At 60.3% G+C, this 67,179-nt stretch overlaps 3 protein-coding genes across 3 annotated transcripts in view; 2 read left to right on the top strand and 1 right to left on the bottom strand.

Moving 5' to 3' along the window:
• LOC105750091 (melanotransferrin-like) overlaps window positions 1-606 on the top strand; it is a 9,585-nt gene extending 8,979 nt beyond the window's left edge. The window contains exon 12 of the mRNA XM_031957324.1: window positions 3-606. Within this exon, the coding sequence (XP_031813184.1) occupies window positions 3-606 (604 nt within the window). The remainder of the gene's footprint in view (window positions 1-2) is intronic.
• Window positions 607-15,129: 14,523 nt separating this feature from the next.
• Window positions 15,130-36,549, bottom strand: CAMKK1 (calcium/calmodulin dependent protein kinase kinase 1). The gene is made up of 17 exons (XM_031957323.1): window positions 35,638-36,549; window positions 29,274-29,773; window positions 25,621-26,042; window positions 24,968-25,022; window positions 22,713-23,346; window positions 22,141-22,279; window positions 21,514-21,624; window positions 21,153-21,281; window positions 20,212-20,371; window positions 19,942-20,058; window positions 19,516-19,628; window positions 19,185-19,272; window positions 18,650-18,723; window positions 18,385-18,472; window positions 17,594-17,722; window positions 16,207-16,304; window positions 15,130-15,533 (listed from the first exon to the last, which is right to left on the bottom strand). The coding sequence occupies exons 1-17, from the start codon at window positions 35,681-35,683 to the stop codon at window positions 15,476-15,478; spliced, it is 2,961 nt and encodes a 986-aa protein (XP_031813183.1). The 5' UTR covers window positions 35,684-36,549; the 3' UTR covers window positions 15,130-15,475.
• An 11,180-nt stretch (window positions 36,550-47,729) lies between these two features.
• Window positions 47,730-57,827, top strand: LOC116422158 (collagen alpha-1(I) chain-like). Its single transcript, XM_031957322.1, has 6 exons — window positions 47,730-48,426; window positions 48,704-48,896; window positions 49,186-49,920; window positions 56,041-56,212; window positions 56,854-56,997; window positions 57,315-57,827. Exons 1-6 carry the CDS (start codon window positions 47,730-47,732, stop codon window positions 57,825-57,827), a joined length of 2,454 nt encoding a protein of 817 aa, XP_031813182.1.
• Window positions 57,828-67,179: the final 9,352 nt, after the last annotated feature.

The raw sequence follows: 67,179 nt of genomic DNA, 5'->3' as shown, positions 1-67,179 counted from the left end.
AGGACCCTGGGCCAGTACCTCTGGCACCGAGGGCTTGGGGCGCTGCAGAGGCCACCGGCCCTTTCCTCCCGGGGCCCCTTCCCCCTGGACCCCGTCGCCACGCCCGGGCCGGGAAGCCCCGCCCGCCGGTTCCTCCGCCGCCTGGCCAGGCCGACCCACCTGCTTCCCCCGACTGCAGCTGGCTCGCCTTCCCCCGCCCCTGACCGGCACCTGCCTCTGGGGAGCTCAGTCAGCCCTGCCCTGAGGGGCCCTCCCGCCGAGGCCGGCTTCCAGGCGCGACCACTTCGGAACCCCCCAGCGCAGAGCCCAAGGCCCCCAACGCCCCCCAAGGCGGAGCCCAAGGTCCGAGATGCCCCTGGAGCCCCCACGACTCAAGGCCCGCTATTGGGGAGGGAGACTCACCCTCAGGGCCCGGCCCATAGCAGACCGGGGAGCCCCAGCCCGCCCCAGGGGGCCCCGGGACACGGCCCCCCCTCAGGGGCCGCCACGTTCCCGTCTCCGGGCCGGGTCGAGGCCCCAGGCCCGGGCCCCGTGCCCAGGACGCCCGGGGACCCCAGGTGCCTGGGGGTTATGGGGGCAGCGGACCCAACACTGGCTCAGAAATGACGAGGGGGGGGCACGTTTAATAAAAAACCTGGAGAGAGCTCGAGGCAAAGGGTTTAGGTTCTCAGAATGGGGCCCAGCCCTGCGGCAGACACTCAGCACTCAGTGGGAGGGCCCGGGGGCCCCTTTCGTCCCTGAGGCAAAGGCCCCTCCCCCCGCTGCCCCTCATCCCATTGGCCGAGGGTCTCACACCCTAACCGCGACCTCCCCAAGGAATTGACCTGGACCAAGAAGTACAGAGATCCCTCCTCCTCTCGTGCCCTGATAATGTCCGGGAGCGCGGCGGGAGGGGCTGGGGATGGCCCTGGATCCAGGCTCCGAGGCCTTCCGGCCTCCGCAAAGCCGGGAGTAGATGGAGCCCCGGAGGGTTTCACACGGGCCTGGATCTCACCTCATATAAAGAGCGGGTGTGGAACAAGTTCCCCCCCCCCCCGCTGCTCCTCCGGGAACCGCCTTCCTCCCGCCTTTGTTTCCCGGGGGGCGGCTCCTCGCCCCCACCCGGGCCTGCACCCCCGGGGCTCCCCTTAGGGGGGAGTTGGAAAATTCCCGGGCGGAGCCCCCCCTTTACCCGGCAAACGCGGGCTGCTGGGGAGGGGGCAGAGGGCGAGGTCCCCTGACCTTGACCAAGAGTCGCCGGGTTCCGGTCGGGGTGAAGCTGGGGCAGGTTCCCCTCTCCCGCCCTGTGCCCGTTTCCTCCCATGTAAAAGGCAGGACGTGGGGAACGGCCCGGGGGGGACTGGCTTCTATGTCCGGCTCCCCCCCTGATCCCGGCAGGTGGGGGCTATTGGGAAGCCCATTGTACAGATGGGGAAACTGAGAGTGCCAGGGCTAGTCCAGGACTAGTACCAGGCGCCGGAGGCAGCTTTGGGGACCCCGCGGGGACAGCTCCTGGTTCTCGGGGTCCCAGAACGGCCCCCCAAGGGGGCCCGCGGAGGACACAGCTCGGGCTGCAGCGGTCTTTCCGAGGAAGCCCTGAAGGCCGGGCAGTGTCCCCCTCTTACGGCCCGAGGAGCGCGAATGGGGCCGGGGCGGAGAGTTCTGGGAGGAAAGGCTGCCGAGACCATTGGACCTTCCCAGGAGACGCGCCCTGGAGCGAGGGACGCTCCGGCGGGAGCCCAGAAATGGGGGCGGAGCAGGAGGGTGGAGGAGGAGCCGGCTCCGGCCAGCGGAGCCCCCCTTCCCCTCCCCCCGCCCGCCCCCCCCCCCCCCCCCGGCAGAACCGGAGCTAGAAGCGGGCCGGAGACTCCGTGAGGTCCCGGGCGCAGCAGCAGCTAGAACGGGCCTCCCGCTCCGGGCCTGGGGGCCGCGGCTCTCCCTGTCTGCGAACCCCGGGGCGCTGAAGCGGACAAGGGGGTCCCCCACTGCCGGCAGCCCCGCCCCGCCCCCCCCCGGCCCTCCCCGGGGTCCGCGCCCGGCCCACCTAAGGGGCTTCTCTCCCGTCTGCTCTTTCAAAAACAAATGGAAGGAAGGAAAGAGAGAGGAAGGATGAGAGATGGGAGGGGGAGGGGGGGAGGAGGAGGGCACATGGGAGGAAGAGATAGGGGAGCAGGGGGAGAGGGGAGGGGGGAGCTGTCCATGGTGGGCTGTGCTTCCCCGAGAGGCCTCTGGGCTCCTGACCCTTGGCCCGGCGCGACCCTAAGAGACTCGGACCGGGCGGGACCGGAGCTGCCTTAGGGGTCCGGGGGGAGGGGGGCGGCGCGGGGAGGGGCCGAGCCTTACCGTGGCCCTTGCGTTTGGGCTTCCCGGCCGGACAACCCCCGTCATCCTGACAAAGCCCTCCGTCCGGATTCTGGAAACGCCGAGGGGCGCCCCGTGAGGGGGGGAGGAGTGCCCCCCCGCCCCCCCCGGGCTCCCGAGAACTGTCTCGGAGCCGATAAACCCGAAGGTGGGGAGCCCCCCATCCCCCCGGGTATTCGGTGCGGCGGCTGCCTGCCAGACACGGGGCCGGGTGCTCCTGAGCGTCCCCCAGCCCAGAGAATCTGGAGGCCCCGGGGGACCCCCCAGATGCCCGGGGCAGAGGTAGGGAGCCCCAAGACTTCCTGGGAGGGGCCGGGGGCGGGGCGCACCTTAGCCCCCGGCCCCGGCAGAGGGGGAAGTGCAGTCCCTCAGCCATCTCCTCGGCCGGACAGCCCCGGCCACAATTAGGACTTGGAGCCTCACCTCGGCCCCGTTTTGTAGACGGGGAGACTGAGGCAAAGGCTAAGTGATTAAAAAAAAAAACTGGACACCATATTCCAAGAAATCATAAAAGAAAACTGCTCCTATCTTCTAGAATTAGGGGGCCAAGTGAAAATAGAAAGAATCTATGAGTTATCTCTGATAAGGTTGTGTCGCCCCTTAGGAGAGAAGACAAAGGGAAGAAGACTTGCAATGGAGAACAACTTAGCCTATAAAACGGAATTATAATCCCATGTGGCGGCAAATGGGGAGTGGCTTTTATTATAGTACAGAACTTCCAAGCACTACAGATGAAGCGGTTAGACTTGGGCAGACTCTTTGAAATGTAAACGTGGGAGAAAAGAGAAACCTAGAAAGGAAACTATATTCCAACAACCAAATGATGACCAAAGGCTTACATTGTAATAGAATGTAATTCCTTCTCCTTAGAAGGAAAAGTGTCCCTTCAGAATTCCACTGTCTTAGAGTTTAAAAAAAAAAAAAAGGCCTAGGCCTAGTTTTGTCCCGTTTTATTTGCTTTTAAGAAAGAAATAAAAAGGGAGGGGGAAAGAAAGAGTAGAGAAGAAATGAGGGAAAAGAAGGAAGAGCTCTGTTTCTCATAATTGAGATATACTAAAAAGTACAAAAATATGAAGGAAGCTGTGGGGAGAGGAGACATCTCATAAACTTTATTCGTCTTTGAACCAGGAAAGGAGTGTTGACTATATACACAAAGTTTGGAGTAGATATATATTCAATTCAATAGGGAACCGACAAGGACAGTGAAAGAGGAAAGTGTAAGAAGGGTAGAACTGGTGAAGTAATGGTTTCAAACTAAACAAATGTCAGCTTTACAAAGAGGATCAGGAAAGGAAGATTCATGGGAAAGAAAGTATATGAAGAAGTGATCAAGGTCTGGCTGCATCTGACAAATTTTGGTATATTGTCTCATTTCTTTTGAATGAAATTATTCATTATGTCTATGATTTGCTATTTCACCCATTCATTATTTTATTTTTTTATTTTTAATAGCCTTTTATTTACAGGATATATGCATGGGTAACTTTACAGCATTAACAATTGCCAAACCTCTTGTTCCAATTTTTCACCTCTTACCCCCCCAACCCCTCCCCTAGATGGCAGGATGACCAGTAGATGTTAAATATATTAAAATATAAATTAGATACACAATAAGTATACATGACCAAAACGTTATTTTGCTGTAGAAAAAGAATCAGACTCTGAATTATTGTACAATTAGCTTGTGAAGGAAATAAAAAATGCAGGTGTGCATAGATATAGGGACTGGGAATTCAATGTAATGGTTTTTAGTCATCTCCCTGAGTTCTTTCTCTGGGCGTAGCTGATTCAGTTCATTACTGCTCCATTAGAAATGATTTGGTTGATCTCCTTGCTGAGGATGACCAGGTCCATCAGAACTGGTCATCATCTAGTATTGTTGTTGAAGTATATAATGATCTGGTTCTGCTCATTTCACTCAGCATCAGTTCGTGTAAGTCTCTCCAGGCCTTTCTGAAATTATCCTGTTGGTCATTTCTTACAGAACAGTAATATTCCATAGTATTCATATACCACAATTTATTCAGCCATTCTCCAACTGATGGACATCCATTCAGTTTCCAGTTTTTAGCCACTACAAAAAGGGCTGCCACAAACATTCGTGCACATACAGGTCCCTTTCCCTTCTTTATAATCTCTTTGGGATATAAGCCCAGTAGTAACACTGCTGGATCAAAGGGTATGCACAGTTTGATAACTTTTTGAGCATAGTTCCAAACTACTCTCCAGAATGGTTGGATTCCTTCACAACTCCACCAAACAATGCATCAATGTCCCAGTTTTCCCGCATCCCCTCCAACAATCATCATTATTTTTTCCTGTCATCTTAGCCAATCTGACAGGTGTGTAGTGGTATCTTAGAGTTGTCTTAATTTGCATTTCTCTGATTAATAATGACTTGGAGCATCTTTTCATATGACTAGAAATAGTTTCAATTTCTTCATCTGAGAATTGTCTGTTCATATCCTTTGACCATTTTTCAACTGGAGAATGGCTTGATTTCTTATAAATTAGAGTCAATTCTCTATATATTTTGGAAACAAGGCTTTTATCAGAACCTTTGACTGTAAAAATATTTTCCCAGTTTATTGCTTCCCTTCTGATCTTGTCTACATTAGTTTTGTTTGTACCAAAACTTTTCAGTTTGGTATAATCGAAATTTTCTATTTTGTGATCAGTAATGATCTCTAGTTCTGCTTTGGTCATAAAGTCCTTCCCCTTCCACAGGTCTGAGAGGTAAACTATCCTGTGTTCCTCTAATTTATTAATAATTTCATTCTTTATGCCTAGGTCATGAACCCATTTTGACCTTATCTTTCACCCATTCATTCTTGAAGATGAGATTATTTAGTTTCCAATTACCTTTTGGTCTATTTTCCCCTGCCCTTATATTGCATGCGATTTTTATTCCATCATGATCTGAAAAAAAAAACGCATTTACTTTTTCTGCCTTTCTGTATTTGATTTTGAGGGTTTTATGCCCTAACACACGGTCAATTTTTGTATAAGTTCCATGAACCGCTGAGAAAAAAGTAAACTCCTTTGTCTCTAATTTTCTCCAAAGATCTATCACATCTAACTTTTCTAACATTTTATTTACCTCCTTAATTTCTTTTATTTATTTATTTGGTGGTTCGATTTATCTAGTTCTGAGAGAGCAAGGTTGAAACACATGTTTAGTGTTGATATTGCTTCATTATTTATGGTACCCGTTAGTAAGATATAGTTTTCTTCCTCATCTCTTTTAATTAGATCTTTGCTTTTACTTGTTCTGAGATCAGGATGGCTGCCCCTGCTTTTTTTTTCTTAACCTGAAGCATAATAGATACTGCTCCAGCTCCTTCACTCTGTGTGTATCACTCTCCTTTAAATGTCTTTCTTGTAAACAACATACTGTAGGATTCTGGCCTTTAATCCGGTCTGCTATCTGCTTCTGTTTATGGGGGAGTTCATCCCATTCACATTCACAGTTAAAATAACTAATTCTGTATTTCCTGCCATCTTACTTACATGAGGTTATGCTTTCCTCTTTCCTATCCCCCTTCCCTGCTCCCCAGTATTTTGCTTTTGATGACCACCTCCCTCCAACAGTCCTCTCCCTTTAGAGCCCCTCCCCTTTTTACACTTTCCCCCCAATTCTTCTGTTTCCCTTTCTTTTCCCCTTTCCCCTCCCGCTTTTCTATAAGGTGAGACAAGTTTCTTTGTGATACCAAATCTGTCTGATATTCTCTCTTAGAGCCAAATCTCATGAAAGTAAGATTCACACAATGCTCATCCCCCTCTCTGCTTTCCCTCCGTTATAATAGGTTTTCTTTGCCTCTTTGTGAGATGCAATTTCCTTTATTTTACCCTCTTTTTCCTCTTCTTGCACTATGATCTCCTCTCCACCTCGAGTTTCTTTTATGTATTATCATAATAAAATCAAATTATACCCGCATTTTCTAAGTATACCCATAACAGAAATATAGTTCTCAAGAGCTCCTTCCTTTTTATGCTTCTCTTGAGTTCCGTGTTTGGAGACCAATTTTTTTTGGTTCAGTTCTGGTCTTTTTATTAAAAATAGGTTAAATTCCCCTAGATCATTGGACGTCCATCTTCCCTGAAAGCTCATGCTCATTTTAGCTGCAAGGCTTATTCTTGGCTGTAATCCAAGTTCCTTTTCCTTTTGGAATATCAGATTCCAGGCCCTTCAATTCTTTAAGGTGGAAGCTGCGAGGTTCTGGGTAATCCTAATTGTGGATCTTTGGTTTTTGAATTGCTTCTTTCTGGCTGCTTGCAGTATCTTTTCCTTGGTGTAACAGTTATGAAATTTAGCCATGGGGTTCCTTGGGGGTTTAATTTATGGGTCTCTTTCAGGAGGGATTGCTGGATTCTTTCGATGGCTATTGTAACTTCTGATTCTAAAATATCAGGGCAGTTTTCTTTTGTGATTTCCTGTAAGATAATGTCTAGGTTCTTTTGTTCATCATGGCTTCAGGAAGTCTAATAATCCTTAGATTGGCTCTCCTAGATCTCTATTTTCCAGGTCAGTTGTTTTTCCTAGGAGATAGTTCATATTTTCTTCTATTTTTTTCATTTTTTTTTTTTTTTTGGTTTTGTTTGACTAATTCTTGAAGTCTTATCGAATCATTCACTTCCATTTGTTCAATTCTAATTGTTATTATATTATTTTCTTCAGTTACCTTTTAAAGCTCCTTTTGTATCTGGCCATTTGAACTGATTTGTTCATTGCATTTTTTTTTTTTTTCATTTCATCGATTTTGTTTTTCTTTTCATATCAGTTTTGTAAGGTGTTATATGCTTTTTCCATTTCATTAAATCTATTTTGTAGGGAGTGATAGGCTTTTCCCATCCCTTCTTGCAGAGTTCTCATTTCCTTTCCCCATTTTTATTCTATCGCTCTATTAAGATCCTTTCTGCAATATTCCAAGAAAGCTTTGTGAAATGGGGACCAGCTCCTATCTCCTTTGATTTGCCTTTAGGAACTTCAGGATTTGAGGTCTGTTCTCTCTCCATAAAAGCTGTCTATGGCGAGAGTTCTTTTTTTAATTTTAATTTTTTTTCTTTTTTGAAGGCTTGAGGTCTGTTCAGTGCAAGGAGCGACAGCTGCTTTAATTTGCTCTAGGCCAATTCTGCTGATTGATTTCCAGTGCTGGGTAATGGCTGCTCGGTCCCGGGATCTTCGTTCTTGCGGGGCTCAGGGGTTCACAACTGCTCGTTTACAAAAAGCTAATCTGCCAAACCACCTGCTCGCCCCCCGGAGCCCAGGAGGCCGGCGGAAGGTTCCCGGGTGCGTGGGAGCTCCGGCGCTCTGACTCCCGGGCCCAGCTCCTTGCCGGGGCTCCCTGTGCTGCGGTCTGGGCCCCACAGACTGGCCCCCGGCCCCGGGGAAACAGCTGGTCTGGAGTTCTTCCAAGGTAACTCCCGGGAATGCGTCGTCCTGTCCGTCTGCTCAAGCTGAACTGGGCCCCGGGAGGGAGCTCCCGGCTTCTGGCTGTGATAGTAACTGGGCTTGGCCTTTTACCGAAGGCCCCTTGCCCTGACCGGCCTCAGTTTCCTTCTCTGTGCAAAGGCAGGCAGAGATAGCCCTGGCCCCTTCAGCTGCCTCCCTCCCCCTGAGATGGGGGGGGGCATTAGTGACTGCACGTGAGAAAGAAGATCTGGGCGTGATGCCCTGAGGGAGGGTACCCAGGAGCCAGCTCCGGGATTTCCCAAACTCCCCCGGGGCCGTCCAGACCGCGGCCCACGGGTGGGCGGGAGGGAGGCAGTGGAGGCCGTTGCTGTTTGCAGACCAGACTTTCTGGGCCTGGAAATTTCCCTGGCCTGGCCGGGCCAACAGAAACGGCCTTGCCCGGGTGCGGGGTGTGGCACCTCCGGGCAGCGGCCGCACAGGGAGCCCCCCATGAATGAGCCTTCAGTGCTGACAGTGCCCGGGTGCCCTGCCCAGCCCCGCCCCAGGGCCTGCTGCTCCGGCCTGGCTGCGGGGGGGGGGGGGAGGCAGAAGGGGGGCTGGGCTTCTAGCGGGCCCTTCAGAGTGGAAGCGGCAGGTTCGGGGGCTCTGGCAGGACGCGGGCCGCGTGGGGCGGTGCGAAAGGGCGTCTGGCTGGAAGTTGGACCTCTTTTAGGGAGTGAGCGCCGCGTCAGGAGCCCCGGCTGCCAGCTGGGGAGGCTGAATTTTATTTTGTGGGCGGGAGGCCGGGGCAGCGCGGTTCAGGGGAGCTGCTGGCTCGGAAATCTGATCTTTCCCTAATTTATTCCCCGTGAGTGCTCCCGTCCCCCTCGCTCCTCCCTGCGCCTCGGCTCCGTCCTCTGCCAACCCGGGGCTCAGCTCTAGCTTGTGGCCCCTTGGATCCTTGCCAGGGAAGGGGGGGGGGCCGTGCTTCCCAGGCAGGATGGGCAGGGCTTGGGCGAGTTAGAGGCGCGGGTGAAGGGACGTCACAGCAAGAGAAAGGGAAACAAGAGCCCCGGGAAGGTCTAAAGCCTGGGGGACGGGGGAGCAGTGGGGAAGGGGGGGGCTCCTTCAGGCCCAGGCCCCTGACACTTCCTGCCTGCGCTCTCCAGCTTCAGCCCCAGGTCACCCGGGAGCCTCCGCAGGGAGGGACCAGCTTGGCCCCTTTTTAAAGCCCGTGGGAGTGCTGGAAGTCTGCCCCCTCCCCTCCATCTGCCCCAACCCGAGCCGGCCGGAGACGGGCCCTCAGCAGAGCAGCCCAGGGACAGGGTCAGCCACTGTGACCTGGGGGGCGTCCCTGGGTGGGAATTGGGGGGGAGGAGCACTAGGGGAGGACGGTCCGGTACTGCGCGGGACTGTCCCCTCCCCTCCCCCCCAGGAGACCTTAGTCCCCGAAGCAGAAGTTCATCCTTGGAAGTGGGGCCCAGAGGCCCCCGGAGGAGCAGCCTCGGGGCTGGCCTTGTCCCAGGGACCTAAGGTTATGGGGGGGGGGAACAGTCACATGGGGCTACCTCCTCTTTATCAGGACACGCCCCCACCCAGCCTGGAGAAATTCCAGGGATTTGGGGACTCCCTGCCCCCCAACTTCCTGCTTCGGGAGCTCTGGGAGGGGTCACGCCCTCCTGCCCCCCTTCCCCCCCCAGAAACCCGCCTCCCCTGGATGGGCCGAGGTCCAGGGTCCCAGGGAGAGCGCGGCCCCTCTGGGAATTTTGCTGACTGTCTGGGCGGGTCCCAGGTGAGCTGAGGGATGTGGCCGCGCCCAGTCCTGTGACTCGGGGCCCATTACCCCGCGCTGCCCCGACCCGTGGTTCAGGGCGGACACTCCCTACGCCAGCCCCTGCTTTGGCCACGAGGGTTCAGGACGAAATCCGCCAGGCTATTTCCGGATGGGTCACCCCGGGGCCCCCCCCAGCCATCCCACACCCCCTCAGTCATCCCGCATCCATCCCCCCTCCCCCCCCCTTGCCCCGCGAACCGCTCAGGATCTCCGGCCGGGATGTTCCCCAGAGCTCAGCGCGGTCACTGGGCAATGGTGGGAGGAAGTGAATGGACGGGGGGAGGGCTTCGGGCCGAGCCCCGCACGACTTCCCCAAGCTGATCCGGCCGCGGGCTCCCCTCACGGAGGGCATTCGGTCCTGAAGCCCCTATACGGTGCCCCGGCCGCTCCCGGGGGTCCTGAGGGAAAGGAGGAGGAGCTCTGCCACTCAGGGGTCTCTGTTCTGGGGGGGAGGGGGCTACACGTGCGCAAGCAGGAAGTATAACAATAATATGATGTGTAAGTACATATAAGAGCAATAATATAAAGTCTCTCCAGACACGCGGGGATTAGGACATCCATGAGCCCCAGGGGAAGCCAGAGCTTCCAGGAGCCCGAGGGGGGGGCAGGAGGCAGCAACGGGGCCTGGTGGCTACAGCCAGACCAGAGGCAAGGAAGCCTCACTTTGCCCCCGCGCCCCGGGTGGGCAGCCTGGCCACCGAGAGGGGCGAGAAGGGGCCTTTGGGTGAGAAGGGGAGGCGTTGCCCAGACTCCTGGGGGTGGCGCCTGCGGGGAGGGAGGGCCGGGTGAGAGGTCTCCAGGAAAGCGGGGAGTCAGAGGGGAAAGGGCCGCAGGGCCGAGGGAAGGTTCTGGTTCTGCCTCGGGCTGAGGCTGCAGGGACCGCGGGCACACGGCCTGACCCGGGGAAAGCGCTGAGACGGAGCTGACAGAGGAGGCCCGCTCCGCTGCTCTGGGAAGGGCTGCCCGGGCAGGGGTCGCCTTGCCCCGTAGCGCTCTCGGCAGCTTGCCCGTGGGGCCTTTGGTGGACCTCCTGGCCCCAGGAAGGGGTCCCTCAGAGGCCCGCAGAGCTCTGGTGGATCCCAGGCTTTGCCCCGAGAGAGTGGCCGACTCGGTGGCTGTCAGGGGAGCGTCCGGGAAACTAGAAATCCGAGGGCTGAGGACCTACTGTGTGCCAGGCGGCCAATAACCGTGTTTCGGTGACTTGGCGCGCGCCCTGGGGGTTCCATGACTAAGGTGACGACTTCATTGGCTTGTTTGTTAAATAGGAAGCCCGCCCGTCCCCCCCCCCCCCGGCCTGGTGCAGGTGGGATGAGGGGCCGAAGCCCGTGGAGAGAAATCCAGGAGTCGGGGATCGCGCCACAGCCGGGCGCGTTGCCGAGGGCCGGAAAGTTAGCCGGGCACCGCCTTGTGAAGGGCTTTGGGCGCCGCCGAGGAGCTGCTGTTTGATCCGAAGGGCGCTCGGGGTCCCTTCGTCGTCGCTCCGGGAGCAGGCGGCCCGGCCAGAGAAGCGCCCGAGCTCGCTTCTGAAAGCTCCAGAGCCGGGGAGCCGGGGCATGGGGGAGGGCGGGACCAGCCGCTTCCTCAGGAAGTAATTGCCATTTGCAAATAACCTTTGGCAGCCGCCCTGTGACCGGGAGCCCCCCATCTTGTGACCCTTGCAGAGGTTCCTCGGGCACCGACAGCTCGATGACGGGGCAAAGCAGTGGAGAAAAGGACTCGGCCGGGAGATGGGAAGGGCCCTGGGGGGTGAACACAAGTGGGGAGGCTTGAAGAAGCGTACACGGAGCTCTGGTTTGTACAGAGAACCGCACATGTGGAACTAGGATGGTACCGGAAGGAGGGTCCCTGACACAGCCTGGGATGGAGCCGCACGTTGGGGGCAAAGGCCTCCTCCTCCTCGAGCGATCATTTATTCGATGCCCGCTGCGTGCCAGGCCCCCACCTGCGGCCAGGCTTTCCGCCATTCGCCCCAGCGCCCGGCACTCCTGCTGCCCCGCTCTGCACGGGCTTCGGTGGCCCGGGCTCCTGGGGCCCTTCCTTGCTAAAGGGCACGAGGGGCCGGGCGGGCGCCAGCTGCCACTTCCTAGCAGTTGCCCGGAGACCCTCTGAGAGGGTTCTCTCTCTGGCCTCCGTGTGCTTGCCCCCCCCCATAATGGCTCGCTGCCCAAGGACCCTGTGAGGTCAGCGTGTGGTCAGGCCGGCCTGGCCCCGCGCTCTCTGCCCAGGAGACAATTTGCAGTCATGTTCATAAATGTGTAATGTCTGCTTCTTCCCCCCCTTCCTTCCTCTTTTTCTTCTCCTTTGCTTCCTTCCTTCCTCTCCCCCCCCTTCTGTCCCTCTTTCCCTTCCCTCCTTTCTTCCCTCCCTCCCTTTCTCCGGGCCCCAGCCCCAGCATCCCAGGGAGGTTTGGATTCTCTCCCTTTCGAGCTCTCGGGGGCTTGGAGGCTGAAAGTCCGAGGGGGGAGGAGGTAGCACGTGGCCCTGGGGCCGATAAGGTCCGGCCATGGGGACTTGCAGGATTGCAAAAGCTGGGGGGGGGGAAGCCGGCCTGCGGCTGGGGGTGAGGCATCCCCCCTTTGCTGACATTTCTGTTAACGCCCTGGGCCCTGACTCGGGTTTGCAGCTTCTGTCACAATCCGGGCCCGGAGACGCCCGATCGTCCCTCACGAGGGAAGCAGGAGCAAAAGGGCGCGGGGCCTCCTCCCAGCCAGGGTCTCTGCGCCCCTCCCACGCCGCCCGCGCGGACCTCGGGTTTCTGGGGACTCTGGCCCGGGCGGGCACCCGCTGGGGCCCAGGGGGGCGGGAGGGCGGCCGGGAGGCCCTGAGAGTCTGCCGGAGACGGTCAGAGGCACAGAGGGCCCCTGGCGGGAGAGCTCGGCTCCTTGGCCTGCCCCACCCCCCTGTGGCCGGAGCCGGGGATGCAGGGCCGGGGGGAGGGGGGGGGGGCGCCCGCCTGGTGACCGGGGGTGGGGCCGAGAGGACGTTCGTGCCCATCCTGGCAGGGCTGGGGCTGCTGCTGAGCAACCGCTGGGAACCGGGGGCGGGGGGGGGGCTTCCACGCAGGGGGCGCCAGCCCTGGGGGAAGGCCGGGCCAGCTTTATGGCGGGAGGAGGTCTCCCAGCCCCCAAGGCGGCACGTCTAGGGACCAGTTACTGCCTCTGGGCCGGGGCTCTGGCATCCACACCGGCTCTTGCCCGCCCGGCGTCCCTCGCCCGGCCCGGGCACTGTGGGCACTGTGGGCACTGAGGCCCCTTCGTTCTTCCGGCCCCTTCCTGCGAACCCCGAGACCCGGGGCCAAGCGGGAGCCGGCGGCAGAACAGGAAGGGCCGTGGCCCGGGCTCTGCCGGACGCGTCCCAGCTCCAGCTTCCGGGGGTTCGGTCGCAGGGCTCCCGAGGACCCCCCTTCGGGGGAGCCCGCGCCTCCGGCCCCTCTGACGCCGCCTCCTTCCTGTCTGGGCTCAGCAGCGCGCCCCAGCAGCGTTCTGCCTAGAGCCCCGGTTGTAGGGCCCTTGGGGTCGGGGCCCGGGGGACAGGCTCCCCTCACCCGGAGGCCGCCTGGGCGGATTTGGGGGCACTGGGGACCCCAACGCCCCAATCTCCGCAGGAACCCGGGAGTCGCGTGTGCGAGGGGAGCATCAGGGATCTTCTCCCAGGACGGGCCGGCGCAGTTGGGCAGCTCCTCGTGGGCCTCCTCTGGGGGGGGGCGCGCGGGACCACCGGTCTCTTCCCCCCGGGGCAGTCGGGGTTAAGTGCCTTGCCCAGGGTCACACAGCCGGATTTGAACTCGGGGCCGGAGCTCCGTGCACGGCACCGCCCCCCCGGTCTCTCCTGGCACCGGGAAAGCTGGTCCTGGGGCCGCGGGCCCAACCCCCGGAGGCTGGAGCCGGGAACAAAGGATGTGCTTGGTGCCCGCGGCGCCCGAGCCCGGCGGGCGAGGACCAGCGCGGACGCCAGAGCCATGGGCCCGGCTCTCCCTGTCTCCGAGCCTCTCCCTACCTCCGTGGCCCCCGTCGTTCTGTCTCCCCCCCCGCCCCCCCCATTTCTCCTTATCACTCTCTGTCTCTCCCCAGGGGATGACGTCAGCCCTGGGTCGGGGTCAGCACCGCGGTCCCCGCTTTACAGAGGAGGAAACTGAGGCAGGCGGCGGTGAAGCCACGGGCGCAGGGCTACCCGGTGAGCGGGTGTCGGAGGCTGCCTCCCGCGGGCCCCATCAGGGAGCCCCCCCCTCGGGCGGACGCCGGCACCTGCCCTCACTCCGGACGGGCTCAGCCAGCAGGCCCGGAACCTTCCGCTCACGGAGCAGATTTCCCGTCGAACTGGACCCAGGAGCGGGGCCTGCTGGGAAGAAGGTCGCGCCGCGCCACCTGAAAATCCGTCCGGAATCCCCAGCCGGAAGAACCTACTCTCCGTGACATCCGATTGGTCGGCACAGCCCCTGCTTCCTGTTTCCCTGAGGGAGCTTCCTCCTCCCCCCAGTCAGTCATTGCCCCGCCCCGCCCCAAGGTCACATGACGTGTGAGTGACTGGAGGCCCAGTGGCCGGCGGTGAGCGGCACCCCTCCCCCGCCCGGGTCGTGCTCTCTAGCGCCCCCCGAGGCGGAGGCCGAGGCGCCGCTGTTTTCATCCCCGCAGGAGCCTCGGCTTCAGGGTTGTGGGGGACCTCTCCCAGAAGCCCCTGCGGCACGTGCCCCACTCTCACCACAGGGTCCTTCTCCCACGGTGGGGAGCCCCCCCAGACCCGGCCGCCCCTTCCCTGTCCGGGGGGAGGGGAGAGCGGCCCCAGAAGGCTGGACGGGGAGCCCCCGGCGGAGGCGGGGGAGGGGCTTTGCGCCCTTCCGGGGGCGCGGGCCCGAGGGCCGCTGGGGAAGCCGGGAGAAGGACGGAGACGCCCCTTGCGTATGTACACTTTAATGAGTATGTACAGGCTTCTGGGCTCCCTCCCCGGTCTGGCACAAGCTGGGGGCGGGGCCAGACACCCGGGGCTGCTGCCCCCCGCCGCAGGGGACCCCCAGGAGGCAGGCCAGGCCGGCTCCCTTTGCGGCGCACGCAGGCCTCCTCAGGCCCCGCCCCCGGTGGGAGCCGGAGCATGCAGAGCGTGCAGTCAGGCCCGTGGAGGAAGCGCGGGGCGGGGCCGGGCCCCCAGATCCCTTTTCTCGGAACTGGCTGCTTGGCAGAGGGGAAGGGGGAGGGCGGGGCTTTCCGCGTCAGCACGTTTCCTTTCTCTGCTCTCGGGCCGGACTTGGGGCAGGGTTCACCAGCACCACGGTCAGCGCCGCAGCTTAAGCCGCCTCCAGGCGGGGCGGCCCTGGCCTTGGCCGCGGGGAGGGGCCCTGGGGAGGGGCCAGTTTAGTGCAGAGCCCCCGGCCGAGGGCGAGACCAGGGGCTGCCCCCCCCCCCCCCAGGCTCCGGCCGCTCCTGAGGAGAAGTGGGGGCGTCTCCGAGGTCGGCTCAACGTCTACCTTTCCCCGGGGACCCCAACGGTCCAGACCAGGAAGGCTGGGGGCGCCTTTGGGAAGGGTCCCGATTCCAGTTACTGCCGGGGTGGGGGGGCCTTTGCCTTCTTGGTCCGGGGGGAGAGCAGAGTCTGCGGGGCCCCCTCCCCCTCCGCGCTGCAGGGGCCCCGGTAACTCGCAGGGAGAGGTTCCTCCCCCCCCCAGGGGGCGGCAGCTCCACTGAATCATAAATTAAGCACATTCATCAGTCGGGGGCGGCCCGGGGAGATGAGGCGCAGACTCGGGGCTGGCTCCGGGCCCGGGCCTGGCTGTAAACAAGGTCCCCCACGCTCCCGTCCCCGGGACCCTCCTCCTCACAACCTTCGCTCGGCCGTGACGTCGTCCATGGGGTGGGCGCATGATCCCGGGATGAATGGCGACGGCAGCGGTGCGAGGACCCCCGAGGGGGCCGGGGAGCTCAGGAGGCCGGCTGGTCCTCTCGGGGCTCAGGCACTTCTTTGTTACAGGCGTCCTTCCTGCAGGGGGGGGTGTCAGGGACGGGGGAGGGCCAGCTGCCCCCCAGGCCCGGAGGCTGCCCCGAAGGCCACGGCCGGGATGGAGGCTCGGACGTGGGGGCCGCCCCCGACCCAGCCCCTTCCCCTCAGGAACCTTGAATGACAAGCAGGACCGAGTAGGAAGGCCCGGGGCTTCTGCAGCTGGTGTGCCTCCCCTCTGGCTGCCCCAGCGGGGGAGGGGGGGGCGTTCACAGCTGAGGCTGGCAGAAGGCAGACACTTCTGCTAAGTCACTTCTAACTCTAATCCCGGGATTTACAGAGGCTTTGTCCTCCCCCCTTCACTACCCATCCCCAATCAAGAGGACATAGAAAGCTCCAGTGGAACTTGCTGACCAGGGAAGAATCCACCTCCTTAAACAGGGAGCCGAAGCCAGACAAATGGGCAGAGCTTGGCACAGGCCCAGCCCCTCCCCGCAAGAACAGCGTCAGGAGGCCCTGGGGGAGCGGGCACCTGCCCGAGGCGGCTTGGGGCACCCTGCGCTCGAAAGCGACCCAAAGGCAGCCGGGCCTGGCTCCTGGCGAAGCAGCTGAGAGAGCCCAGGGGAAGCCGAGGGCGACCAGTCTGAACCCCCAGATCTCTCCCCGAGCCCTCTTCCCCGCAGGAGGGCGACGTCGCCCCTGGCCCATGACTTACTTTAATACGTTTCTTGGCGGAGTCCTGTCCTCGGATCTGAAGTGGGCTTCGAATGGATTCCCAAAGGAGCGCTTCCTCAGCATGGCCTTCACCAGGATCTGGAGAGAAGGGGGCACAGGGTGTCGGGCACTGGCAGCAGAGGCGACTCCGGGGGTTCCAGGAGGAGCCGCCCAGCTTGGCAACCAGGGCTTCCTGCCCGGGGCCTTTCGCCATCTGCGTTCAGAGGCAGAACTGAATTTTCACCCATTTTGAGAATCCATTTCTGGGACCAGAGCTTGTGAACTGATGCTATGGGAAGGGAGCAGAAGCAGGAGGTCGTTATACGCTTCAACAACAAGACTACATGAGTATGGCTTCTTCGGCAATGAGGGGATCCAAACCAGTTCCAACAGAGCAGCAATGAACTGCACCAGCTGCACCCAGCAAACGAGCTCTGGGAGACGAGCGTGGACCACAACGTGGCATCTGCTCGCTTTCTGCTGTTGGCTTCCTCTTGGTTTTTCTTCCCACGTTCTCTTTCCCTTCTTTCTAAATCTGATAACTGTAAACATCTGTTCCCTCGCGCTGGGCCGGGCCGACGAGGGCTTCCAGCCCGTGTGAACCCAAAGCTCACCAAAAAATGCTGGGAAAACTAGAAAACCATATGGTGAAAACTAGGTATAACCCAGCATCTCCCACGATATAGCAGGATCAGGAGCTGGGCGTGCTATTTATACAGAAAGCTTGGTATTAGCAACGTGAGAGGGCATGGGATAGTGTAACTGTCAGATCCAAGTGAAGGGAAGAATTCATGCCGAAGAAGATACAGAGAACATTTCAAAATGTAAAATCAGATCATTATGATTATAAAACGCTATTTTTTTTTTTTTTTTTTTTTTTTGCACAGACAAAACCGATGCAACCAAAATCATAAGGAAAGCAAAAATGTGGGGGAAAGTCTTTCAGCGTGGGCCTCTCTTAAAGGCCTCATTTATCAACTATAGAGAGAGCGGAGTCAAAATTATAAAAAGTTAGAAAACTACAAGCCCCTCCTCAATTCGTAAATGGGTGTAAAAGGATTTAAACAGGCAGTTTTCAGGCAAAGAAACCAAAGTTATCTCTGATCAGGGAAAAAAATCCTCCAAATCACAACTGATCAGAGAAATGCAGGCGAGAACAATTCTGAGGTTCCCTCTCACACCTATCAGAGGGGGTCACGTGACTAGGGGACATGTTGGCTGGCCGGGAGCGCTTTGGAGCCCTGCCCGAGGGGCTGCCGGCCTGGCTCCCGAAAAGGGAGAGGGGCTTCCTAGGACCCGCGGGCCGGCAGCCCCGCCCCCGCCTCTCCCCCCTGTCCCGCCTCCCAGCGGCCCAGGGCCCGGCGGCAGCACCGCGGACAGCTCCTTACCACTGTGGGCAGCCGAGGGACCAGCTTCACCGAGTTCTTCACCTCCTCCTCCGTCACCTCCACCATGCTGCAGTGCTCCTCCTCCGAGGGGAGCGGACACGCCCCGTTCTTGGTCACCCAGGGGTGCACCTGCCGGGGGTGGGAGGGGCCGGTCAGCCAGGGGAGGGGGGACAGAGGGGCTGGGGGACTGAGGGATGGACGGAGGGAGGGAGGGGCTCGGTCAGCCAGCCCCCGGACATTCTGCCGCCCTGGTTCTGGGATCCCACTGTCTCATGGAACCCCCTCGGTCCTCCCTCCTGCCTCCATGGCCCCTAGTGCAGGCGGCCTCTTACTCCCACCCACCCCCAATCAAGCAGACCCTCCCATTCTGCACTGTGGGGCCCCCAGCTCTGCCAGGCCCTCGGCTCGGAAAGCTCCGGTTTGTGTGAGGGTGAGGCCCCTGACGGCCCCGCCCACCTCCCTACAGCTTCTCAGGGAGCTCTTCCTCTTCTCCAGGGAAAGGAGAGAGGGGGCGGATGAAGGGGAGTTTGAGAAGAGGAGCTTGGGGTCCCGGGAGCCCATAGGAAGCACAGTGACCAGGGGCAGGCCCCAGGCTCTGGCCCCTGGGTTTCACCCTGCCCCCTCCTCTAACACTCAGCCTTCTGGGTGGGGGCGGGGTGGGCACTGAGGGTGGGGGCGGAAGGACCTGATCACACACAGGGAGACTTGTGTGGAGGGGGAGCCTCAGTCCCTGCCAGAGGCTGTGGTGCAGGCGAGGGCCAGGAGGAAGCTGCTCCCCCCACAGCACTCACCTTGATCTCCGGGATCACGATCCTCGTCTGGGGATCCTTGTCCAACATGCGGAGGATCAGGTCCTTCAGAGACTCGCTGATCAGGGGCCTGGGAGGGGAAAGGGCCCCAGACCAGGACAATGAGGCAGCCCCATGGGGGCCCTGGCCCCCTCTGGGATGGCAACCCCAAGTTTTTGCTTTCTGGTTTCCCCGCGGCTGAAGTCCAACCTCGGCCCCATCTGGGGAGGCTTCGGGGCCACCTCTGCCTGCTGGGAGGCTTACTTACTGCTCTGGGAATCCCACTTCCTCATGCTTGATCTTCTGGTGCAGGGCCAGGATGGAGTCATCGATGAAAGGGCACTGGAAGAAGGAGCGAGCTTAGGGGGTCATCTGGACAGTGTGTGGAGGGGGCGGGGCATGAGAGATCAGTGAAGAACCAATTGGCCACTGGTCGAAGAAGCCCGCTGAACCAGGGATGCAAAGCAGAAAATCGGAGAAGTTAAAATTGGAAGGAGAAAAAGTAAAGGAGGGGGAGGAAAAAAAAAGTAATCCTCATCCGGATCCTTAGGCTGAGCGGAAGATGGCCCGGCTGGCGTCCTATTCTCCCTTGGCCTGGAGCCCCTCCCACAAACATGAAGACCGTCTGTGTCAGAGGGAGGGGCAGCACTGGTCCCCCAGGACAGGAGAGCGGGTGGCTTCCCACCAGCATCAGCACAGCTCTGGACGAGCACGTTCTGCCCCATGTGGGGCGCCCTGCCCAGGCCTTGGCGCCCGGTGGGAAAGGGGGCAGTTGTGTTAGTGAGGAGACTGGGCCCACTCACCTTCCCGTAGACAAAGCAGTACAAAGTGATGCCCGTAGCCCAGACGTCCAGCGCCTGAAAGAGAGCACACAGTGGGTTACTATGCCACCTGTTCCCCTCTCGGCCTTTTGGTAGCACCTCCCTGGGAAGCCCTGCTCATTCTCTAAGGCAGTGCGTCGGCTGTTGCCAAGGCCAGGGCTGGGAAGCAGCTTCTAGGTCACCGGCAACCACCGGAAGCTCTGGACGCTCGAGGAAGCTTCCGAGCCATGAGCGGGGTCCCGGCAGTGCCTGGACAGGCTGCTCCCTCAAACTGAGTGACCCAAATTGGCGATCTTAGTTGGTCGCCCAGAGCAGGTTGATGGCGATGTCCCGGTGGATGATCTTCTGGTAATGGACTGCGGCGACAGAAAGGGGAGACATAGGGTTCTGGGGAGTCTGGGCATTCTGCCAGGGCTGGCTCCCGGGCTGGTGGAACAGAGAAGCTGCACTCTTGTGCAGAGTTCCCTCTGGGACCCCTTCTCCCCCACCGGTCTTCTGCTTTGGACTGGCTAGACTTGGCCGTCCTTCTGCCCTGGGACCCCTGGCTGCCAGGCGGCTCCGAGCCACCCTTCTGGGCTCCCACCGGAGGAGGGAGGAGGGCTCGGGCGTAAGGGTCTCTGCCCCCACCGCCAATTGTGCCGAGGCCTCACCCAAACAGGAATCAGGCCAGGAGGGAGAAGGGCTCCAGCTGCTTCTCAGAGGCCAGAAGAAAGACCCTGACCCGGAGCTACCACCTTACACTTGCCCAGCACCAGTCAGGGCCTGCCTTTTCTGCCTTCTCGCCTCGCCTTGGCTCCCCGGTCCGCCAGGGCAGGAACGCCAGGCCATGTCGCTTGGGTTTAAGTGCTGGTGGTACCTGGGAAAGGGGCACCGCCCATTTACAGATACAGGAAGCTGGGAGGTTAGCCAGAGGAACTAAGGCCTCCTGCCCTCCTGGGATGAGGGGGAAGCGCCAACCCCATCTTACTAAGGGCCCTGGATGCTGCTTCCCCTGGCCTTGCCCTCCCACCCAGGCGCCTCGCACTCCTCTGGATGGCCTGGAGACCCCTCCCAGGCCAGCCCCTCGACTTTGTTCCGTGTCACTTGCTGATGGTTCAGGCTTTTTGTAGGACTGGGTCCGGAATGAGGTGCCTTTTCCGGGGTTGAGCTTTCGGCGCTGTTCAGTCCAGCTGGGGAAGGCCTCTGAGAGGCCCGGGCTCCCGAGTCCGTCAGCTCCTCCCCCATTGTGGGAACCTCCGGATTCTTAGGCTGGGCGGATGGGGCGGAGCCCCTGATGGACTCCACCCCCCAGGAGGCTCCTGCCTCGTCCCCACCTCGGCCCAGGCTAACCCTTGCCTCAGACTCTGGAAGCCGCCCCGGGAAAAGGCTTCCCTGTGGTGCTTTGTTAGGTTCCCGGTTTAACATGAGTCACGTGGGAAAACAGAAGGGAAAAATCATGAAAAACCCAAAACTAGAAGTCTGGGATTCTCTCTGGAGGCAGGCGCTCGTCCCTCTCTTGGCGCCCGGGACCCCCTCCCGGCCCCCCCTCCTCTCCGGCCTCCGGTCTCCAGGCCAGGGAATGTCCCCAGGTCACCAGCCTGCTCCTCCGTGGGCTGTCATCACCTACACCGGCTGTGGGACCGCAGTGGGAGAGGGCGGGGTGGCCAGCCCTGGCTTCTCTCGGGGGCTGCTCTTGGGTCCTCAGTGGGCATTTAGCATCCCTGGCAATCTCCCTCTCCACATGTCCCCAGACTCCCGGGTCTCCCACATACCACGGTCCCCCAGCCCCACGGCCTCTCCCTACCAGGTTCTCTCCCCTCAGTTGGCCTTTCTTCCAGTTCAAAGCCAGGAGCCTGGCCCATGTCCCTCTGGTGGCCACTCTCCCAACTGACCGGGGCAAGAAACCTGCCTCCCTGCAGGCGGCCTCCGTCCGACTCAATTCAGCCCCGGAAAGGGAGAGGCAGAACCAACCGACCCTCCTGGGAGTCTGGCCTTTGCTCTGTGGCTGCGGCCTCCTCCGGGGACCCTCGGCCCGGCATCTCCCGCTCCCCCACTTGAGGGATGGTGAGAGGTAAGGTACTCACCCTTTTGGGCGGACCACTGGAAGGAAAGCAGAAGCGGTAGAACAGCTAGGTCCATGGGTTATGACCCTCCCGGGAGAGATCAAGTCCTCCGGTCAAGCGAGTCAGTTCCTTTGGTTAAAGCTCAGTTTCCCCACATGTAGATGAGGAGGCTGGTTGATTTTAACAGATTCTGAGAGGCTTTGGGGTGTCTCTGGCCTCATTTAAATGATTTGCTGAGCTAGGTCAAGGGTGTTCTCACCCGAATCCACCTGCAGCCCAGCACTTCGCGGCGCAGAGTCATGGCCGTGACTCGGCCCATGGACCTGGCCCGCGCTTTCGCCGGGCAGTTCACAGCCAGCCGGGCAGGCGTACCTCGGGCCCTGGGAGGGAAGAGGCGGGCACCCTCACTCTGTTCGCCCAAAGGGAAGAGGCCAGGCTTTCCTCCACCCCAATTTCATCCATGGTGAGAACCAGGAGGATCCCATGTAAGAGGTTGTCTCACTTGGGGTCTCCAGACCTGTCAGGGAGGGCCATAGCAGGAGGAGAGTGTCCTTCAACCCTGGGGCCAAATGGAAAATAATTCAGGGAAAACATGGGAGGGAAATTGTAGGAACGTGTAGATGTGGGGAAAGGGAGGAGTTTGGGAGGGAAAGTCAGGGAAGAAGGGTGGTGCCAGGGAGGGAGGCGTTGGGGGATGGTGGGGGGAGAGGGAGGATCCCTTAAGGTGGTTGGAAGGAGATAAAAGAGGGTAGGAAAGGTTGGGGGAGGGAAAGGGCCCTGGGGGGTCTGGGAAAACAGGCTTCCCCAGGCCTGAGGCCCACCTTGGGGATGGTTCCCTCCTCCCATCCGGGGTGAAGGAAAGGAAAGAGGGAGGGTTGGGGAGGGGGGGCTCCCGCCTAGTGCCGGTCACTCGATGGTTCCATCCGGTGAACCAGGGCCAGGCTTCTTTGATGGGTCTCCCTGATAACCAGTCCAAGGGGAACCAAGGGGACTCCTGACAAACCCGGCCGCGGAGCCAGCGTGGGGGAGGCCGCCCTGCAGAGAACAGGAAGCCACGGGGGGCTCAGGGGGTGTTTGTCCAGAAAGGCGGAACAGGGAAACCTGGGGATGGGCCCCCCCCATCAGAGACTCTCCTGATGGCAGAACCCGCTCCCAGGCCTCCCAGAGGCGCCCCCGCCTGACCCCAGCCTCGGGACCACCAAGAGGCCTCTTAGTCCTGCCCAAAGGACGGCCAGGGAGCCACCCAGAGGCCCCCACCTCTGCCAGGCCCCCTGACCCCCAGGTCGTCTCCTCGCCCTCCCCCCGCCTCCCACCTCCGGGCCTCCCTAAGTGAGGAAGCGAGTCCCTCAGTCCCGTTAGGGGGCTCCCACGCCTGCCCCCTCCCAGCCCCCCTTTGGGACCGGGGCTCGCGCCCCCTCCCGCACCCCCCCTCCCCAGCAGGGTCCCAGGCAGGAGAGCGAGCACCTACGCGGGAATCCGTGCTGCTTCAGGAGCTTCTTCTTGGACAGGACCTTCATGGCCTGGGGAGTCAGAGAAACCGGGAGGTCAGCGCCGGGCCCGCCCCCGGGGCCTCCCCACACAGCGGCCTCCAGGCCCCTCAGCCACTGCCCGGGTGGGATATCAGAGGCAGCACCTCGGAGAGCGCCCGAGCCCGGCCCCGCCCAGCAGCCCCGGGGGGCGGGGCGTCTCCGCCCGGAGGCGGTCCCAGAGCGCCGAGGGGGCGGGGCCTCGGACACCAGCTCCGACTCCAAGGCGCCCCCCCACCCCAGCAGCCAGGATCGGCCCCGCCCAGCAGCCCCGGGGGGCGGGGCGTCTCCGCCCGGGGGCGGTCCCAGAGCGCCGAGGGGGCGGGGCCTCGGACACCAGTGTTCCAACTCGAGGGGCTTCCAGACCTCCCAGGGGAAGGCAAGCGGCCCCAGGCAAGGCTCTCTGCCCCCCATTCTCCGCCCGGTCCGGACACTCCCGCCCTCATGGACGCCGCCCCCCAAATGTGGCGGCCGGAGCCCAGCGCCAGCGGGGGGAGGCACCCGCCCCTCCCGGCTCCCGCAAACGCCGTCTCTCCCCTGCGTCTCTCTCTGTCTCTGCCTGTGTTTCTGTCTCTCTCCCTTTGTCTTTCATCTTTGTCTTTATCTCTTCCTTCCTTCCCTTTTTGTCTCTGTCCCCCTGATTGCAGCTCAATTTTGAGAGAGACAGAGACAGAGACACAGAGAGAGACAGAGACAGAGAGACAGAGACAGAGACAGAGAGACAGAGACAGAGACAGAGAGAGAGACAGAGAGACAGAGAAAGAGACAGAGACAGAGAGACTCAGTGAGAGACAGAGAGAGACAGAGGGAGACAGAGGGAGACAGAGACAGAGAGAGTGCTGGTGTGTTTGGGCCCGTTCCCTTCTTGACCCCAAGGTCCGGCTCCCCCAGCCACTCCCTCCTCTTTTAAAGCAGCGGCTGCACTTGGGGACGACGGGGCTCACAAAGTGGCCCCTGTTCCAGGAGACCTCAGCGTTCAGCCCAAAGCAAGGGGTGCTCCCTGTTCTTGTGGCCCTCAGTTGACTGGCAGCTCACGGGGGCCAGGGGGTGACCTTCCCGGCAGGACTTCAGGGGTCTCCATCCCCCAGACTCTCCTTCCAAATCCCGATAACGGGAGCAGAAGGCTCCCCGCTCTTCCTTGGGGACAGACCCCCCCCGCCCCCAAACGTGCTCAGCTCTCACAGGGCTCGACGGCGGCCAGAGCTCGGCCGCCCAACGTGGGCACCTCCGGGGCCAGATGGCCAGTCACCGGGTCCGCCCGCCGAGGGCAGCTGGGAAATGGCCTTGTGAGGGAGGAGCCAGGGCACCAGAGCGAGCCATGGCTCCGCGCCCCCCCAGGGGCCTGCCCACACCTGACACTGCTTTCCCAAAGAGTGGGGAGGAGGAGAAGCAGAAGCTCCCTCCCCCGTCCGAGGCCGGCAGACTCCTCTCCAGCATCTGTGCCGGTCCCGAAAGGCCGCCCTGCCCCTTGGCTGGCCTTGCACACGGGGGCGGGGCATTGTCTCCCCAGCTCAGGAACCAAGAGCCCCCCCCCCCGCAGCGGCCGCAGCGAGCCCCCCCCCCCAGCGGCTGCAGCGAGCCCCCTCCTGGCGAGAAAGACTTTCCGGCACCGGGAGGAGCGCTGCATTTAGGGTTCTTAGTCACGGTTGGGCCCAAAGCTCCCCCCGCAAATTCTCCTTCCCATCTTCCCGGCGCCCGCCACCCCAGGCGTCCTGGGCACGGCAGCCCTGCGTCCCCCGGGGCCCGACAACTACCCCGATGCCGCCTGCCCTCGGAGATGGAGGCTATCCCCCGCTCGGGGGCAGCCGGGTGGTGCAGGGGAGAGAGCCCCGGCCCTGAAGGCAGGAGCACCGAGTTCAAATGTGGCCTCAGACCCTTAAAGCTGCCTGGCTGTGTGACCCTGGGCAAGTCACTTAGCCCCAACTGCCTCGGCCAAAAAAGAAACAGAAACAAAAAAGAAAGTTCGCCCAGCTCTTCACTCAAAGTCCGAGGCCCCTAAATGCCAGTCCCGAGCCTGACCGCCCGCCCAGGGCCCCTCCGAGGGGCTTCCGCCCCTGTTACCACGAGAACCCCATTGACAACGGCCCAAAGAGCAAGAAGCTCTCCTGGCCCGGCAGAGGGGCCGCCCGAGGCGGAGGCCTGCCCAGCATCCACAGTTCCCGAGGAGGCCCCGACGGCAAGCCCTAGCCTGGCCCACCTTCGTCCACGGGCAGGATGGGCAGGTCGCCCCCTCCGAGGGTACTGAGCCCACCCTGCAGACAGGGAAATGAGGTCGCCAGGGAAGCATGTGTCCCAGGGTGTGTTCATGGGCAAGACTGGACGCAGCCCTCCTGACTCCGCCCTGGCTCCCTCCTCCCCAGAGCCCTTCCCCCCGGGACACTCACATTCTTGCATCACAGGTTTTGGCAAAGCCATGGGCGACACAAGGCACGAATGAAGGAGGAAGAGGAGGGAGAAGGAAGGAGAGAGGGAGGGAGAAAGGAAAGGGGAAAGGGAGGGAGGGAGGGAAGGAGGGAGGGAGAGAGAGAAGGACAAACAGCTGCCATTTCTGGGGCCTTCATTTCTCAACACCCACTGGACTGAACTGGACTCCCACCACGGTGGCATAAAATAGGGGTCTCCCTCTCCCCTTGGGGCAGAGGAAGGCGCAGGGGTCAGAGGGTGGGAGTCACTTAAACGTCATGGTGGCCTTGGGCCTGGCTCTCCTAGGATGCCCCACCTGCCCCCACTGCTCTCAGCCCGGCGCCCCCATCCCTCAGGGCAAAGCCTCCAGGCCACCAGACCCTGCCCACCACTCACTCTGGAGCTGGAGGGCGCTCCAGGGCCAGCTGGTGTAGGGCTCCATTTCACAGAGGGGGAGACTGAGGCCCGAGAAGGGACGCTGGCTGCTGCCCCGAGGGCCCCTGCAGAGCAGTCGGCCCCAGCAGCCTCAGAGGGAGCAGAGCATCCTCTCTGGGCCGGGCTCTTGATGCAAGAATGTTTGCACTTGGAGAAGGGAACGTCTGTCTGTCTCTGCCCCTGTCTCTGTGTCTCGGCTGCAGCAGAGCCGTCCTGCTTCCCGACAGAGCAGAAGCCCCGGCTCCTTGTGCCCATCCCCGGCACCATCCTGGGCCTCCGCCCAGCTCTATGCCCTCAGCTGCCCCGGAAGAGGAAGCCCCCCAGGCCAGGAGCAAGGGCGGAAGCCGTGGGGGCAAGAGAAGGACCGGAGGCCCCGGCCAACCCACCTTTCCAATCTCGCTCTGGAGTTTGTACTGGTTTAGCTGGACGCAGTCCTGTGGGGAAGAGGAAAAAGCAGAATCAGGACGGGGTCGGCCCAACCCCGCGGACCCGCCAGGACTAGGAGCACCCAGAAACCCTCGTGCGGCCCGCCAGGGCCAAGGAGCCCCAACGGGTCCCGGGCCTGGGACCCAGGACAACCGTCTCTGCCCTGGGCCGAGCTCAGGCAGGAGGCTACTGAACGGAAGCGGCTGGCCTCCCTCGCACCGGGGGCCGCTAAGCCGAGGACAGCCAGGCCTGGCACGGGCCTGGCATGGGCACGGGCCCGGCCTGGTCCCCTCAGACCCGGGGGCCCATCTTGGCAGCAGTGCCAGGAATTAGGTGGCAGAAACCACAGGCGATGCCAAAAGCAGCAGCCTCTTGACTGGAAGCATCGTCGACGTGTCCGGAGACGGGCTGCTGGGAGGCGGTCATCAAGGGCATTTGTTGCAAGGGCACTGGTCTTCAGGCCGAGTAAAGGGAGGGTTGGTCAGTCTGGGCCAGCCAATGAACATTTATTGTGCACCTGCTGTGTACCAGGAACTGTGCTCCTTTCTCAAACTGCCAAGCGATCCAACGCTGCCGCGGGGGACACAACTCCATTGCACCGGCCAGTGTCTGAATGCCAAATGCCTGCTCGCCAACAAGACACGGCGGGTGCTCAAAAGGCCGTCAGAAAAGGCGACACGAGGACACTCTCGAGGTCTTTCTTCAGAACTTTAGATTGTCTGCCCTGGGAGACCTTGGCACAGAGCCTCCCGGCGGGGCGTGCCCTCCTCAGAGGGGCTGGGCTCTGAGAAACCGCATTCAAGGAGCTCAGAGGAGACACCAGGTGTACAGGACCGAAGCCCTCCCAGATGTTCCCGTGGACTCCGTGTCCCGTCTGTGCAGAGCGTTCTGAGCCTGCAGCTCGTCCCACACTTATCTCGCTCTCATACGTGGACGCCACTTTGTCTCCTTCCAGCACAAAGAGCAACCACCTGCGGCCGCCTGAGCCGCCGCCACACTGAAGCCGGGGGTCGCTGGTTCCTCCAAATGTTCACCAAGCTTCCTTGTGGGAAAGGAATCCTGCCGGTGTGCACGGGTGGCAGGGAAGCTGAGCTCATTAGGCTTCCACGACTCCCGTGTTAGCACCCACGAAGTGCTGCTTCGCCCCAGGAAAGCAGCCTCCTCACCCGTGCTTGCAACAACCTGCCAGGACAGCCGGTCTCCTCGCCCATGCTTGCAGCCTCTCCCAGCAGTCATCCTCCTCATCGATGCTTGCAGTTCCCTTCCTAGGAGAGTCACTCTCCTCACCCAGGCTTGCAACCCCCTCGCAGGATAGCACTCCTCCACCCCATGCTTGCAGTATCCTTCTTAGGACAGCAACCCTCCTCACCCATGCTCACAACACCCTCGCAGGATACCTATCTGTTGGAAGCCGCAATCTCTAGGCTGCTTGGCAAAGCCCAGCCCTGAGATCAGATGTGCACAGCCCTCATGCAGCAACAACATTTCCCTCTATGGTTCTCATCAGTGGACTGCTATTTCCTATATTATTTATAATTGGCTTGATGACAGCACTAAACATTATCTACAAAAATCTGGTGACCAGGGGAATTTGGGCAAGTTAACTAGAAACGATTCCACCTGCATATTCTGCCCTAATAAAGCTAATCTCTCCGTGAGACCCATGATAAAGGAGAGAACTCCATGGAAAGCATTGTCACTATGGGAGAGAATCCAAAGGACTGGGACATAATGATGTTTACCAGCTTAGACTCAGAAAAGGTCAGTATGTGGAGGGACCCAAAGACGGTTAAAGTATAACTAGGAATTGCCCTAAATGCCTATGGATATGATTTCAAGTCAGGGAAGTAGAGGAATCAAGCAATCCATAGAATTGACAAAGACATAAGTAACTAACAAAATTCACTGACATTTAACCTTGTATAACATTTACCTTTCATTACTGGCTTTGCATAATGTAATCAATAATTACCACTTAACCCTAAAAAACTTACTCATATATGTGGGGAATAGAGAGATAAGGTGAAGAACTTACAGGGACGTATGAATTCTTTTTTTCTGTATTTTATTGTTTCTGTGTCTCCCCTCTGACCCGTATAATATGTGCAGGCCCATATCTACTTGAGCCTTGGCCAGCTAGAAACAAATTTACTTAACCTGAGCCGATGACACTTAGCGGTATTCGACATTTAGCGATATTTGGTCTATCGGCTGGACCACTGTCTGCTTGATGAAGCCTGAAGGCCTGATTTTCTATTTCCTAGAAATCAGGAGATTTCAGGGAAACTGAAACCTTCCATTCCAATCTCCCCAAATAACAACAGCCAATTAGATGCCTCCCCCTCCCCTTCTCTATGCTCTCTTACTTCTGATGTCATCTCTTGTATAAAAGCTGTATATTGTGACTACTTGTTTAGCCCTCCTCCCCAGAGCTTTCTCTTTCTTATCCCGCGATGGGCCGGCTCATCCTCCGGAGGTTTGCAACAACCAACTTTTCTGCTTTTTACTGAGTGATCTCTGAGTAATCATTTTGGGGAAGGGTCTTCTACATCCCTCACAAATATTAAATGTCCAATGTAGTAACATATAAAGGTCAGTAAGTCAGACACAGGGCTGAAGACTATGTTGACCTAAAGGAAAGTGTATGATCATCATATAGTATAAAATAAAGCCTAAAGGAGCCTGAGAGAAGTGGGAGCGTCACTTCCATCGGTTCCTCACTCAGGCTACCCCACGACTCCTGTCTTCCTTTGACGCCGACCCTATTCCTCCTGCTCAGCCCCCTGGAGCCCTGCAGCCATCCTCCTGACACCTGCTTGCAGCACCCTTCCAGGATAGTAGCAACCCTGCAGTAGTTCGCCTCTTCACCCATGTTTGTAACCCTTCCAGGACAGCTCTTCTCCTCACCCAGGCTTGCAACGCCCCTGCAGGATAGCAGCCCCCGGCCCCCCAGTAGCCATCCTCCTCACTTAGGGTTGCAGAACAGCCCTTCTCCCCAGCCCAGCCCTAGGCAGCGCTTGGTGCTTTCTCTTACTATTTGTCCCACAGGATAGGGGTTATCCCAGGGCTGGGCCCATAGAAAAAGTCAAGGAAGGCTTGAGGAATACTTGGGAACCTCTTACGGTGACCCTCCCCTTGGTGTTGGCAGCCGCCTCGGCCAAGGGCTCGGCAAGCCCGACGCCCTCGCTCCCGTGCCCAGCTCGGCTACGCTCGTGCCGCTCGCCCAGGGCCTCGCCTACCTCCACATCCGAGATGGACACTCGGTTGGATTCGATGGTGGGCCGGCGCGCGATGCGGGGCGAGACGTGGTTGGCAGGACCCGTGGCATAGGGCCCGCTGCCGGAGGGGCAGGCGGCAGAGAGACAGCTTCTGCTCGGTTTTTCCTGGAGAGAGAGCTTCCTGTCAGTCAGCGAGGGCCGGACGGGGACTTCCTTGGGCTCCCGGGGGTGGGCGTCTCGTGTGGTGAGGGAGGGGGCCGATGGGATCCTCTCTCGGGCTCCAGCGGGGCCGCCGCTTGCGGGAAAGTCCGGGCCGTGGCCATCCCCAGAGAAGACGGCAGCGTCATCCCCTGCGCCGGCGCCCCCCGGCTCGGCCACGTCGATGGCAGCCACCCTCTCCGCCAGCTCTGTGCAGGGCTCCTGGCAGCACAGGCTCGAGCCTCCCTCCATGCTGGGGATGAAGGCCAGCTTCATGCACCAGCGTGGCTTGGGCCTCCGTCCGGTAGGAACGCTCGGACACCCTGGAAGAGAACACAGGGGAAGAGGTGAGGCACGGCCGCCCCGGACCCGGGGACCCGACGGCCCGAAGATCCGAAGCCGGGCCCCCCAACTCCCAAAGCAGCGCCCCGCCGGGCCCGGCCCGACTCCCCGCGTGGGACCCACGGTCCTTTGCCCCTCAGCCTCATCTTCCTAGTTCTTGGTCAAAGTGAGCCTGAGCGTCCTCTTGTCCCAGCCCCACCTGCCGCTGACCTCTGGCCTCGGCTGCTCCCTCAAGGCCACCACGTATGGGTCAGGCGGGGCAGCTGGGCCCCAGGCCCCGTGAGAGACCCCAAGTTCAGGGACACAAAGCCCTCCTGAACTGCTCCAGAAAAGCCACCGAAGCTGGTGGCCCGGCAGCGGCGCTTGAGGGCAGGCCCCAGGTACTAGAACACGGGTGGAGGCGCCAGGCAAGCAGCTGGGGAGCCTGGGAAGGAGCCCCCCCAAACGGAAAGGCAGGCTAACGATCTAAGCTTGAGGCTTCCTCCTTCTCTCGCCCAGCTCTCTCCGGGCCGTCTGGCTGCCAGGAGGGAGACCCAGCCCTAGTCTGCCTCACCAAGCGACCACAGCTTCAGCCCACTCAGGGCTGGGGGGCAGAGCCTCCCCCTGGAGCCCCCTCCCCGGCACGCCCACAAGGCTCTCAGTGGCGGGGAGCTCCCCACCTCCCCCCGCAGCCCAAACCACTGAGGCTGCAGCAGCTTGGAGCTCTCGACCCCAGTCTGACTAGTTGGAGCTCGGAGCTATTTTCCCTCTGCCTTGTCAAGAGGAGCTTGTTGACTGAGGATCGCCCTGAATTGTTAGGGGAGCCTTGTTGTCGTTAATCCTTTGATCATTTCTAGTATCATTACTGGTCCTTTAGAATGCTCTCCTGGCCCTGCTCATTTCCCTCAGCCTCGGTGCCTGTCAGTCTCTCCAGGCCTCTCTGACGTCGTCCTGCTGGTCATTTCTTACAGAACAATAACATTCCATAACATTCGTGTGCCACAATTTATTCAGCCGTTCTCCAAATGGCGGCCATTGCTCAGTTTCCAGTTTCTGGCCACCCTCTCCAGCGGGCACGGGCGCAGACTGGCTCCCTCCCCACACCTCCCTGCCCTGGTCTGCTCCCTAGCACCCGAGATTCGCCGGGGAAGGTCCCAGCCCATCAACCTCGGGGCCGGAGCCTTTCAGCTCTGCCGGGCGAGGATTTGGGGAATCCAGCCCCGCCTCGGTTCTGAAAGAAACCTGGCTCAGTTTCGCCGCTGGGAAAGAAAATGCGCCCAAGCCACTTTCCCAGCTACGGCCGGGCCTCTGGGAGGCTGAGCTCTCTGGGAGGTGGCTCCCTTGGGCCGCTGAGACCCTCCGCTCTCCTCCTCCTTTCTGCTGCCCCCCAGGACCGGTGGTGGAGAAGCCAGGCCCGGGCGCTTTGGGAGGTCCCCATCGGTCCCAGCTCTTCTGGCCCATCGTTCCAGCTTAGGGAGCCGTTTTAAGGACTGCCCCGTGGGCGGCGACCCAGCTCCATGTTGTTTGCAAGGGTGATGGGCCTTCAAGTCACTGACGGACCCTGAACAGCGCCCGGGGCTTCTCCCAAAGCCCTGCCCCCTGCGGCCCAGCAGCGACCGCTCGCAGTTCCCCCAGCCCGGCCTGCAGCCCCTGACACACTCAGCCAGCACGTCATCATCCTGAACACACGCTCCCAGCACACCCACCAAAACCGGGCCCGGGAAGGGCCGGCCACGCTCTGGCCCTGCTCCGGTCCCACTCCGGCCCCGCTCCGGCCACCGCCAGCCTGACCCGAGGAGGCCCGGGAAGGGCTGGTGAAGCACTCGGGGCACGGGGGGCAAACCAAGCCAGCCTCAGTGGCTGTTTCCTCACCTGTGGCCCCGGCAGAAGCATGAGGACCGGGTTCCAAAGTCCACAGAGAACACGATTACTCAAGAGTCTCTAGATACTGGTCCCACAGGCGGGGACTCATTACCCGGACACCAGTGAGCCCCATGGGGCATGAAGCCATTGCAGGGCGTGTGCAGACCCGCAGGGGGCAGAGTTCTGACTCCGAGCATCACCCCTTGGTATCTCAGGACCAAGAGCTCAGAGCCGGGCAGACACGCCCCGAGACGCCCCCTCAGAGGAGCCCAGCCCCTGCCCGATAAGGACGAGGACGGGGAGCACGCCCGCTGCCCGGGCAGCCCCTTCCCCAGAGGCAAAGCCTCTGACCCCGAGCCGCCCTCTGCCTCTCCCCGGCATCTCCTCCCCGAGCAAACGCCCGCGGGTCTCGTGACGGTGCCCCCGGATCCCTGAGCTACGGGTGGGAGCTGGCCCTGCAGAAGGCCCTCCCAGGCCCGCTCCCTTCCATCTGCAGCTCCCAGGGCCGGTGCCGGAGGCCCCAAAGCCTATGCTCTCTGAGCAGGGCAGCAGGGCTGCTCCGGAGGCTCTCTCTCCTAGGGGAGGGGCGCCCCCCATCAGGGCAGTGATTCGGGGGTCACTCGGTGCTGGGGGAGGGGGGGCCAGGGCAGCTCCCCCCCCAGGGAGCCGGAGTCCTCCGAGGAGTTGGGGGGCAAAGGGGGGCCCGTGGGGGCAGAATTCCAGGCAGTGCAGCGGGGAGAGGCTTGGGAAAGGGAGGCAGAGCTACGTAGGGACGGGGGCAGGCGGGGCCCTGCCAGCTGGGGACGGGGCAGGCGGGGAGGGAGCCGCCCAATGAGGGGCCGCCGCCCCCTCCCCCCGCCGGACGAAGCCCCCGACGGGCAGGCCCAGAGGCCCCAGGGCCTGTGAGGAGCCCCCAGCCCCGCAGAAGCTCCTACCGGCCCCGCGCCCTCGCCCTGTGCCCACTGCGGGTTCAGCTGGATCACAGGCAGAATCCTACGAAAACAAACAGCTTTTCTTTCTTTCCTTCTAGCCCACTGTGAGCCCAGCCAAGAGGCTGAGGAGCAGCCGGGCCCTCAGGCAGGAGCAGTAGCCCCGCCCCCGCCCAGGGCCCTCCCTGCGGGGACCCAGACAGACCCAGACCCAGCTGCTGGCGGAGGCCGGAGCTGCCCTGATTAACAGGTCACGGCCTCCCGGCCTGGCTGGGTCACGCCCCGGGGCTAGGCCGGCTGTCTAGTCTGGCCCCGCTCTACCGGCTCCTCCCCACACACCCTCCTCCCTGGCCCGGGATTGAGCCGCGAGCAGAAGCAGCAGGATAGACATCTGAGCACTGGCCCAGCGGGCGCAGCCGGCTCCGAGGGGCACAGCCTGGGGGGCGCAGCCGGCTCCGAGGGGCACAGCCCGAGGGGCCCCTCTGCGGCGGGTGCCGAGCCCCTGGCGCGGGCTCAGGGAGGAGGGGCCGGCCCGGGCGGGAACCCTCTGGCAAGGCCGGAGAGGAGCCCATGTCTCTCGCCCGATGCAGCCTGAGGCCAGGCCGGCGGGCAGAGAGCCGTCTGTGACCCTGTAGATGTCCCCAGGCTGGGCACAGTGCCAGGCACGGAGGGCACCCCCAATGGACGGAGATTTTAGGACTCCCCAGAAGGCGGCGCCAGCACCCGGAGGCTCCGAAGGGACGGAGGTGCTCCTGTGGCATCCGGGCTCCCGTTGCTATGGGAACGCCCCCAGCCTAGCCCTGGCCAGATCTCGGAGGAAGGGGGGGCAGGACCCTCAATGGTCCTGCAGAAAGCGGCCTGGCCAGGAAGGGGCAGATTCTGAGCTTTGACAAGCACTAAATCCCCTTCAGTGAAGGCTCATAAAGGCGCCTCTGGAACTCCAAACTGGGCCCCAGAGGGGGAAGGGGGAAGAGGGGCCCTCCCGAGGCATCCCCCAGAGCGGGGCTGGCTCAGCCCTTCCCAGGAAGGGGAGTCTCTTTTGGTCCTTCAGCAGCCCCAGGAGGAGGGCCCAGAGTGGGGGGGGGCCCTGGGACCCCTCCCCTCTGCCTCCCCCCAACTGGCCCCTGTCTGAGCTCAAGCCTTTCTCACCTCCCATGGGGCCGCTGAAACAGCCTTCCGGGGCTCCCTGACTCAGGCCTCCATCTGTCTTCCACACGGAGGCCCAAGACATGGCTGGCTACTTGGCCCCTACTCAAGAGCTCGAGCCCCCAGTGCCCCAAGACCCAACACACACTTTGTACTGAGAGCCTTCCCAGCGTGGGCCCACACACCTACCAGCCGGCCCTGGGGCACTCACCCATTCATGTGCAGTCACACACTCACACACTCACTCACACTCACACACACACTCACACTCACACACACACTCACTCACTCACTCACACTCACACACACACTCACACTCACACACACACTCACACACTCACTCACACTCACACACACACTCACACTCACACACACACTCACTCACTCACTCACTCACACACACACACTCACTCACACACTCACTCACAACACACTCACTCATACACAGACACTTACAGACACACACTCCCCCCCACCCCTACCCCCCTTGGGCACGCGGCCTCTCAGCCTGCGCAGAGTAAACACTTATCCGGAAGCGCCTTGTGCAGGGGCCGGGGGCAGCCGGATGCACCATCTTTCTACCTTTCTTTTCGAACCCCTGTTGCCCCCAAGTTCGTCCGGCCGCCCCCGGGCCCCAGCAGGGCAGAAGGGCCCGGAGGCGCGAGGCAGCCCAGGGGAAGGCAGGCAGGGCCAGAGCAGCCGGGGCCCAGCCGTGCTCCTCTTCCTGACTTCCTCCTGCCCCAGCGGCGCAGAGATCCCCTAAGCCCTCGGCCTGCTTCTCCCCCGCCCCCAGCCCCTGCCCCAGGCCCCTCCTGCCCCACCCCCTCACAGCTGCCAGGCTCGCCCTCTCGGGGCACCCGCCGCTTGGAGAGCGCCAGTGGATGGGGAGGCAGCGGGGGAGGCGAAAGGCCCCAGAACCTACCTCCTTTCCTCCCCCGCTCACACCCACAAAGGCAGATCAAACCCTAAATCTGACGGGGGAGGGGAGGAGAGACAAAAGAGCATAACCCCCCCCTCCCCCCCGCTGCTGCTGCTGGGGGTGGGGGATGGTCTCTGGCTCTGAACTTCTGCTGTTGTTGAGGTTGGGGGGGAACAACTGGGTCCGGCTCAGCCCGACCTGCCAGCAGCAGAGAGGAGACTTTCTTTTTTTCTTATCACCTGTTCCCCAGTTACCCGTTAATCTGCTGCAGACATCACGCCGGCCACCAGAAAACAGACATCCACAAAAGCCAGAACAGTAGGAAGGACATTCACTGGGGCGTCCGAAGGCTTAGGCAAGTCTGGAGGAAGAAGACGGTGGGCTGGGCGGGATGCGCCTTATGGTCCCTTCCGGTCCTCCGAGTCAGCCAACAGACCCCTAGCAGCCCTCCCCCACTGCTCCCACAGCGACCCGACCCGAGAGAGGTTAAGCGCCTGCCGTCCTTCTCAACGTTCTCCGCAGTCATGGCGCCGCTCCCCGCTCCACCGAAATCTCAAAAGCCCCGGAGTAGGTCTCGCAATTCTATTTTTTGCCCCGGCAGCAAATTCTGTAAAGGGGGAAGGAGAAGGGGAAGGGGAAGGGGAAGGGGAAGGGGAAGGGGAAGGGGAAGGGGAAGGCTAGGGAATAACCATTTATAGCGCGCCAGCTGTGTGCTCCTACCTGGGAGGCAGTGCCGTCGTTATCTCCATTTTACAGCTGGGGGCATTTGAGGCAAACAGATGAACCGATTTGCTAGAAAGTATCTGAAACCACATTTGAACTCGGCTCTTCCTCACCGCAGGCCCCAAACTCCATGGACGCCGACCCCCTTTAGTTCCCTCAAAAGAATCTCTTTAAAAAACCTCAAAGAATTTATCCACAAAACCAAAGAAGCACAAAGTCCTTAAAGGCCAAGAGGGGAGGGATTCTAGGTCAACAGAACGATACATGCCTAAAAGTAATAACTCACTTTTTCGCTTGAAAATCTCCGAATACGTGGCTCCGTGGTGTGGCATGGTAATGGAAACCAGTAAGGCTCGAGTTTGCAACGTGCATCACGATGTCCATTAAAATAGTCCATGTTTATAAACAGCCAGATTAAAACGTGACAAAAATGAGGGAGAAGGAGGTGATGTGGACCAACAAAAAGAAGGGTGAGTTCGGGGAATTAAATCCTATTTCTGCCAACTCTTTCTCTGGGTCTGTCCCTCCCTCTCTAAAAGGGAAGGAGTCGGATTTGCCCATCAATAACATTTATGAAATGCCTATTGTGTGTGACAAGCACTGTGCCCGGGGAGACAAAGAAAAGTAAAAGCCACCCTTGGCCTCGGGGAGCTCGCAATCTAATGGGAAAGAAAACCCACAAGCAAACAAGTTGTAGACGGGATCCATTGGGAATAATCAACAGAGAGATGGCACGAGAGTTGAGAAGGTTTGGGAAAGGCTTCCTGTGGAAGGTGGGGTTGTAGCTGAGACTTAGTAGCCGCCCATGGAATTACTGAGTGTGCATAACGTGATTGGACCTGCACTTGACGAAAATCCCTTTGGTGGTTGAATGGAGGATGAACTAGAGTGGGAAGAGCATTGAGGTAGACAGACCCCCAGCATCAGACCCCATAGTCCAGCTGTAAGGTGAGAACAGTCTGGACTTGGTAAGGAAAGGGCCAGAGGAGAGGAGGGGGTATATTGGGGAGATGCAGAGGTGAAATGGAAGGGGAATGAGGAGATACTGCAGAGGTGAAAGTGACAAAGAGATAGTGCAGAGGTGAAAGTGACAGAGATGCTGCAGAGGTGAAAGTGATAAGAGATACTGCAGAGGTGAAAGTGACAAAGAGATACTTCAGGGGTGAAAGTGACAGAGATGCTGCAGAGGTGAAAGTGATAAGAGAACGGGGGAAAGGAAAAGAGATATGCAAGGTGAAAGGACAAGATCGAGAGGTGAAAGGGGGAGATACTGCAGAGGTGAAAGTGACAAAGAGATACTTCAGGGGTGAAAGTGACAAAGAGATACTGGAGAGGTGAAAGTGACAAAGAGATACTTCAGGGGTGAAAGTGACAGAGATGCTGCAGAGGTGAAAGTGATAAGAGATACTGCAGAGGTGAAAGTATAAGAGATACTGGAGAGGTGAAAGTGACAAAGATACTTCAGGGGTGAAAGTGACAGAGATGCTGCAGAGGTGAAAGTGACAAGAAATGCTGCAAAGGTGACATCTACAAGAGATGTTGCAGGGGTGAAAGTGACCAGGGATACTGCAGAGGTGAAAGTGACAAGAGATGCTGCAGATATGAAGCTGACAAGAAATGCTAGAGGTGGATTGGAAGAGAGAGGCTGCAGAGGTGAATCTGACAAGAGATGCTGCAGATATGAAATCAACAGACCTTGGCTGCAGACCGGATAAGGCTGGGGGGAGGAAGAGTGAGGAGTCCGGGCTGACTTCTAAGCTGAGAGTCTATGGGATTGGGAGCATGGCGGTACCCAGTACACTACTACCTGTATAGTAATAAGGAAGGCAGAAAGAAGGGAGGATTTGAGGGGGAAAGTAATGAGTTGTTTTGGACATGTTGAGCTGAAGATTTCTCCCGGATATCCAAGTTGAAGGCATTTGAAAGGCAGTTGGAGATATGAGATCAGAAGTCAGCATAGAGACTGAGATTCCAGGAGAGGTAGATTTAAGACTCATCAGCACAAAGATGGTCATTAGACCCATGCAACCTGATGAGATTAAAGCAGTATAGAAGGAGATGAGAAGAGTCCCGGGAGGGAGGTCAGAGAGATTCCCGCAGTTAGAGTCTTGTTGTTGTTGTGATCAGGAGGAGAAGCCAGCAAAGGAGCAGTCAGAGAAGTTGGAAACAGAAGAGAGTGTCCAGGAGAAGGCGGTGACCGCTAGTGTCGAAGGCTGCAGCGAGGTCACGGATTGAGAACGAAAACAAAACATTGGATTCAGCGAGTAAGAGATCGATGGTAACTTTGGAGGGGGAAGTTTCGGTGGAATGATGAGGTAGGAAGTCAGACTGTATAGATTTAAGAAGAGAGTAGCAGGAACTATCATAGACAGACTTTTCCAGGAGTGCAGCCCCACGGGCAGGAGAGACATGGAATAATAGTTATCAGGGGTAGGTGGGTAAGCATTTGGGAAGCAGCCGGTACACAGGGAGAGACTGAAGATGAGTGAGAGAAGAAATGAGAGAGGGGCCATCCACTGGAGGAGGCAGGATGGAATGGGATCATTTGAGCAGAAACAACTGGATGGATCTCCTCACATGAGGGAGGGATGAGGGAGGAGACGGTAGAGGAAGCCCAAGGGAGAGGAGAGGAGGAGGGGAGAAGGGGAAGCTCATGGTGAATGGTCTCAGTTTGTAAACCTTGCAAAATACAAGGCAAGCGGCTCAGCTGAGAGAGTGGGGGAGGGGAACCGCGGTAGGTTTGAGGAGGGATGAGGTTTGGCAGAGTTAATCCGGGACAGCGAAGGCATTGGCTCCCGGTGCCCAGGGCCCCGTCAAGGTTCGAGACCATAACGGTGTCGTGTTCTCGGCGGAACGGCTGCCTGATTTTTCATCCTCATTCCAGAAAGGGAGAGCAAAAGGGCGGGGGAGGGACAAGAAATTCTTGCCCGTCCCAAGCCCATGAGCCATGAGCTGCTGTGCCCAGAAAGCTGAGCCGCCGTTTCACAGAATGAGGGCAAAAGCTCGCGAATCACAGATCGTTCACGTGTCGGGAAAGGAGCTGAATTCAGGAACTAGCGGCGGGAACCGAGGAAGAGCAATGTTTTTGAAATCAAGAACAAGCCCTAGAGTTTACGTTCAAGGTCAAGTCGGTCTGGGGAGGATCGCAATGGCGGCCCTTTTTCAAGGCCCAAGGGGCCAAGCACAGGATGGGAAGGAGAGCCTCTATCTGGCCAGGGGGGATGAGGGCCCCTTTTAGGCTTTGGTCGTTCCTCCCGGGTTTTTTCTTATCTGTTTTCTTCACCAAGTGAAAATAGCAATAAGGAATATTATTCCTTAACAATAAGGTATAAGGAAGCAGGTTTTACGTGAGGGCGCGGGCTGGCAAGCCGGCCATCTTCTGAGAGGGGAGGAGAGGGGAAGGGAGGGGGGAGGGAGGGGAGGGGGGAGGAGGAGAGGGGAAGGGGGGGAGAGAAGGAGGAGAGGGAAGGAGAGGGGAAGGGAGGGGGGAGAGGGGGAGGGAGGGAAGGAGAGGGAAGGAGGGGGAGAGGGGGGAAAGGAAAGAGGAAGAGAGGGAGAAGAAGGGGGAAGGGAAGGGGAGAAAGGGAGAGGGGGAAGAGGAAAGGAAGAGGGAAGGGGGGGAAGGTGAAGAGGAAGGAGAGGGGAAGGAGGGGGAGGGGAGGAAGGAGGGGGGGAGAGGGGAGAGGGAAGGAGCAGGGGAGAAGAGGGAAGGAGGGGGAGGGGGAGAGGGGGAAGAGGAAGGAGGAGGGAAGGGGGGAGAGGGGAGGAGAGGGGGAGAGGGAAGGAGGGGGGAGAGGGGGAGGGAAGGAGGGGGAAGGAGGGGAAGGGGGGAGGAAGGAGAGGGAAGGGAGGGGAAGGAGGAGGAGAGGGGGGAGAGGGAAGGAGGAGGGAAGGGGGGGGAGGAGGAGGGAAGGAGAGGGGAAGGGGAGGAGGGGAAGGGAGGGGGAAGGAAGGGGAGGGGAAGGGAGGGGGGGAGAGGAGGAGAGGGGAAGGGGGGAGAGGAGGAGGAGAAGGGAAGGGAGGGAAGGGGGGAGAAAGGGAAGGGGGAAAGGAGGAAAGGAAGGGGGAAGGAGGAGGAAGGGAAGGAAGGGAAGGGGAAGGGAGAAAAAGGGGAGGGAAAGGGGGGGGGGGGGAAGGAAAGGGAAGGGGGGAGGGGGAGAGGGGAGGAAGGGAAGGGGAGGGGAGAAGGGGAAGGGGGGGAGAGGAAAGGGAGGGGGGAGGAGGGGGGGCTTGGGGGAAGAGGAGGAGGGGAAAGGGGAAGGGAAAGGGGGGAGGAAGAAGCCAGAAATGGGGGCCCAAACTTTACCCAAGGAGCTCCAAACCAGGCTTCCCCCCATTCACAATGGCGGGGCCAAATGCCCCCCCTTTGTTTAAACCCGGGGAAAAGGCGCCCCAGCCCCAGGGAGGGCCCGCCCGTCACCAGAAATTTCCCCCCCCCTTGGGCCCCTCCCCCGCTTCCCCTGGACGGGGAGCCCCCCAAAGCAAAGCCCTTCCCCGCCCCCCTGGGCCTCCTCCTCCCCGCCTGGGGTAAACAAAGGGGCCCTTTAGATGGGCGGGGAGGGGCCCGGGCCCCCACCCGAGGCCACCAAGGACCCCGCCCCCGGCCGCCCACTTTCGGGCCCTGGCCCCGGGGCCCTTTGGGGAGGAAATGGGGAATTTGGTTCCTGGGGGGCCACAGCCCCTTCTCTAACGGGGCCACCCCTGAGCCCCCCTGGGGACAAACCCTCCCGGCACCGGGACGCTGACCCCAACCTGGGCCTGGCTCGGAGCCTGCGGCCGAGAGAGAGACGCCCGCCCGAGGGGCCTGGGGGGAGGGAGGGGCCCGGAGCTCCAGGGGCCGCATCCAAGGCTTCAGGCTCGGGGAGACCCGCGGCAGCCCTCGGCCACTGAAGCAGGAGGAGCTGGGGGAGACGGGAAGGGCCCGACCTCTGGGAAAGAAGGCTGCTGATGCACAGCCGGAGTCAATCTGCTTTCTGCAGGCCGGCTCTGCCCCCTCCCCCCCACAGCGGCCCTGCCCCCCTCCCCCACAGTGGCCCTGCCCCCCTCCTTCTGTCTGGGGGGCACGGCCGCTGGCTCCCAGATCCGTGGGGAAGCGCCCATGAGATCATGGTCTGCGAATGTTCTGCAGACCAGAAGTTCCAGCCACGCCTGCTCCCTCACCGGGGCTGTTTCTAACGCCCCTCCCTGCCCCAGAAGCCAGAGCAGCGGGGGGGGGGGGAGGGGGGTTTACTTTCTGCCTCTGCCCGGGGCCTCGGAGGCTTGGGGGGGGGGGCAGACTCTGGCTCTGGGGCCTCCTCCGGGCCAAGCGCAGGGGCTGGAGAAGGGAGAACCTCGAGCCTGGGCCAAGGGCCTGAGTCACACCCCAGCCCCCGCCTCCCGGCCCTGGGAGGGAGCCCTGCAGGCAGCCGGGGGAGGGAGGGAGGCCGGGGGAGCCTCCCACGGACTCAGCCTCTCTGTCCCCAGGCTCAGGCCGCTGGCGCTTGGTCATTAGGAGGAACCGGACACGGTGCAGAAAGGGGGCGAGAGGCCGGCATCAGCCCCCGCTGGGGGGGGGGGGCAGGGCAGGGGCCGAGGGACCAGAGGGAGGCTCCAGGGGGCAGAAAGGCCCAGATGGGCCGGGGGAGGGGGGGCCCCAAGCCCCGACGGCGCCCACACAACACAAGAACCCCGTTCGAATCTGGCCTTTGTTTCCACCGACCGACTCCCGAGCCGGGGCCTGGGATCTGCGGGAGCGCCGGGGCTCGGGCTGCGCCATCCCTGGCTGGGCGGGCCCCCGCCCAGCCCCACTTCTGCCCCCCCCAAAGTGTTTTTTCACAAAAACAGCTGTTCCCACTTGTCTGAATTTTATTCAGAAAAAGCAAAAGGCCGCCGCAGTTCTCCAAGGGAGCCAACTTCCCTCCTCCCGCTCCCTCGGGCTCCTGGATGGGCCTCATGATCCCAGGCTTTCCTGGCCCATCAGTCTGAGGGCCAGGGGCAGAATCCCCCCCTTCCCCCCCAGGGCAGAGCCCCCCCCAGGCTCCCCGCGGCCGTCCCAGTTTTTGTTGTTAGCTGAAGGCGCCCTCCAAGTTCCCAGCCCCTGCTGCCCCGGCTGAGCTGGGGGGGAGGGGGGGGCGCTAGCCCCTTTCCTGCCGCCCCCCCCATAAGGCACAAAGATTCCCAGGGGGCCTTGCAAGTAGGTTCCGCTGCCCCCTCACCGCATTCCCCTCCCCCAGAACCCTCCCCCTCCTCTTCCCCAGCATCAAAGGGCCCGACTCCCTCCCCCCGGGGTTTGGGGGGGAAACAGGAAGAGGCTCCTCCGCCCCAGCCCATCCCCCCCTTCCCTCACACCCTGGGGCAAAGCTGCGGGAGAAGGCGCCAGCCGGGGCCCTCCCAGAGGCGCGGGGGCAAAGGGGAAGGGTCAGCCCGGGGCTTCAGGGCCTGGCCGGGAGCTGCCGCCCTTCCAATGCGGCTGCCCAAGAGGCGGGAGGGGGTGGGGCCGGCTCGGGAGCTGTGTTTAAGGGCTTCTGGGACCGGTAAAGCAGGATTCATTCCTCTCGGCAACATCAAGGCCCGTGTGTGCCTGGGGGGGCTCTGTGCAGTCCCGGGGAGGGCCGGTGCCGCCTTGGGATGGCAGAGTGCCCACATGCACGGGCGCACACAGGGGGCACACATGGGCGCACACGGGCACACAGGGGGCACACGGGTGCTCACAGGGCACACACCGGGCACATGGGTACACATAGGCGCACAGGGGGCACACACAGGCGGCACACATGGGGCACATGGGCAGACACGGGGCGCACATGGGCACACAGGGGGCACACACAGGGCACATGGGTGCACACAGGGCACACACACCGGGCACATGGGTACACATAGGCGCACAGGGGGCACACACAGGCACGGGGCACACACAGAGCACACACGGGCACACACAGGGCACACACACTGGACACACGGGCACACATGAGCGCACAGGGGGCACACCAGGGCACACACAGGCATGGGGCACACACAGAGCACATGGGCGCACATGGGCACACACGAAGATCCCACAAGTTCCTGACACAGGTCTGAGCCGTCCCAGAGGAAGGAGAGACTCTCTCCTGCCCAAGGGAGGCAGGAAGATCTCCTGGGGCCCGTGGCCAAGACCTGGAAAGAAGGGCAGGAGGCTCCTCCCGGCAGCCAGCGGGCAGGGGCGGGTGCCGGAGCCCAGCCGGGGCGGGGGAACGAGCCGAGGGCAGGTGGTGGTGAGCCCAGAGGCTGGCACCGGGAAGGGCCGACTGTGCTGGTCAGGGCCGGGGACCCCAACCCCCAGGCCTGGATGCTCCTCCCCTGAGCAGGCCACGGGCCCTCCCCACTGGGGCTCGGGGCGGGTCACTGTCCCTGCAGGTAGCGTTCCATGCCGGCTTCCAACAAGCTTTTCTCCCTGCTGAGCCAGGCCAGCGGAGACCCCGGCACACCCCCTCCCCGGCCCCCCAAAGCCCCCCCATCTGGGAGAACCCCCCGAGCCAGCGCCAGCTCCCCGGCCTAACCCTCAGCTTCAGGAAGCCGGGCCCCAAGCGAATGTGAGGTTCCTATAGTTTTTAGATGCACGACTCCAAGATCAGGGAGAAGGGGTGGAGTCCAAACGCAGGTAAACAGCCGAAACTTCCGGGGACTGACCATCAGTCTGGCTCCGACAGGTTGGGGGGGTAGGACCGTAAATTCTTGATAACTTAGGAGGAGTTTGGAGGCGTCCAAGTCTGGAACTTAGGGACAGAGGGCACCAATTAGGTGTCCGAGCGAGGACATCTGGAGCTTTGGACTCTCTTGGAACGTCAGAGTGCCAGCTACAGCTCTAATTATCTCAGTCTTAATGAACAGAAAAGGGGGTTGCAACCGGGGGATCGAGGCAGAACAATTTAGGGAAACGGAGGCAGGACAATAAAAGGGAATCGTGGCACAGCAAGCTGACGGTTAAGTTTTCAGGGTGAATTTTTCACTTTGGAAATAAGCAAACACTACAAATCACTGCTTTCTGTCTTGTTCATTGCCCAGATTTTGCAAATTGTTGGAGAAAATACTAACAGTGCAAATTAAACTTAAAAGTGTTTTGTGTTAAAAAAAAAAAAAAAAAAGAACCCAGGCCACAGCCAGGAGTCGGGGGAGCACTCAACGGCCAAGCACTTCCTTCGGCGCCCCCGCTTTTCACCACCTTTCTCCCACATCCCCTTTCTGTTGGCCCGGTTCTCCCTGGAGGATGCCCCAACCTTGCAGCCTCTCGGGAGGAAGCCTCCGTCCCCGCTGCCAGAGTCAGGAGGAAGGGCAGGGATGCCTCTGCCCAAAGCCCGCGGGCTCCCCGCCACCCGGTCCCCTCCAGAGGTCAGAGAAATGCCGCCTTGTCCCTCTCCTCTCCCGACTCCCTCCCCAAACTTCTCAAACGAGTTTCCTGTGGAGTCCGGGGTCAGCGAGAAGCCCCTGGGCCCAGTCGGGGTCAGCGAGAAGCCCCTGGGTCTCCTCACAAAGCGTTCTGAGTTGGGCTCCCCCCATTCCTGTTTCTGCCCCTGCCTTTGGGCAGAACTCCCAGGGAGCCCCGGGACTCACAGTACCCTGTGCTGGAGAGAACTCTGCATTTGGGGGCATGGGGAGGGTTCAAATCCTGCCTCAAACCCCTCATGCCCCAGGGACCTGGGAGAGAATCCCCCCATTTGTGGTGACCCGTCTGAAGCCCCCGGGGTCGGGCGAGCCTGGCAAGGCCCCCGAGGGAACGGCCTGCTGCTCATCCCCTCCCCCCCGCCGCCCTTCCTAGAACAGAGGAGCCCCCTCGGTGCAGAAACGGGGGCTGGGCGGGGAACGCTCCTGTTCGAGCTCCCAGAAGCCCCAGCCTGGTGCTGCCTCCAAGCCCAGCCAGGTTGGGTGAGTCACCACCTGCCTGGCCGGGGGCCCACAGACATGACTCAGAGCGGCAGCCGGGAAGCGTCCAGCTTCTTCGGGGCCGGGCTGCTGCCCACTCACGCTCACACACAGGCTGGGCGGCCCAGTGGGGGGGGCCTGTCCGTGGGGGGCCCTATCTGTGGGGAGCCCTGTCTGTGGGGGGGGCCTCTCCATTGGGGGGGCCCTATCTGGGGGGGGCTCTCTGTGGAGGCAGCCCTGTCTGTGGGGGGCCTGTCTGTGGGGGGACCCATCCATGGGGGGGCCCTGTATGTGGGGGGGCCCTTTCTATGGGGGCGGCCCAAGTGGGCAGCTGGTGGCAGATGCTGGCCCAGGAAGCTCAGCCCACCAGCTGGGCAGTGGCAAGGACAGAGAGCCCCCCCCCCACCTCAAACCCATCAACCAAGCGCTTGGTGTCCCCAGGGATCCAAACTTCACACATGGGTGAGGAGCATGAAAGAGCTCGGGGGCCCCCACCAGGGGGAGGTGCTGCCCTGGCCTGCGAGGGAGCCGGGCCGGAGCGAGGGAGGCTGGGCAGGGCCCCCGGCCTCCCCCTCCCCTCCAGAGCCAGCTGGGGCCCGGCCAGACGCCCGCGCCCACACACTCTCAGACTGTCCGTGTCCCTCTTAAGCCAGGATGCCTAGAACTGAGCACCCTCTGGCCAGGGCAGGGAATAGAGGGGACTGTCCCGGCCTCAGCCCGGAGGCCTCCCTGTCCGGGATCCCGGGGACCCCTGTCGTTCCATCCGCTGGGGACCCATGCGGAGCTTGTGGGCCACTCTGGCCCCCAGATCTTTTCCTGACCAATGACTGAAACGACTGATGAAACCTTGAGCCGAAGGGAAGAACCAGGGCGTTCACCTTTTCTACAACAGGGCGGCCTGTCAGCTGACGATCCTATTTCTGTGAGAATCTACAGGCAGGATCCGTTCCTGTGATGACTAATGGGGACGGCGGGGGAGGTGGCCCAGACCCCAGGGACACTGGTCCTACCCCCAACCCCAAGATTCCTGCACCGATGGCCCGTCCAGAAGCGTGGGTGCCCCAAGAGGCAGGGAGAGGTGCCCACAGGACAGGGCCCAGGGCTGGGGCGAAGGCGGCAGCTTGGCCCAGGGGAAGGTTCTGGATGCAGAGCCAGAGGCCAGCTCCCTCTTGCTCACTGGCCGCCTGACCTTCCTGGGCCCCGCACGGAGACCTGAGTAGCCGGGTCATGGAGCTGAGATTGCCCCAGCCCAGAAGGCTCCAGGCCCACATCTTCCAGGCCAGCAGCCAAGCCGCCCTCCCCAGGGGCAGGCCCTGCTTCTGCAGTAGCCAAAGGTCCTCCAGCCTAGGCAAGGAGCCCGCCTGTCTCCAGAGCCTCAAGTCCCCCAGCTGTGCCAGAGGCCAGGCCCCCAGGCCGCTGCCAGCTGCCCTGCCTGAGGAACCTCTGCCCGCAGTCTGAGGCAGGAAGGCCATTCGGGGCTGGGCACTGATGTCTCAGACAAAGGAGGCACAGGGAGGGGAGCTGCCTGGGGACACAGGCCCTTGGCTGGAAGGGGTTCCAAAGGAAAGGGAGCCCAACTCATCCCTGGTCAGAGTCTATGCTACACAGAACCCCCCCCCCCTTGGCAACCTGCCTCCACTTAAAGACCTCCTGGGGAGGTGAGTCCCCCCCCCCCCAACCCTCTCCCAAAGCAGCTCAGCCTCCTGGGAAGGCTCTGAGGCTTGGGGAATAGCCTCTTCCTAAGCCTGCCCAACCTCTGAGGAGGAGGAGGAAGAGGAGGAGGAAAAATTTTTAGCAGAAGGAAGAGACAAGGGGGAGGGGAAGGGGGAGGAGAGGGAAAAGATAAAGGAGGAAGGAGAAGAGTGAGGAGGGGAAGAGAGAGAGAGGGAGGAGGAGGAAGGTTTTTTGGGCCACCCAGTCCTCTCCCTGGCTGCGCCCTCCCTTCACCTGGCCATTTCCTTCCAGTTTGTCACCAGGACCCCTTGGGGAGCTCCTCTTCCTCACAAGACCCCCTGAAGCTCTGGCCCACGCCCCCAGTGGGCTGCATGCAACAGCGGGTGCATTACACCAGGCGGGCACTGGGGAGGGCCGGGGAGCGGGTGGGACCGGGAGCCCCCCTGAGTATCCAGCTTCACTAACTGGGCCTTTAGGGTCCATCCTGCTCAGATATTCATTGAGGGGCCTCTCTTCCCTCCCGGGGCTGGCTGAGTGCCCCCCCCCGCTTGTCTGTTCAGGGAGGCCCCCCCCTTGCTGTGGCTTTTCAGGAAAGCTCCCCCAATGGCTGCTGGGGATTCTGGGAAGAGGGGCACCCTTGGAGGCCAGAGAGGAGGCCTCTGGGAGTGGCCAGCTCCATCTGCCGTCGGAGCTGGCTGGGAGCTGGGGGAGGGCCAGCGGCCCTGGGCGCCCTTGGAGCTGCCCCCACCTCCGGCTTTGCCCAAGGCCCCTAGGGAACCCTTTGTGCCATATTCGATCCCCAGTGATGGCAGCTAAGCCGGTGGTCGGCGTGTCTGAGCCAAGGCCCCTGCGGAGGAGGAAAGCGCCTCCCCCATGCTCCTCTCACTGAGGGTGCCCTCCATCGGGAGCCTCGGCCCCACCAGCTGAATGGGAGCCCCGGGTATCGCCAGCCGGGCCGGGCTAGCGCCCACCCTCTTATCCCTGGGCCTGGAAACCTTCGGCACCGGCTGGAGGATTTAGAAGTGTCTCTGAAAGGGGCTCTTAAAGGACCCCCCCCCAGTGACTGAGAAGCGAGGTCCTGGGGGAGGGTCCCCAAGGCCAGGTCAGGCTTCTTCCCTGGCCTGGGGCCTCCCCACGGAGGATGGCAGGCCCGGAAGGCAGCCCCCGCCAGCGCCCAGAGAGAAGACCGCAGGACAGACCCGCCCCAACCTCCTCCTCTCCCAGCCCTGAACCCCAGTTCCCCCCCAGGGCGTGGAGGAGGGGAGGGGCGCCAGCCTCAGCCATCCCAGTGCAGCTCCCAGCCCCATCTCCGCAATAAAACCATTATTCATGCATCTGCAGCCGCTCCATTTGCTGCGAGGAGGAGGGAATGGCTCAGGGGGGCCCGAGGGGTGGGGAGGAACCCGAGCAAGCAGCCGGGCACTGAGGGCGGGCGGGCCAAGGGAGCCGGACCCACAGCCCTCGCTGCGTGGGCAGCCCCTGAGCTGGCGGGAGAGCCCCCCCTTGGGGGCCACCAGGCAGAGGCCAGGCCCGGCGGCCCCTTGGGCTCTCTGCAGATGCCTGCAGCCCTTCCCAGGCTGTGTGGCCCAGGCCCTGGGGCGGCCCCATGCCCCCCTGGCACTCCCGGAAGGGCACTGGCGCCCCCCCTCCAAAGGCCAAGGGCCACAATCTGCCTCAGAGGAGCCGTTCCCGACAGAAATGCTGGCACGCCTGAGGCGGGCGGGGCGGTTAGTGGGGGAGCCCCTGCCCCCCCCACAGCACTTTCTCCCGAGACTCAAAGGCCCTCGGGCCCCAATTCCCCCAAATGCTGGGACAAGTGCTTGCCCCGAAATGGCGAGTGGGCGGGCCCCAGCCCCCCTTCCCCCCTCCCGGCTCTCTGACCCACAGTCCCACCGATACCAGCGCAGGGCCTGGGGGGGGCGGGGAGGGGTCTGGCGCCAGAGGACAGCCCGCAGCCGAGCCCCAGGGTCTCCCATCCCCCGGCAGGGCCCCGGAAAGCAGGACTCTGGCTGCGCAGGAGCTTCCAGACCATGTGGCCGGTCCCAGGAGGGACCCGCTGAGGAGGGACCCGGGCGCACCATAAAGCCCGGGGTGGCCGAGATCACGCGGCTCCTGAAGCCCGAGATAAAAGGATCTCTGGAGGCTGCAAGCGGCGCTGCTAGACCCCCACGAAAAGGAGAGGCCGGCCTTGGGAGGGGGCCGCGGGCAGCAGAGCCTCCCTCGGACACAGCCGCCGCGGCGCCGGGATGGGGCTGGCTGGGGAGGAGAAGGCAGCCCAGCTACCGGCCGGCCCTTGGGGCAGCGAGGGGAGGGGGCCCGCGGCCGGGGGCCGGGCTGTGCACCCCGGGAGGGAGGGGAGCAGGAGGCCCGCTCTCCCAGCCCGGAGCCTCGCCGGCGCCCGCCTCCGCTCGCCATGGGAAAGCCCGAGGGCACCTCCAAGCGCCCACCTGCTGGCGGGCGGCTAAGAACGGGAGGGGCGACCACCGCAGGCCGCCGGGGGGGGGGGCAGCTCCTTCCCCTGTGGCAGGTGTGTGTGTGTGTGGGGGGTGACTGCAGGGCCCAGCTCCGGGGCGCCCCTCACCCCCCACCCCCGCAGAGCAGAACAGAAGGGCGGGGGAGGAGGCGGGCCCAGGGCCTGGCTGCCTGGCGCGCACGAGCCCCGCGCGAGCGCCCCCAGGCCGGGAGGGCCCCGGGACACGGCGCGGGGGAGAGGGGACGACACCAAAGCCAAGCGCCGCCAGCCCTCCGGCCAAGGCCTCTCTCCCCGGGCCGGAGCTCCCTCCGTCCTGCCCGCCCGCTCCCAGCCCCGGCCCCTCCCCGCCTCCGCGCCGGGAGCGGAGACTCCTCCAGGCCCCGGGAGCCGGCCGCCGGCGCGCTCTCCCTGGCAGCCCGTGGGCCGCGGACCTGCTCCTCGGCCGTCCCGCCCCCCGCGCTGGCTCGGCCCGGCCCCGCCCGCTCCCCAGGCCCGGCCAGCGTGGGCTGGTGGGCCACCTCCTGGTGGGCAGCCTCCCCCGGGCGGGCCGCGTTCGGGCCCCGCCCAGCCCGGCTGGGGCCCGGCTGCGGTCCCGCCGGCCCCTCCCAAGCTGGGGCCCGCCCGCCGCGCGGGCCCTCCTGTCCCTGGGCCTCCCCTCCTCTCTTTTCCTTCTTCCTCCTTCCTCCCTCCTCCTGCCCCCCTCCTCCTCCTCCTCCTCCTCCTCCCCTCCTCCTCCTCCTCCCTCCTCCTCCTCCTCCTCCCCTCCTCCCCCCTCCTCCCTCCTCCTCCTCCTCCTCCTCCCCTCCCGGGCAGCCTGCCCCACCCGCCAGACAGGGCAGCTTGCCCCGGCCTGGGCCTCGGAGGGGGGCCTGAGGCGCAGGCGCCATTGGACCCTATTGGGCCGGGGGAGCGGGCCCCCGCCCGGCCGGCGTCCAATGGCAGGTCCGGCTCCGGGGCCGCCCGTGGGGCGGACACCTGGGCCCGGGAGGGGAGGGGGCCCAACCTGGGCGGGCACCTGGGATCCAGGCTGAGCCTGGGACTGGGAGGCGTCCTCCAGCCGAGAGCGAGCCTGACTTTCCCGCCAGGCCCGGACCCTTCCCAGCGCAGGGACCCTGGGCCAGGGCATGGCCCCCTCTATGCCCCGCGGCGGGGAAGAAAGCGCTCCTCCCTCGCGAGGACCGAGCCCAGAGCTCCACCAGCCGGAGGCCGACCCTGTTCACCTGGGCTGGGATTGGAGGGGGCGGGGGCGGGGCGGGGCGTCAGGGGCTCAGCCTCGGGCCCCAGTGCGCCCTCAGCTCCCAGCCCGCTGCCGCCGCCCTCCCTGCAGCCCCAGGCTCGAAGCCCTCGCGGAGCCGGCAGCCCATCCCGGGCTCGCTCCCTTGCTCCTGACAACCGGGAGCCCCTGCGTGGGGAGGGGGCCCCGCTCCATCGATTGGTCACCGCATGGCGACCAAGCTGGGCTGGGCCGCAGAGGCCCGGGACACACACTGCCGGCCAGCCTGGCCTGCCAGTCACTGCCTGCTCACTTGTCCCAGGGCAGGCCTTGGGGTGAGGAAGGGAAACCGGGGGCCTTGGGCCCCTTTCACTCCTCCCTCCCTCCCTCCTCCCCCCTGAGCTGACTGTGCTGCTGCCTCCTCCCCTCGGCTGCCCCCGGCCTCCCCGTCACCAAAAGCACGCCCCCTTTAGTTCAGGAGCTTCTGATGGGGAGAACCTTGTACTGCAGCATCGGGCGGGGAGGGGATGGAGGAGTGGAGTTCTAGCGGCTTTAGCAGGCTCAGAAGCAGAGCCATTGGCAGGAATCTTGGCCTGCCTGGACCAGGCGCCGGTGTCTGCGGCGCCCCCCCTTTCCCTCCCCTTTCCCCCCCCTCCCGCGCCGGTGTCTGCAGCGGCCCCGGCACCGATCAGGCTCAGGAGGTGACTGGCAGCTTTCCTCGGCAGCCACAGAGACCGGCTGAATGCTGAAGTTATCACGGGCAGAGCCGGGCCCGACTGAGTCTCCTGCTCCCCTGAGAGCGCCAGAGGGGAGCAGATGGGGAGAGGAACTTCCAAGAGGGAGCCCCCCAAAGGGACGGGCCGCACTCCGCCGGGGTTAGTCCTGCCTGCAGAATTCCTGTCCCGTGACAATGTAGCCCCATGGCCACCCCGCGGCCCAGCTGGGCTGGCCCCTCTCTCCGCTCCCCCCGGGAGGCCCCGGCTCTGGCTCTCACAGGCGGCTTCACCGTGGGCAGAGGGAAGGGGACAACGGTCTCCGGAGGAAGAGTCAGATTGCGCTTCCTCTCGTCTCCGCTTCCTTGTGGCCCATCCCAGAGGCTTGGGGAGTCCCGGAGCTGCCGTGTACAATTCTCATCAGATATAGGCCGGCTCCTCATTACCTCCGGACAAGCACAAGGAGGTAAATGGACAAACTCCTTCAAAGGAGCAGCAGGAATAAACCATATATAAACATATATAAGCAAGCCTCTCGCTGGACTGCTGAATTTCAGCTGCGTCTTCCCCTCCCCTCGGCTGTCCAACAAACTCCCAGACCCGCGTCTTCCAAGGGCCCCTCCCAGCTTGGAGCTCGTCTCTCGGGAGTGGAAGCTTCCCCTGTTGCCGCGGAGGGATCCGGGAGCCCCACCAGGCTTCTCCTAACTTGGAAAGCCCCGGCTTAGTGCCAGGGAGGGAGGGCCAGCAGGGGTTGGGGACCGCTCGGTTCACTGGCCCGCAGCCTGCCCCCGTTCTGCCACCCCGGGGGGCCGCCGCGCCGCGCCTGTGGTGCGGGGCCCGCCGCTGGAAAGCTTGTGGCCAGGTCCCGTTTGGATGGGTCCTCCCCTTGTTAAAAAGAACTTGGGGAGCAAGTCCTCTCCAGTCTTCCCACGGTCAGGAGGGAGGAGGGAGCTCATTAGATCCTCCCTCCAGCCCCGCAGATCCCAGCCGGGCCTAGGTACATTCCTGGAAATCCTCTCCAGGGGATCCACCCAATCGATAGCTTGGATCTCTGGAGCCCTCGGGCTGTCCTTAGGTGATCCCTCAGTGGCCAGCTTGTCCAGTCAAGCACTCCCCCCTTCCCCCCCAGGACCCTGCTCTGCCTCCTCGGGGCGATCCTTCCCCTCCCCTGCAAGGACTTTTTGAGTTCCCGGCCCTCTTTGGGACTTGGGCCGGAGGGGCCATTAAAAGGGCCCAAATCTGGAAGAAATGCCTCGGTTCCCTTGGACCCAGATGACCCGCTCACCATCGGGCAACCCTTCAAGGATTTGTTGATACCGACTGACTGACTGATTGATTGATGAAAGGACAAGAAAGTCACATGCACCATGATTCTCATTGCAGCCAAAGGTAGATGTGATGACCGCCTATTTTAAAATCAGCCGGAGTCCGGAGTTCAGGTTAGGGGAAAATTGTCGGTCTTTATTCTCAGTGAAGAAAGATCGGAGGTGGAAGAGAATGGGCAATAGCAATGTGTGCAGCCGAGTGAAGAAGCTCGCTAGACCCGCAGCCACACGACCGGCAGCTAGGAGTCTGGAACCCAGGCCAATCTCTCCCAGCTTCTCTTCCTGTCTCTCTCTGCCTCCACCCACCAAAATCGTCATTTCCTATACAACACATCTAGCCTCACGTGCTTGGGACCTCAGTGCATCAACTCAAACCTCAGCCCATTACAGGTAGAGAGCCCAAGAACCCAGCGGGAGGGCTTAGTGCTTACTGACTCTGGGCGGCGTTTGATTGGGGTAAGCACAAAACTGCCTCCAAAGCTCGCCTCCAGCAAGCTGCCTCCTGAGTAGAAGTTCATCACTGAAGATTCTTCGCAAGATGGGACGCACAGATAACTATACAGCGACCTTCTGATTATTATTGTTGAGGTCTAGATTTGGGCACCTAAATGAAATTAGGGTTTAGTTAAGGTCTAGTGGCAGGTTTGGGGTACAGGGAGTCAAACAGAGCTCCCCTGCAACCCCCTTGGATTCGGCGCAAGGATTCGGCCGTAAATGAGGTCTAGTAGTGGTGCGAGTCCCCAATGAAAGCATTTATTAGCCCGAGAGCTAGATTGGTAAAAGAGGTTTATTATTGAGTTTAGAAGTAGGAGATAGGGGAAGGTAGAGACAAGGAGGGCACCGGACAGAGGGGCCAGTGGACAGAGGGTCCTCACATGGGGGCATGTTTGGAATCTCTGCCAAGAGGGGTTCCCAGCGTGGCCCTTTTATAATAGGAGACTTGGCTAGAGGGGCTTTTGGGTGTAGCCCCAAAGTTGGCTCCGATCCCGGTGGGGCTGGGACAGGTCCGGACTTTCTATTGGAATTCAAAGGGACCAGGATTTGTGAGTCAAAGGGCAATTACATTCACCGGAGGAGTTTGGGAATCAAAGGTAGGAATCTTTCCCACATCATTATTATCTCCATTCAACAAGTGGAAGACGTAATGGGAGCAAAAGAGAGACTTTTGCTGATTTTGCAAAGCCCTTTTGCACAGCTAAAAGCATGCAGAATCAAAATCCAGTGGGACTCGATCAACATTTATTTTAAAAGGAAAGAAATAGATTGGAAAAAAATCTTTGCCGCCAAAATTTCTTCAAAAAAGCCGATATCTCCACTCTGGAAAGAAATGACACCTATTTATGAGTAAACTCCATTCCGAAAGCAGATCCAAGGCAAGTTATCAATAAATGCCTGAAAAGCCTTCAAACAACTTCCAACCAAAATAATCACCATCTATTGGTTCTTAGCTAAACTCTATAAAGAAATGACATGAATAAAATCCATTCCCTACAAGATAATCGATCAAAAACAGATCAAAGGCAAATTATCAATAAGTGCCTGAAAAGTATTTCAACGACTTCCAACCAAAAGAATCATAATCTATTGGTTCTTGTTCTATTTCTTTTTTTTTTAATGGGACTATCTAAATGATTTACTTCTCTGTTTACCTGGGCAATCTATATGTGTGTAGAGATTCCTCCATTTCACTGAGATTAACAAAGTTATTGGCGTATTGTTGGGCAAGATAACTCCAAATTATTGCCCTAATTTCCTCTTCATTTGGTGGAAAGTTTTCCCTTTTCATTTTTGAGACTAACAATCTGAATTTCTTCTTTCCTTATTCTGATCAAATTAACTAAAGATTTATCTGTTTTGTTGGGTTTTTTCATAAAAATCAACTCTTAGTTTTATTTATCAATTCATTTTCTTATTTTCAATTTTACTAATCTCCCTTTTATTCTCAGAATATAATCTATTGGTTCTTATCTAAACTCTATAAAGAAATGACATGAATTTATGAATAAACTCCATTCCCTAAAAAATAAATGGTCAAAAGCAGATCAAAGACAAATGATCAATAACTGCTTGAAAAGTACGTCAATAACTTCCAACCAAAATAATCATAACCTATTGGTTCTTGTCTTTGATTTTAAAGAGGACTAAAATGACATCACTTTGTTGACCCGGACACTTTTTATTACTATTATTATAACTTTTTATTGCCAGAACCCATGCCAGGGTAAATTTTTACAATATTATCCCTTGCACTCACTTCTGTTCCGACTTTTCCCCTCCCTTCCCTTAGATGGCAAGCAGTTTTATGCATGTTAAAATAGTATATCCTAAGTACAATATATGTGTGCAGAAGCGAACAGTTCTCTTATTGCTCAGGGAGAATTGGATTCAGAAGGTAAAAATGACCCGGGGAGGAAAACAAAAATGCAAGCAGTTTACATTCATTTCCCAGTATTCTTTCTTTGGGTGTGGCTGCTTCTGTCCATCATTGATCGATGGAAACTGAATTAGATCTTCTCTTTGTCAAAGAAATCCACTTCCATCAGATTACGTCCTCATACAGTATCGTTGTTGACGTATATAATGATCTCCTGGGTCTGCTCATTTCACTTAGCATCAGTTCATGTGAGTCTCTCCAAGCCTCTCTGTATTCAGCCTGTTGATCATTTCTTACAGAACAATAATATTCCATAACATTCATATACCACAATTTACCCAACCATTCTCCAGTTGATGGGCATCCATTCATTTTCCAGCTTCTGGCCACTACAAACAGGGCTGCCACAGACATTTTGGCACATACAGGTCCCTTTCCCTTCTTTAGTATCTCCTTGGGGTATAAGCCCAGTAGAAACGCTGCTGGATCAAAGGGTATGCACAGTTTGATAACTTTTTGAGCATAATTCCAAACTACTCTCCAGAATGGTTGGATTCCTTCACAGCTCCACCCACAATGCATCAGTGTCCCAGTTTTCCCGCATCCCCTCCAACATTCATCACTATTTTTTCCTGTCATTTTAGCCAATCTGACAGGTGTGTAGTGGTATCTCAGAGTTATCTTAATTTGCATTTCTCTGAGAAATATTGACTTGAAACACTCTCTCATATGAGTGGAAATAGTTTCAATTTCATCATCTGAAAATTGTCTGTTCATATCCTTTGACCATTTATCAGTTGGAGAATGGCTTGATTTCTTAGTCAATTCTCTATATATTTTGGAAATGAGGCCTTTATCAGGACCTTTAATTGTAAAAAAATGTTTTCCCAGTTTGTTGCTTCCCTTCTAATCTTGTCTGCATTAGTTTTGTTTGTACAAACGCTGTTTAATTTGATATAATCAAATTTTCTATTTTGTGATCAGTAATGATCTCTAGTTCTTCTTTGGTCACAAATTCCTTCCTCTTCCACAGGTCTGAGAGGTAAACGATCCTATTTTTCTCTAATTTATTTATAATCTCGTTCTTTATGCCTAATCATGGACCCATTTTGATCTTATCTTGGTGTACGGTGTTAAGTGTGGGTCCGAGCCTCATTTCTGCCATACTCATTTCCAACTGGAAATGACTTCCCAGCAGTTTTTTGTCAAATAATGAATTCTTTTCCCAAAAGTGAGGATCTTTGGGTTTGTCAAACACTAGATTGCTATAGTCATTGACGATTTTGTCCTGTGAACTTAATCCATTCCACTGATCCACTGATCTATTTCTTCGCCAATACCAATGGCTTCGGTGACCGCTGCTTTATAATAGTTTTAGATCAGGCACAGCGAGTGACCCGGACACCTGACTCCAGTTGCTTCTCAAAAATAAAAGGCACAGGGTGTTTGACTGTTGCTGATCACACCAATATGAGCTCGAAACGCTCTGCCACCACGCGAGAACTGTCCGGTTCTGCACACGTGCATCGTGCCTGGGATACACTGCGACCTAGGTAACACGTACCGCTGCTATGGGGAGGGGAGGGAGAGGGGAGAGGGAGGAGGGGGGAGGGGAGAGGGAAGGAGGAGGGGAGGGAGAGGGAGGGGAGGGGAGGAGGAGGAGAGGGGAGAGGGAGAGAGGAGAGGGAGGGGAGGGAGAGAGAGGAGGAGGGAGGGGAGAGGGAGGGAGGGGGGCGGGGAGAGGGAGAGAGGGAGGAGGGGGGAGGCGGAACAGAAGCGAGTGCAAGGGACAACGGTGTGAAGCACTACCCCGGCATGGGCTCTGTCCATAAAAAGTTACAATTACTTTTCAAAAAGGGGCGGGGAGGGAGACATTGTCACGCTGTACATTAGACATTGATTGTAAGTCACCGACGACAAAAAAAGGTTCTGCTCCGGGCCAGGCACACATTCCGTGTGTCCGTGTTCACACCTGGGCTGCACCAGCTCAATGCGCGCACCCGACCTTTCTTTTGAGCCATTTTTCTTCTGCTTCGCTCTCAGAGCTCAGTCCTTCTTGCATGAGGAGGGCACCGGGCGCCAGAGGCTCCGTGCCGCAAAATCAGTTCCAGAGCAGTTTGATGACCCGTATCCGGGCATCAAGAAGCCAGAGGTAGAAACGAGAAGCCCCCGTGGCGGCGAAGCTGCGAAAACGGCCCCTCCCACTATCCGGGCGGTGAGATGGCTTTAAAAGCTGGAACCGCAAGAAAAGAGAACGAGAGCACCGGCCACACCCCTCGGTGGGCTCCTTGCGCTCTAAGGAGTCTTCGCGTTGCTTTTCTTGTCAGTTTTGCGTTTTCGGAACATCCGGGCAAGTTTCCAGCACTGACTCTTACAAGACCTTGCGTTCCAAGGTTCCCCTCCCCCCTCTCCCTCCTCCCCCCTCTCCCTCCTCTCCCTCTTCTCCCCTCCCCCCCTCCCCTTTCCGGTCCAGGCCGAAACGACCCCCCCCCGTGGCAGGTAAAACACGCAGCGCGCGCACACGCGTCGGCGCCGCGACCTCGCCCCACGAGAAAAAGCAGCTCTAAAGGGCGATGAGAAAGAAACAAGCGCGAGCGGCCGCCGGGAAGGCGGGAACGGCTTGTAGGGAGCCGCCTCAGTCCCGTCTCTCCCGGCGCGAGGTGGTGAAACTACGTCGCCTCCTGGTGGCAGAGCCCCGCGGGGGCCCTCCCGGCCCCGCCCCCTCCCTCAGCACCGCCTCCCGCCGGTCCCGTCTCACAGAACAAGCTCCCACCGCGCTCCCACCGCGCGCCATCCGCCCCCCCCTCCCCCCCCGCTGACACCCTTGCGCCCCCGCGCGGCCTCTTTGGGACACAGGCCCGTTGCAGCCCCCGGCAGAGACGGAGTCTGTACGCGATGAAACAAAAAGGATTCGTGAGCAAGGCCGCAGACGGGGCTCGGCTGCCGGCCTGGATGCGTGGCCCGCTGGCCGCCGGGGCCCAAGGGAGGTGCTGCCCGTCAGTCAGCGCCTGGGCGGGGCCTGCGGCGACAGCTCCTCCCTTTAATGAAAGCGGCTCCGCCGGCGGGGCGGGGCCTGCGTCTCCCACCCGGAGGGAAATGCCTCCCATGTAAGCGCAGCAGAGGTGACCCCGGAAGCACAAGGGGGGGAGGGGGCTAAGCGGTCTGAGGAAGGCGCAGAACGTCTGGGGAAAGGCCGGGAGCGGCATCGGCTGGTGGGGTCGGTGTGTGTGGGGGAGGGGGTTGGAAGCGATCACACGGTGATCCCGCACACGCGGTGCTCCCAGGTGTGAGCTCGTTTATTGTATCTCATCTAAAAGACTGGAAGAAGGCGGCGGCGGCGGCGGCGGCGGGACGTCGGGACCCGGAGAAGTAGCGGGGAGCGCTGGCAGGGAAGGCCGCCCCCGCCCGCCGCCACGGGGGCAGCGTCACGGCCCCCCCTGCGCGCAAACGGACGCCCCGCGACGCCTCCGGACAATTCGCCCCTGCGGAGTCGGGCTTGCGGCCTATCCCGGCTCGCTCCGCCGGCCGTTTGCGGCCCCGCCCTCCTCCTACCCCGGCCTCTGGGAACCTCGGCTTCCTGCAGCGCGCTGAGAACCCTGGCGCAGGCTTTTTCCCGACAGCCCCCGTTCCGACGTCTGCTCCTGCTCCGCTCTGGCCCGGGAATGGCGGCGTCCCTGTGGCCGTTACGGGGGCCTGCCTCGTGCGCCCTGCCCGTGGCCCCCGCGCCGGGGAGCGGCCAGAAAGGCGGCCCCGAGGGACCCACTGGCTACGTGGGCCATGCTGCGCGCATAGCCGCCCTCCCCCAGCAGGGGGCGCCCCCGCTCCCTTAACGACGTGGAACGCGGAGAACTGGGCCCGTTAACGCTGAGCGGGCCCCGGAGGCGGCGGCGGGATCCCCGCGGAGGCGGCGGCGGGTCCCGGGAGGTCTCGCGAGGTCACGGGCAGGGGCAGCGGCCTCCGGCGGAAATCCCGGGGGGCTGAGGGAGAGGCCTCCCGGCGGCGGATGGGGGGGGCGGGGAAGCCGCGGGACCCGAGCTCAAATCTGGCCTCAGACACTTAGCGCTCCCGCCGCGGGGCGAGTCCCTTAGCCCCAATTGCCTCAGCAAGAAAATGAAAGTACCAAAGTTCGCGGGTTTCTGAGAATATTCCAAAGCTTATCCGCGAGAAGGCCTCGAACCCCCCGTGCTAGAGAGAGAAGCGCGTCGGGAGCCGGGCTGGCCTTGTCGGAGGCTCCTCGTGCTGCGCTTGTGAACAAGGTGGAAAGGCTCGACTCCATGATGGAACCACGCGGCCACAGAGCGGGCCCGATTCCCCAAAGACAGTGAAGCACCAGCAGCGACCCAGGAAGAGGCCCCCGGTCTACAAGCCTAACATGGAGAGCTGGAGGGACAGCATTAAACACAACCCCTGACTCTGGGGGGGAACCCCAACATGGAGCTGGAGGGACAGCATTAAACAACCCCTGACTCGGGGGAACCCCTGACTCTGGGGGGGAACCCCAACATGGAGCTGGAGGGACAGCATTAAAAATAACCCCTGACTCTCGGGGGAACCCCTGACTCTGGGGGGGAACCCCAACATGGAGCTGGAGGGACAGCATTAAACAACCCCTGACTCGGGGGAACCCCTGACTCTGGGGGGGAACCCCAACATGGAGCTGGAGGGACAGCATTAAAACAACCCTGACTCTCGGGGGAACCCCTGACTCTGGGGGGGAACCCCAATATGGAGCTGGAGGGACAGCATTAAACAACCCCTGACTCTGGGGGGGAACCCCAACATGGAGCTGGAGGGACAGCATTAAAAATAACCCCTGACTTTGGGGGGGAACCCCAACATGGAGCTGGAGGGACAGCATTAAACACAACCCGACTCTCGGGGGAACCCCTGACTCTGGGGGGAACTCCTGACTCTCAGGGGAACCCCTGACTTTGGGGGAAACCCCAACATGGAGCTGGAGGAACAGAAAACACAACCCAATTTGGGGAACCCTGACTTGGGGAAACCCCAACATGGAGCTGGAGGGAAAGATTAAAAACCCCCACTGGGAACCCTGACTTGGGGGAAATTTTTGATTTGGGGAAAATTGGGCCTGGAGGAGGATTAAAACAAATTTGACCGGGGAAAAATATGGGGAGTTGGGGAGAGAAGGGATTGGCGGAAGATTGGGATTTGGGGTTTTGGACCGTAGGTTGTATTTAAAGCCAGTGGAGTTGGTTTAGGATTTGGAGAAGGGCCCGGTTGTTTTGTTGGAGGCCGATTTTCCTGTTTTGTTTTTTTGTTGGGTTGTTTAAAGCCCGGTTTCCCGATTTTGCCCTTTTCTGTTTTGTGGTTGTTTCCGGGCCTGGGTTTCAGGATGTTGTTGTTTTCCCAGAGGGGCCCTCGGTTTGTTTTTAAAGGGCCGCCCGAAGTTTGGGTTTTGGAATGGTTGGCTTATTCTTTATTGTTTTTTGGCCTTTTGGAGTTTTTGGGTGGGAAAGTTGGGGGGAATTGCCCCCTTGGTAAGCTTTTGATTGGGGCCGGTGTTTCCTTTTTCGGCCCAATTTCCTTCCGGGGTTTTGGAAAAGGTTTTTTTCCTTTTGTTTGTTTTTTTGGGGGCGGGTTTATTTTTGGCTTTCCCGGGCGTTTTAAAACCCAGGCGCAGGGGGAAAAAAATTTTGGCGAGGGTTGTTTGCCAAAAGGTGGCCCTTTTTAATAAACCGGAGGGGGCTAATTGGGGGAACACGGTCCCTTCCCTTTGGGGGGTTGCTGTGGGGAAAGTATTTAAGGCCCAGGGGAGTGTTGGTTTGGTTGGGGAAATTTTGGGGAGGGGGTTAAAAGACCTTAGGTTTGGTTTTTTCTGGGGAGGGAGAGAAGAAAGGGGGAAGGAGAAAGGAATTAAGGGCCAGGAGAAAAGGTGAAATTTAAAGGGAACAGAGAAGACTTTGAGGGGACAGAATTTGGGGAAGGACAGAAAAGGAAGGAATTGGGAAAAATAGAATAGAATTGAAAAGATTTTAGGTTAAAGGAGAAAGAAAAGGGAGATAAATATAGAAGAAATAAAGAGAAAAGAAATAAGAAGAGAAAAAAGGAATAAGAGGAAGAAATAGAAGAAAAAAATAGGGACAAAACAGAAGAATAAGGAGAAAAGAATACAAGAAAATAAAGAAGAAATGAGAGAGAATAAGAAAGAAAAAGAATAAGAATAGAAAATAGAAGAAATAAAGAAGAATGAGAAATAAGAAGAGAGAAAAAGGAGAATAAGAGGGGGAAGAAGAGAAGAAGAAGGGTGGGGGGAGGTAGGACCCAAGAGTTTCCAAGATTTGTTTTGGAAGTGAGGTTGGGGATTGGGAGGGAAGGAGTTTCCAGACCGGTTTAAGAGGGAAGGGTTTGGGTGGGGGTTTGATTGTTTATGCCAGGTTAGGGGAAATTTTTTTGGTATTTTCTCCCGTTTTCGGAGAGGGAGTTTGAGTTATAGGTGCCAGTTTTGTGGGAAGTTGGTGCCTTAGAATTTTGGTTTAGGGTTTCCCGTTGTTGCCCGGGTTTCCGAAAGATTTTCCCGGGGGGGTGGTTTCCTTTCCCGTGGGTTGGATTAAAGGGTGGGGGACAGGAAATTTCGGGGGGTTTTGGGCCACAAAGAAAGTGGGGGGTGGTTTGGTTGGGAGGGGAAGTGTTTACCCGGGTAGAGGTTGTTTTTAGAGTTCCCAGGGGTTTTGGTTTCTGCCCTTCCGGGGGTGGGGTTGGGCATTTCCCGTTGCCGGGGAAAACCCGGGGGAGAAAGGGGGGGTTTTGCCTTTTCAAGTTGGCTGGGAGGGGAGGGGTTGTTGCTTTTGTTCCGGGCCTGTCCATCCAGATGCCTGCCTGGGAGGGTGGGGAGGGGGTTGCCCGGGAGGGGAGGGGGTTCCTCCTCAGTTTGGTTTGGGGATGTGAGCTTAGGGCAGAGAGCCTTTTGGGGGGAAAGCTTTAGGGGGGATGGGGTTCCAGATGGGGCCCGGGGTTGGGCCTTGGGACCTGGGACTTGGGCAGGCCTTGACTGGGGTGAGAGGGCCAAGGGGCCTTGGGGGGGTGCCGGGCTGTGGAGGGGTCCCAAGAAAGGCTCCAGGGGAGGGAGTAAAGATGCCCATGGCCCAGTTGGAAAATGGGAATCCTGTGGGGGAGAAGAAAAGGGGGTCCCTCAGCCCCGGCTCCGAGCAGGGTGAGTCAACGGGAGGAGGGTGGGAATGGTAGGGATGGGGAGGGATTTGGGAGGGGGAGGAGACGGCTTGGATTGGGGTTGGGGGCCTTTTTGTTTTGGGGTTTCCCTTGGAAAGGGGAGGATGGGATGTTGGTTTCCGGGGGTTGATTTCCCTGGTTTAGGTTTTGCCTTGTTTTGTTTTTTCCCACCTTGTTTGCCTGTTTGGTTTGCCCATTGTTTTTCTTCCAAAAAGGCCAGTTTTGGACCCTTTCCAAGGGTTTTCCTTGGAGGAGTTTAAGAGTTTTGAGGGGAAGGCGGGTTTTTGGGGGAGAGGCTTCCAAGCATTTTCTTGCCTTTGGACCGGAGGGAGTTAAACCCTTTTGCCTTGTTTTTTGTTGGGATGAGGATTGGTTTTGGCTAAGGGGGTTTTCCAATTTCAACCCCAAGGGCAAAAAAAATTTTCCAGGAAAGGGGCAAATGAGGGAAGAGTTTTAAAGGGCCAGATTCCCTTTCCCCAAGGTTTGAGAGGAAGGGGGCCAAGCATTGGGGAATTAGGAAGATTGAGGGGTTGTTTCCTTCCCTCCCCCTTTCCCCCTTTCTCCCTTCCCTGCCCTCCTCCCAGGCAATTTTCCAACCGGGGACTTAGGGCCTCCTGGAGACCATGGTGGGTGAGGTATTTTGTTGTTTTTGTCTGAGTCAGCCCCGCCCAGGAGGGAAATGAGTGGGGGAACGAGTCCTCTCCCTGCCCCAGAGGTGTTTGGGGGGGGCCTGGGGAGTTTGGGGGACAGGGGGGGAAGTTTGGTGGGGGGCAGGGGACCCCGGGAGTGGTGGTTTGGAGCCGAGGGGGTTACCCCCTGGGAGGTTTGTGCCCCGGCACCCCCTGCGGGCACCCCACCCTGGCCCCTGGCCCCTTCCGCATTTGAATTTTTCTTCTGGTTGGGTGGGATGGGGAGCAGGTCCGGAGACGTACCTGGGGACGGAATGGAGGGGCACCGCTGGCAGGCCCAGACCCCTGCCCCTGCCTCCTCCCACTGCCCCCGCAAATACAGATTACGGGGAATCCGCCTTTGGGGGGGGGAAGAGGGGGGGGAGAACCGCCTTTTAGGGGCCAAGGCCGGGCGGGGCCTCCCGGGGCCAGTCCTCACCAGGGCCTCACCGGGAGAGGGTCTCCTGCCCCCAGCCCCAGTTTTCCTCCCTGGGTCCCCTGTCCGCTGCTGCCCCAGGGCCCTGACCCCCGCCCCCTAACAGGGGGTGCCCTGGAGACCCCGGGAGCCGCGGCCCTCGTCCCTTCTCTCGGCTGGCCGCGGCCGTGGCCTTGGCTCCCCCGGGGGCCCGGAGCCCCCCCCAAGGGCGCGGCCCCCACTGCGCGCTCCAGCCGCCCCTTCACCCGATCCGGGCCCGGAGGGAAGCGTGGGCCCCGGCTCTGCCCCCTCCGGCTCCGCCGCCGCCTCTCCGCTCACCACCCCGAAGATGCCGATGCCGGAGCCGATGGTGGTCATCGTGGGGATGATGTCGAATTTGCCGGCCTGCGGGGGGAGGGCGGGACCGGGTCAGCCTGGAGCCCCTGCCGCGGTTGGGAAGAGCGAGCTAGCCCGCGAGGGAGGAGCCTGGGCCAGACCCGCTCGGCCGCTCCCTCCCTGTGCCCCAGTGGGGCCTCCCTTTCCTGGTCTGTAAAATGGGCAGCTCAGACCAGAGCCCGTCAGTGACCCCCCTCCCCGACACAGAGGCTGAGGGGCTGCCCCCCCCACAAACTCACCTGACCGTCCACCAGGATGTCAAAGCGGATCCCGAACACCTTGAACAGGTGCCGCCGCTGGGTGCCATTCTCCGTATAGTAGCGGGCAAACCTGGGGGAGGGGGCCTGAGCGTCCGCCGTCTGCCCCCTCCTCCCTCCATCCTGGTCCTTTTAGGCCCATTCACCAGAGCACGTCTGTGGGACCTCGGACTCCCCATCCCCCCTGTCCCCCGCTGCCCCCCTCCCCCCTCCCCCCTTAGCTCCCCGTTCCCCGGGGCCCCTCACCTGAAGTTGAAGCCCGGGGAGAGGTTGTTCTCTTCGTTGTACAGGCCATGGAACTCGTAGACGGGCCGGCAGTGCCGCACCGCCCAGTCCAGGTCGCAGTTCCAGTCGATGGTGATACCGACCACCCCTCCCTGGGGGGACAGACCTTGGGAGGCCGCCCGGGCCAGAGCCTGGGGGGGGTCCCAGATGGGGAGGTTCCCGGGGCAGGGCCCCTGAGGCCCCTCATCTGTCCTGCAGGGGAAGCAGCCCCCCCCTCCCAGGCTGGCCCCGAACTTCCTGTTCTTCACCCATCCTCGGCAGCCCTGGGAGCCCGGCCCGTCATTAGCTAAAATGTGGGTCTAAAACTCGGAGGTCAGTGATGCTGATTCCCAAGGACACAGAGAGAGACCGAGACAGAGACACAGCAAGGGACCGAGTCTGGAGAGCCCCGGGGCTGCCCCTGTGCTAGAGGAACAAAAAACCCAGGCCTGGAGGGATGGGGACTGGGCTGACCAAGCCTGGTCCGGCAGCTGACTCTCCTCTGCCTGCCTGTCTCTGTCTGTCTCTGTCTCTTTCCTCTGTCTCTGTCTCCTCCCCCCACCCTGTACCTTCACAGCCAGGGTGCTGAAGTTCTGGCCCGAGGACCTCACAATGGAGCCCAGCTCGAAGATGGGGCACAGGGGGTCCCGGCTCTTGTGGTACACGCAGCCCAGGCGGGGTTCCCCTTCCTGCAGGGAGAAAAAGTTGGCCAAAAGGGAGCAAGGGAGGTTGGCCCCCCAGCCCCTGGGAGGCAGAGGCTGGAGGGCTCGGGAGGGCTGCTCCCCCTCCTGGAAGGACTGAAGGGAGCGGAGTTCCCAGAGGCCCCTTTGAGGGGAGCAGGACCCTAGTTTGGAGGGGGGCAGGCCCGCCTTTGGGCCCTGGTTGGAGAGCAGTTGTGTTTCCCAAATGTCGGGGAAATTGCCCTGGGGGCGGGAGGAGGGAGGGGGCGGTTGGGGTGGGGTGGGGGTTTCCGGTTGGAGAGGGTTTGGCTGGGTTTTGGTTGGCGAACCGGGAAAGTGATGTTTTTATGAAGAGGGTGGTTTTCCCCTTTGGAGGGGGGGGGAGAGTAAGTTTTGGCCCTTTTGTTTCCTTTCTTTCCTTTCTTTCTTTCCCTCGTTTTTCTTTTTTGTTTGGTTTGGGTTCCGTTTTAAAGGTTTAAGGGCGCGAGGGAGAGTTGGGGATAAGGGGAGGGGTTCCCGGGAGCCGTTTGGGAGCCGAAGTTTTCCCTGACCGGCCAGCGGTTTCCCGAGAAGAGGAGTTCCCTCTGGCCTTGATGGAAAGGGAGGAGGAGGAGGAAATGAGGAGAAAGGAGTGAGTTAAATGAGGAGGAGGAATGGGAGTGGCGGGAGTAAAAGAGCGAATGAGGGAGTGAAAGGAGTGAGTGAGTGAATGAGCGAGTGAGTGAATGAGCGAGTGGAGGAAATGAGGAAGGAATGAGTGAGGAGGAGTGAGGGAAGGGAAAGGAGGAGAATGAGTGAAGGAATGAGTGAGGAGGAATGAGGAATGGGAGGAAAATGAGGGGAAAGGAAGGAGTGAAATGGGAATGAAGGAGTGAGTGAGTAAATGAGTGAGTGAATGAGTGAGCGAGTGAGTGAATGAGTGAGTGAATGAGTGAAAGGGGAATGAGGAAAATGAATGAGGAGTGAGGTAAAATGGGAGTGAGTGAAATGAGGGTGAGGAAAGGAGGAATGAGTGAAGGGAGTGAGTGAAATGGAGGTGAGTGGAAAGGAATGAGTGAGTGAGTGAAATGGGGGAAAGGGAGTGAAATGGAGCGAGTGAGGAGGAAATGAGGGAGGTGAGTGAGGGAGGAAATGAGGGAGTGAGTGGTGAAATGAGTGAGGAATGAGTGGAGGGAATGAGGAGGAGGGGGAAATGAGGAGGAGGAGTGAGGAATGAGCGAGTGAGAGGGAATGAGGAGGAATGAGGAGTGAGTGAGTAAATGAGGAGTTGAGGAGCAGGAATGAGTGAAATGAGTGGAGTGAATGGGAATGAGGAGTGAGGAATGAGTGAAAGGAGGGAATGAGTGAATGGGAATGAGGGAGGAATGAGTGGGAGGAATTAAATTAAGGAGGAGGTAAAGGGAGTGGAAAGGAATGAGTGAAGGGAGTGGAGGGAATGAGTGGGAGGAATGAGTGAGTTAGTGAGGAGGAATGAGCGAAAGGGAGGAATGAGGGTGAGAGGAATGGGAGTGGAGTGAGGAGGAATGAGTGAGGAAGAGGAGGAGGAATGAGTGAGTGAGGGGAATGAGTGAAAGGAGTGAGGAGGAGCGAAGGGGAGTGGAATGAGGTGAATGAGTGAGTGAATGAAATGAGTGAGGAGGAAAGAGTGGAAGGAAAAGAGTGGAATGGGAGGAGGAATGGAGGAGGTGAGTGAATGAGGTGAGGAAGGAATGGGAGGGAGGAGGGAGTTGGAAAATGGAGGAGGAATGAGGAAAGGGGAGTGGAATGAGGAGGAGGAATGAGGAAGGAGGAGGAGTGGAGGAGGAAGGAGGAGTGAGTGGAATGAGTGGGAGTGAATGAGGAGGAGGGAATGGGAGGAGGAGTGAGTGAAGGAGGAAAGGAGTGAATGAGGAGGAATGAGTGGGAAGGAGGGGAAGAGTGGCCCGGAGGGAAGGGGGAGCCGGGTTAGTAGGGGGAGTGAGCCCCATAAGAGTGGGAGGTGAGGGGAAGGGTATAGGGTTTGGAGGATTGAGGGGAAGGGGCCGGGGGGGAAAAGGAAGGGTGGACCCTGGGTGGTGAGGAAGAAGGAACAAAACCCATGATTGGGTGAGGGAGGAATGGTTGGGGAATTTAGGAGGAATCAGGGCCTAATGAAACGGGGCCCCCCGGGGCCAAGCCCCGGGGAGCCCCCTCCCCAGCCCCTCCCAGCCTGGGTCCCAATGTGCTAAAGCCTTCCAATCCCCCCCGCCCCACTGGGGGTAGGGGGGGCTAAAGGTCCCCAGCCCCTCCCCCCTGGCTTTGGGGGGCTTACTCAAAAGGGCCCAAACCTTCCCGGACCCGGGCCCAACCCCAGGCCACGGAACAAAACCCCCTGACCTTGGGGGTGGGAGGGGAAGCCTCCCTTGGGCCCCCCGGCCCCCCAGGGAAACCCCGGCACCCCTCTAGGTCCCCCTGGGCGGGGGCCCTCCGGGCCGGGGCCAGCCTTTGCCCTCCCTGCCCCCGGCCCCCTTCCGCGCCCGCCCCCTGGGGTTCCCCTGTCCCCTTTAAAACCCAAATGGAAGGGGAAGGGAAAAGAGGGGGGGGAAGGACGGGGGGGAAATGGGGGGGGGGCCTCCAAGGGCCGGCCCCAAGGCCCCTCCCCGCCCTGGGGGCGGACCCTTTAACCCGGGCGGGACCGGGTCCATCCAGGGGCCCAGGGCCGGGACCCTGTGGGGTCTGGGGCTTTGGCCGGCAACCCCGTTCCCGGAGCCCTCCGTGGAGGAAGGGGAGGGGGGCCCCCTGTGGGGGGGGTGCCCCCGCCCCCTGGCCCCGGGAAACCTGTCCCGGGACCTTCCTAAGGGACCCCTCCCCCGGGGCCTCCCGGGCGGCTGCCTGGGGGCCGGGGCCGGCCCTGGCCTCCCCCGCCCCGGGTCCTCCCCTGGGGCCCCGGCCTGGGCCCACCAAGGGCCCCCGTTCCTTTAAAACTGGGAAGGGGGAGAGGGGAAGGGTTGAGATTGGGGGAAGGGGGCCACAATTAGGAAGAGATAGGGGAGGGGAACTGAGGGGCCTGTGTTTCCCCTGAGGAGGGCCCTCCTTGGGCTCCTGGGCCGGCCCGGGGGCGACCCCTGGGCCCTCCCCCGCCGGGGCGTGACCGGGCCCGCCCAAGGGCCCGGGGGGGGGGGGCCCGGCGCCCGGAGGCCGAGCCTTACTGGGTGGTCCCCGGGGCTTCCCGGGGGGAAACCCCCGCCTCCTGGGCCCCTCCGCCGGGGGACCTGGGGAAATGGGAGGGGGGGGCCCTGGAGGGGAGGGAGGCCCCCTTCCCCCCCCCCAGCCTTTTCCGGGGAGCCGGAAAA

Source organism: Sarcophilus harrisii, chromosome 3 (assembly GCF_902635505.1).
Source record: "Sarcophilus harrisii chromosome 3, mSarHar1.11, whole genome shotgun sequence".
In the NCBI taxonomy this organism is placed as follows: Eukaryota; Metazoa; Chordata; class Mammalia; order Dasyuromorphia; family Dasyuridae; genus Sarcophilus; species Sarcophilus harrisii.
The sequence above is the reverse complement of the archived record's forward strand: the minus strand, read 5'-3'. Positions and strand labels throughout refer to the sequence as shown.

What these genes read in the sequence shown, in the direction of transcription:
- LOC116422158 (XM_031957322.1), top strand. Translation starts at nt 47,730, where the DNA reads ATGGCGAGTGGGCGGGCCCCAGCCCCCCTTCCCCCCTCCCGGCTCTCT. An exon ending in GGCTGGTGGGCCACCTCCTG is followed by an intron (nt 48,897 to 49,185) that starts GTGGGCAGCCTC and finishes CCTCCCGGGCAG; the next exon opens with CCTGCCCCACCCGCCAGACA. An exon ending in CCCCTCCCACTATCCGGGCG is followed by an intron (nt 56,213 to 56,853) that starts GTGAGATGGCTT and finishes TTTGGGACACAG; the next exon opens with GCCCGTTGCAGCCCCCGGCA.
- CAMKK1 (XM_031957323.1), bottom strand. Translation starts at nt 35,683, where the DNA reads ATGCCACACCACGGAGCCACGTATTCGGAGATTTTCAAGCGAAAAA. An exon ending in TGTCCATCTCGGATGTGGAG is followed by an intron (nt 26,043 to 29,273) that starts GTAGGCGAGGCC and finishes TCTTCCCCACAG; the next exon opens with GACTGCGTCCAGCTAAACCA. An exon ending in CATCCTGCCCGTGGACGAAG is followed by an intron (nt 23,347 to 24,967) that starts GTGGGCCAGGCT and finishes AAGACAAAGGGA; the next exon opens with GAGAGACAGAAACACAGGCA.